Source organism: Pinus tabuliformis, chromosome 4_2 (assembly GCF_031772625.1).
Source record: "Pinus tabuliformis cultivar Carrire ecotype Pingquan chromosome 4_2, CPIR1, whole genome shotgun sequence".
Lineage (NCBI taxonomy): Eukaryota > Viridiplantae > Streptophyta > Pinopsida > Pinales > Pinaceae > Pinus > Pinus tabuliformis.
The window spans coordinates 900,928,621-901,000,709 of NC_142304.1; positions in this window are offsets into that span (position 1 = coordinate 900,928,621).

A 72,089-nucleotide genomic window follows, 5' to 3' on the forward strand; every position below is an offset into this window, starting at 1 on the left:
TATGACTTACAATTCAAGGATTTTAAAGGAAAGCTTCACACTCATTAGATGGGACCTGATGAAGTGGATGTTCTGTTTGACAACGTAATAGTTAGATTGGTTACAATTGATGAAACTCATACTTCTTTCCTAGTGTATGGAGACCATCTGAAATTATACCACCATCCAACTTCTAAGGATGCCTTCATCAAACATCTCTCTGATAAATCTGGTTTGATGGTTGTTGGTGCAGAGAATGCTCTCTTTGCCTTGTAAAAAGAAATAATAAATAAATAAATAAATAAGTAAATAAATATATATATGTGTGTGTGTGTGTATATATATATGTATATATATATATAGATATAGATATATATATGATGTTACTACTTACTCGTTTGTCTTTTGCAAGGATAAGAATCAAAATATGACAAGGAGAAGCTGAAAGAATATTTTCCAAGTGTCGGGTGTTGTTACTCCGTTGTTGCTGTTACTCCATTGGTGTTGTTACTCCACCACTGCTATTACTCCTAAAAATTTGTCTAAGTATCGGTTGATGTTACTCTGTCAGTGATGTTACTCAGCCATTGTTGTTACTCCGTCGGTGCTGTTACTCCACCATTGCTCTTACTCCGTCATTGTTGTTACTCCGTCGGTGTTGCTACTCCGTCATTGCTATTATTCTGTCAGTGTTGTTACTCTGTTGTTTTTGTTACTCTTTCAGTGTTGTTACTCCGTCGGTGTTGTTACTTCGCTGCTGCTATTACTCCTCTAATTAATTTGCTGTTACTCCACTACCAAGTAGGTCTCTAGGTACGCCTTTGTTGACTCTTACAGATTTAATTAAAATATTCCATTAAGGAGACAATTACGTGCAGCGGACGACCACATTTAAGTTGTGGGGGGGGGTCATGTCATAAATGGATGATGACACACTTAAAACGTATTAATGATACATCATTAGCAAATCTGATGTGAACAGTAATAAAAAATATCGTGATTTCGTAATAAGGACCACGACGCATTGGAATTTGAATTTGTACGCTAATACCTTATTGGCCTTTTCCCAATGCATTACATTCAGTTGCTGTAATTATTCCATGGTACTACCATAACTCGCCATCACTTGCTGCATTTCCCGAGACATACTGGTCACTCTCACTACCCTTTTACCCCTCGGCCACCATGCTGGTACCATCGCCAGTGTTAGTGTGGATTGCTGCTACTCTCCCCCTACCAGCTGACTGCATCCATATTGCTATTACCATTTCTATAGTGATGGGTGGGTTGGCTATGGGCCATGACCCGGAGTATACAACAGTGGTTTGAAATAACCGGGAAGTATGGCAAATCTTTGTAAATGTAGGTTGGGATGTTTATCTAGACAGGTTGAAGGGATTCGACGAAGGAGTTCCAATAGAGTTCGCACTCAATTCAGGCAAAGACTGCTCTCAGGTTAGAGGGATAGGAGTCCCTCTCACAAAGGAAACTATCACGGAGGTCAATGGACTACACTAGCAAGGAAAAAGCTAGTTTTCATGAATAGCCTCCCTCCCAAAGTTCCTCGCAGCATTTCTGCACATTGGTGAGAGCGTCGTCCAAAAAGTTAGAGGATATGATTGGAATTCATTACTGCAACCATGGGGTGATGTTGCAAGTTCTGTAATGAGATATATAAATTTTGAAGGGAAGTACACCACCATATTTAAATATGACTTCAGAGTTTTGGCTCGCCTTAGATTTCCACAGTTGGAAGCTTTCTAATTAAACATGTCGTTCTTCCTGTTAAAAATCCTCCAGCCAATGGTGCAATCTGCTCAGTGCTCATGGCAAGTTGCAGCAGTCATCACCAACCACAGGGCGGTTCAGCTGCTAGTTATGCATGTAATAGCCCAGTTCCAAATCTCGTGGGAAACATTCCGGGAATCAACAGAGGAAGATATAGCAGCTGTTATAGCCGCTAGGGGAGAGGAGCTGGAAGCAATGGAGAAAGAATAGGGAACATAAGATGAATACATGGTTCAGGAAGAACTGGAGGAAATGTAAATGGAGACCGAGGAAGTGGATCAAAATAGGGAGCCTGAAGCAGAAAGAACAATCGAGGCTATTGCACAAGAACCAGCCTTGACTGTGGAACCGATGAAAGAAGAACTGTTGCAAAAAGAAAGCATTGATATAGAAGAAATTGTCAACATTACGGTTGAGGCTACTCCACAAGAACCAACCTCGACCATGGTGCCAATGGTGGAGGACAGATCGAGCGAGGAAAGATTTGGAATGAAAGAGGTCGTTAGCACCACAATCGAGGCTACTCCACAAGAACCAGCCTCAATTATGGAGCCAATGGAGGAGGATGGACCAGGGCAAGAGAGGCCCAAGGCTAAAGAAACCATGGGACCGACAGAAGGAGAAACTATGGACATAATGGATGGGGTCGACACGGTGATACAGGGGTCTACTTTCATTACTGCCATGATGGAGGGAATAGTTTCAACACCATCTGCTCAAGAAATGTTCGATACTGGTGATGGTGTGACACAAGAACCACCATGAACTTGTCTGAATCTAGGAATTGAGGAGGAATTAAATCCTGAGGTTGACACTATCCCACAAGAAACAGTGTCAACCATGGGATAGGAGACCACACGGGAAGAAGCCTTGTCTCAAAGCAGAGCTATTGAAGCTAAAGGAAAAGAGCTTGAGGTCAGAGACGAGGATGGAATATACTGGGCAGAAAATATTTTTCAATTTTCTTTTTTTTCATCCATTCCGAGAGGAGCGAGGATGTCTCGCTCTTCCTGACAAATAAAGGAGTAGATTGTTATTCCCCCTATTCCAAAGTTTGATGGGTTGATTAAAGGTCCAGTTGTTGACAACTTGTTGGCTATGGAATCCCAGCATGGTCATTTCGAAGGACATAGGGAGGAAGAACACACCACAAAGCCACAAGAACAACAATTGGGTGAGCTAGGAATTGTTCAGCCAACAGGTGCCCCGGAACCCAAAAAAGAAGAAGAAGTGGGCGCTTCTGGAACAGGGGAACCAGGAAGAGAGGTTCTGTTTGAAATGTAAATGGATATTCCTCCAGTTGGACTACCACCTGCCAAAATGACTCCGAGACCAGTCGAGGTAATTTTCAAGAAGGAAGCAGTCACTCTTGAGGAAGAGGGACCAAACAGGATGGTCCCAACAAACGAACTTGTGGATACTCCCTCGAGTAATCCACCACCTAATGAACTAACGGCAAGACCGTTCGAGGTGGTTGTCAAGCAAGAAACAATCGAGAAAGAGGGACCGAGGGAGGAGAACTCGATAGTAGGCCGAGTAAATATTCCCCCGAGTGGTCCACCTTCCATTGAACTGGTTGCAGGTAAAGATCAGGAGGTTGTGAAGTAGGAGTGGATAGAGTTGTGCGAGCAACGAAGGACACCCATTAAAAATAAATACCATCTAAAATTCAAGGATACAAATCGGTTGAAAACAAAGGTTCAGAGGCTGAGAGGATAGGTGCACCTGCTGAAGAAATAGGTGACGAATTATAGACAGTGAGCTAAGAAGCCCAAAGCCATAATGGCCAAAGAATAAATGCAGGTAGACAATGTGGTGACAACTTCTGTTGCCATTCAAACGGACCCTATCGAGCATTTGTTTGAGGGCTGTCACTTCTCCTTGACAATTGAAATTCAAACTTGTAAATCCACCATAACCCGATATTAGAATGAAGTGAAGAGAGCCTAAGAATAGGCATCCAAGGCTATCTTCGAATATGTCGAGCGCGTTGATATATTGCAATTGACACATGCAAAGCTGCAACTCAAGGTGGAATTGTTGGAGGCACAAGTGACGAAATTGAAGGCTGACAGAGAATAGATGTTCAGCCTAGCATAAGAGGTAATGGCATGTCGCCCTCCTACTTCTAGCTATGCTCTATTCTTGCATAAGGAATTTCTTTTCTTCTGTTTGGAGAGAATTAGGAAGGAAACTAGTTAGGAGATCGAGGACAGGGTACAGTTACTTTGGATATTAAGGGCCCATGGTTTAGCAACTCAACAGTTGTTGTGTTATTTTTATCTGCATGGATATCTCCTGCGTGCTGACAAAGAATTTAATCCCATTATATATGTGAGGGACATTCATTTAAGGGAATACACCTCCTACACTCTTAATCAGATAAGTTGGCCGAAGGATTCCAATACGTTTGAGTCAAATTAGACCACGAAGCCTCTTATGATGAGAGGAGAGCATGAGTGGTCAGTGACTATGTACAATAAGCACAACACCTTTTTAGAGATTTAGGGGAACAAAGAATGTATGTTGAGGACACAAAGGTGGTGCATTGATCTTTGTGTCAAAAAAATAGTCACATTTCAGGATGAGTCCCTCGATAGTTGCTAGAAAAGGTGGATGATGTCACCTACATCTGTCTGAAATAGGGAATTATTTGGGGCACCAAATTTTGCACGGGCACTAAGTAGGGTGCCAAGATACGTGGCATGCATCCAAAAATGTGGGGTCTCATGGATGGGAATCTAGTTCAAGTTTGTTGTCACTTGGTTGCCAGCAGACCACTATACCCTTGCATACAATGTACCACATTATTGGAGGAAGGAAGTTCTTATTTCAGAGTGGTACAAGGTTCCAGGAACATATATGGCAGAGGAATGTGATCTTTCCCAGCTCCATAAGGACAACATCCGATTTAACTCAAACCTGCTGAGGTGGTGAGCTGCATGAGGGCATGCAGAAGGCTAGTTGGGAGGAGATGTTGGGAACCAAATCTGCTTAACTTTTCCTTACATTTCCACCCATCCTTTTATCCTTTTTGCACTCATTAACATACATTTATTATGATAAACCTATGAGGTAAACCCATTTCTCTATCTCTTGGAATAATTAATTAATGAAGTAAAGTCACGAGGGTTTTGTCGATGCGAACCACTAAAACTTGTTATGTCCATAGATTCTGAGGAACATGTGTTGATCTCACAATGTGTAGCAGTAGTTCCATGATTCACAACAGCTCTTCGGCAATGTTGAAATAGCGTAACAAACTCGTAGTTGTTTTAATCCATTTTGGATCATTTCCGTTTTCACTCTCTCGGCACTAGTGATGTTTTGAACTGTTGTATATTTTTGGGTATTTAGTTTCCAAGTTTTGGGGAAGATGTTATTACCCCTGTATTGTATAAAAGAGGCTTCAGTCTTGTGCGAAGGGTTATCTGTGCAAAAATATGTATTGTAACATGTCTTCTATAGATTGATAAAGTATAAGTACCTTTACTATTCTATCTTTTGTTGTGAGTTAACGCAATCTTGATCGGAGAGTTGGGCCCATTCTTCTGATCAAGCGTTGCGTGTATTCCTTTTATGTATGTTTTTTATTCGCTGCATTTATTTTCTTATTGCTATTACAGATTTCCATAGATTGTTGTGAATGTCTTTTTAAGTTTTGCAATTTAATTTCTATCACTATTACAATGATGCTTTAATTTCTTAGTCACGAACCCTTGGTTGATGTAAGATTGTAACCTTGCTCCTGCATATTCCTTGCGCACTACCTTGAAAAGTGTATGCACCCGGATTAATGAATTAATGTAGGAAAAGGGGGTTGAATAATTTGTTCACACTTGGACACCAACAATAAGTTTGGCCATCTAGGTCTGAATATGCAGGATTCAATGAATTAAATCAAACATGTGATTGGATGGACAAGTGTTGTTAGAATGAAGGAAAACAATGAGGGATTTTCTTATTACTTCTCATCATTTATGGACAATGTATTTACTATTTTGAAAAATAAGCATCCTCTAATGAGTTTTCTAGAAGGAAAAGAGTTTTTTTAGCTCAGTAAGGACACTAGAGTGGGGGACTGGTATATTTTTGAAGATTACACCAATATAAGACTATATTGAACTAAAGCACCACCATATCATTTTCCAATATTTTTGCCTATGAGGATATTTTATCTTTAATTTATATGGAAAATTCTAAATGTTGACCAAGATCATTTTTTTCCTACATGCAAAGGGTATATTTTAATGCTAGAAAGAACTGGTGGGATATTCATCATGAATAGTAGAAAATCCCTCTTGCAAGTTGAACAAATGATGCAGGAGTGTTTCTTTCATCAAGGAGGGAAGTGGAAATATGAACCTCATCATATAATTTTAAATCAAAGAGGGGATATCAATTTTTCACCTTATATTCATGAAAACAAGCCATAGCTTGATAAAATAGAAAATCAAGAAACATGGCTAGGCATCAAAATAGAACAAAGAATAGATGTCAAAACCCCTATAGTGAGGGAGAAGAGCTTGAAGTGACATATACCTAAACAAATTGATGTTGAGATAGAAGACTCATATTAAATTGAAAAATAGAGAAAATGTTCAAAGAGAAGAACCAGAGGTAGAATTTAAATTGATAAAGGAAATCTCAAATCAACTGGGTTTTCAAAGGCAGTTGGGAAGCCCATAGTGATCTACCTCATCCTCTATTCTCACTAATTTGGTGTTCGCATTGATGTGTTTTGGCAAATGTGTTGTTGGTTGGAATTGATGTCAACCTGGTAGCATGGTTTGCATGTCACTCAGTTATGCATGTGCATTTGTGGCGAGATGTGGTTTTTGTATGGAGGTCATATATGTATATAGTCCTTGGCATGTCTACTAACATGTAGATGTGAGGATGGAGAGATGATTTACAGATTTTGCATACAAAGTGTGAGCAGAGGATGTCATGGTTCCTATGATCATGTTATTGTGATAATATTGTTGAACAGATTTGGATGGTGGTGTGTTGTACTTCCCGTAATGATCAGTTGTGTAGAGAACTGACTTACTCTGTTTTGGTGAATTTTCTCTCGCTAATTTGTACATCTTACATATTTCATGAGTAGAGTATTACCATGGTACAAGTATTCTTGGTTTTGGCATTACCATGGTATTGGTATGTGTGTGTTGAATAGGTTGACATGTGATATTATTTTGGTAGAGATAGTCTTGGTATTGAAATAACCATGGTATTTGTCCATTGTATTATTTTGGCGATTACCATGGTACATGAATCCTTCGTATTGACATAACCAAGGTATTTTCCTATGGTATTGGTATAGATATTACCATGGTATCAGTGTCCTTGGTATTGACATAATCATGGAATTTTACCATGGTATTGGTTTGGATATTACCATGGTACATGTGTCCTTGGTACTGACATAACCAAGTTATTTTACTCAAGTGTTGTTTTGGATATCACCATGGTACAAGTATCAAGGGTATTGACATAGCCATGGTATTTGTCTATGGTATTCACTTAGCAAATTCTTGAGGATAATTTCTCTTTTACATATGTAAAAATAAAAATAAAAAGAATAGTGTCATTTGTTGGTTGGTCTTCTTGAGAGTGTGAGAATATGTGATTGTGAGGGAATTGAGGGTGAGCAGAGGTTTCAACAAATGTTCACATATTTTTGCAGTGTTTTATAAGAATTGTGTATGAAAAATTCAAACATTGATTTGAGGATAATTTCATACTTTTTGTATTACAGTGGAAGTAGCCAGATTGGAGAAGGATTGGAAGATTGTGGTGTATTAGTGTGCATAAATTTGAAGAGAGATTTCCCCTCTCTGGGTCATATTTTTTATTCAGATTTTATATTGCAGAATGATGGTGTTATTGGCGTGCTCTTGTTAAGCAGATTGAGAGCCCAGTATGAAGTATTTATGAAACATGGTCATCATGGAAGAAGTGAAGGCATGGAGGCTTAAAAGTAGACATTGATTTGACATATTCAATAGAAGGAATATATTTATCCATCAAATCGGTGTTGGATAGTCCAATGGTTGTTGGGTGAGGGTCGTTGGTTGTGGGTGCTCCTAGCAGATAGATTTCTGTATATCTATGAGAGAAACATTCTTCCTAATTGATAGGTGCCAGCATACGATAACACAAGCCAAGTATTTCAGTTTATCGGTGTAATCTAATCCATGTAAAATATTGTTCAACATATTAATATATGAATTAAGTAGCACAACAACAATAGGGTGGTTTTCTCCTGAAAAGGTTTCCACCAGAAATACTTGTGTTCTTGTGTGCATGTTTGTGATGATGTTTTCCATGTTTATTTGATTTCATATTTTGATAAGATAATATTGTGGACATGTGTGGAAAATTAATAATATGGTAAAAAGTTAAAATTGATATAAAATCCATCATTACTAATTCACCCCCTCGTTAGTAGTGATCTAGTTTCTAGTAATTGGTATCAGAGATGGTACTTTCCAGTGACGGTTGAATTCTTGGAGAGAATATTGTTGATCATGGCCGAAAGAAAGAAAAGGGTGTCTCAAAAGAAAAATGGTTTGAAGAAGGAAAAAATTAATTCCATTGAAAATGAAGTATAAAATTTTGAAGTTTTAGGCAAAACAATTGTGTCACAAGGTAATATTTTGAAAGAATTTTTTAATTATGGATTTGATGATTCTATTGAGATACATAGTGGAGATAAGATGGATATTTCTCTTGTTAAGTCTCAATATGAATCGAAAATGGCTATAATAAAGAACTAGCTACTGAAGTGGATAAAGTAACCTCTTCATTTAAGGATCATCAAATAATTTTATAGATTTATGATGACAAGGAGAATGGATTAAGAGACGAGATCAATGGATTTAAACTTCATCTTAAAGAGGCAAATAATATTGAGGAAGAAATGAGAAATTGGTATAGAGGAAAGGGGGAAGAGTTTGGGAGATTGGAATAAGAAGTGGTTTCACTAAGGAATGATTTAGGGGAGAAAAGCTCTTCCTCATCTATGAAGTCATACTTCAGCATGCACAAAAGAGAAAATAGTGTTTTTTGCAACCACATGTATAACCGATGATATAAGTTGCAAAATAAGTAAGAAGGAGAGCCATCAACACAACCAACAATCAAAGAAGGAGCTCAAGGAATATGAGCCCAAGGTTATGCTAATAATTTTTTTTTATCCTTTTCATATGTGAGATGCTTCAACTTCCATAAGTGAGGACATATTGGAGCAAATTCTAGATCCGTGCAACAACATAATTCATGGTGTGGAATGTCCTATCAAGAAAAAAAGAAAGCAATACAACCCACTTCTTGGAGTTCAACCAAAGTAAGCTATAACGGTCATTTTTATGGTTATTGATACTCATGTAATGATTTTTACTAGAAGGCTATTGAATGAAGGTTGCATGCAATGAGGAGTCAAAGGAAGATAAAGATATTCAAATCTTTTGATTCATTTCTTGGTCATATCAAATGATACATATATGATAATGTTGGCCATATGGACATGGACTGCAAGACTCCAAGACACTTAAGGCCACCTAATGAAATAATGAAGTATATGAAAAGTAGGCAAAAAAAGATGACAATTGGATGTCCACATGTAAGAGAGTAACCACTCAAAGATTGGGAAGGAGCAACAAAAATTGATAAGACAAAATGGAGGCTTACATGGCCTTAGGGTGAGATATGGTGCATCCTATTTTTCATGTAGAATAATTGTTGGTGTCTCCATAACTAGTTAAGTATATGTGAATATATATTCCTGTTGAGAAATTTTTTAGGGTTTAGATGATGCTTATCTTTTGATGGAGGATTTTTGGTACTAAAGATATATCTGCAAAAGTTGTTGTGATGAGTGGAGATGGCACATGTTCCAGAGGATAACTTCATATGCTTCTAGTATTCTAGTGGTTTTGATGGAATCATGTTTCCTCGGAGGAGTTGGTTATGCATTCCATGCTATGTGCTTATTTGACATCAGTTTTTTGCAGGAGCTGGCATTTTGGTTGTGCATGGTTTATCTGCTACCTACATTAGTTGACATGCAGATGGCTAGTATTTTGCATCTTGACTTCAATGATATTATGCACATGATGGTGTCATGGAGATTAGTATCATGTTTGTGTATGGTTATAGCTACTTTCATAATTCATGTGTTAGATATTTGCATCTTATATGGAGAGAATCTAGAAATTATTCATGATGGGTGTTTTTCATGTTGTTGTCGCTACTACATGTGGTATTCTTCATGATTTTGGTAGATGATGTTTCTAAGTATGGTTTTATTGATGCCTTGAAATTAAATGCACCAACATGGGGGAAAACCACCCATTCTATATCTTAAAGCAACTCCTTTTCCATTTAGATTAGTTGCTCCGAATGGTTAAATTAGGTCCAGTTACCTTTTCCCAATCGTTGTTGCCTTTAAATTTTCCTTTAATTTCTAGTAGCTAGGGACATTGGATCGATTCTTCTATATGACCAGGCAAGAAGATTGGCCCTTAAGTTGTTTTCGTGGAACAACCAAACCAAGCCAAAGCATTACCTCTACGGATAACATATGAAAGATTTAACTAGTGTACAATTATTCTACCCTATAATGCAAACATAATCTATATTGGCCAACGTAAGAATACTCTTATTCTTAAGCAAGAGAAAAACTATTAATGAGAAAGGGAAGAGAATGTATTTGAATTTGGATTTAAAATATTTTCAAGATACTAAAATAGTTCAATATCTTACAAATGATGAAGACACATTATGAAATGAAAAGATGTTAACAAATAGTTGTATATAATATTTTCATTCATATATCCAAATTCTTAACTTAGCATGAATTCATTATGTGATTTATATCGAGTGACGAAAATAGTTCTTCAAACTCATGATAAGTTAAATCGAGACATATTTTTAAACAATTAATAAATAGTTATTTATTGTTAAAAATTGAATTCTCCATAATCTTGTTTAAACCAGTGACATTGCTGTAATGATAACTTCACAAAAATAAACAATTTAGCATAAATCGAGAAAAAATACAAAAGTGCTAACAATACACATTCACAAGGATTGTACTGTTCAGAAATAGAATAAGTAAAACAAATAATAAATCTATGAAATGATTACAATGCTGCAACTTATTTTTTTATTATCATTTATTGAAATTTCTTTACAGTCCTTGATGCCTAGAATTTATTTGAAGAGAAAACTTCTACAATAGTGTAAGAAAATCTCTCCCATGAATAATCCTTGACTTTCAACTATTCTTTAGGGACCTCCTCCTACCTCTTCCTTTTCTTCATCTCAAAGCTCTCTATATGTGAAGAAATTCTACTATTTGAAGCCTCTTTAAGTAAAAGAAAAAGAATTTATATCCTATATTCTATTAAAAAGAATAAGAGGTACAATAGTGCAAGCCTCAAAGGCTTTATTTTTTGAATTCTAGATGGCCCTTTAATTTGATCCATTAAGTGGGTTTAAATAGTAATAAAATTTTTTAATAACATGTTTGAGCACAGCGCGGAGGAAATTAACAAAATCCCTCAAAAATTGGAAAAAAACAGTTTTCGAAGATAATCCCTTGAATTTCCATTCTATCTTATTGGCCTTGTATTTCAATCAAAGGATCCTCGCATTTCCAGATTCTGTGGAACTAATCTCCTTATTTCTGTGCGCATATTTGTCCTCTTCATTTTCTTTGCTATCAAATTCTTCGTTTATACATGGAAAATGATAAACCATGGATAAGAGAACATAAATCAAAACTGTGTTTTAAGAAAAAGATAAGACCAAAGGAAAATAGGCGGGTTTTTTAAGTAAATCACAATCGCATTTTAATCGGGGACATAATTCAACATAATCACAATCCATTAGAGTGGGATTGAGCCATATTGCAATGTCACCTCAAATAGGGATTGTATTAAAATAATCACATTAAAACAGGGAACATTCCTTATCGAGATCAAATCATAATCACAGTGGAAGAGATCAAATTGCAATCACGATTAAGTGTGGAATGTTTCAATTGGAATTGCGATCAAACTAAATCCAATCGCAATTGAATTAGAATCAAGGATAGAGTTTAGCATCACAGTAAAAATCGAGGACAGACTCGAGTCATAGCATAATCACATTAGAATTGGGGGTGTTTCAATCGAAATTACAATCAAACGAAGAAAATTCCAATAAGAATTATAAGAAGGAATCAAATTGTAATCACTTTGAAATGGGATCGCAGTCACAATTTAAACGGAGGGGATTAAATTGCAATCGCAATTTAAACGGAGGCAGCAACAGCTTGAGGTTTGTGGATCTTACGATTGCGATATCGCAATCACGAAAGACCTCAGATTGACGAATCACAATCAGGTTTGTCGAGTGGGACAACTGTAAAGGTGCCTCTTGAAAGTTACAATTACGTTGTATGGGGATGATGTGGTAGTGACATAATGGTGACATCATTCTTTGATGGGGCAGATGACATGGTTAAATGACGTGGAGATGATGTGGGAGATGGCGTCAGTAATGACATCAGATTGCAATTGCAGTTGGTATGGGTTGAGTGGCATGGATATTGATAGCCACAGATGTGATATCTTTTAAATTGTTATTAATAAATGTGGTGGGTTCGAAGCTGATCACAAATTGGATCACAAAGGGGCGGAGAGGGGTCTAGCCACTGGTTCTTGTGATCGCACGGACATGGGGGGGCTTATTAAAAGGAGTATATCACTATGTTGAGTCTGGGCCATCACAATCGCAAAGTGGATGAGGCCACGAGACTTGGCTTATTTTTTTTCGATCTCTGCATATGTGAGATTTCATGAAGTGGAGTTTACGATCCCATCAGGTCTAGGTTGATCATTAAATCGCAATCGAAATGCGCTATGGGAAAAGGGCCTATGTATATTGCAGACGCAGGATTTATTGAGTGTCGATTAATTATGTCATCGGGTCAGATATCAAATTTCAATCGCAATTGGTCAAGGGGAATCAACCTTGACCTATTTATTTACAATGTAGGGAGCAATATTTTGGATAAGTCGAAGTTTTTTTTTTTAATTATAACTCATATTTTGATTGAACTCTGATTTATTATCTTTATTTTGATAACCCAATATTTAACACTTAAGGTTTTTTAAAGCCTAAGTATGAGCTTTGGTCTTAGGGGCTATGGAATTTTGGTTTTTATGAAATAAATTCCATTGATTTAAAACAAAAATTGTTTTACTTAAAACAATAAATTATTTTTATTTAATTGTGTTTTAAAAATTAAAAAGGGTCCCCTATTTTTAAATAATTAATTTCATAGGAAATTATTATATAAAAATTGGGGGTTGTTGAATAGTACAACAATTGGTGATTTACTAGAAGAACCACTTATCTCTGATGAATCATAGTGAAGTTTCAAAAATTTATTAAAAATAATTTAGGAAGGGGAAGCTAATCATTGAAATATTTAGATAAATAAAATTACTCTAATTATAAAAACTCATTAAATTGTAATTTCTTTAAAAAACCTTTCTTGAATGAAAAACACATGTTTACTTGTATCAGTCATTAATCAGTTATAAAGATAAATTAGGGGCCTTTTACAACTTAGCTTCTGATGTACTCAATTGTCACAGGTAGAGCGACTGTTGTGAGCAAGCATTCATAGCTTCAACATTGTTACCTTTTAAACAACAATAATTGAGTGTCTTGTCCATTTAATAGCGCAATATTTAGTGGCAAGTTTTTTTTAATTGATACCTAAAATCCATTATCCTGGTTTGGTGCCCAAATAGTGACAATGAAACTCACTGGTAGTAATTAAGCTGAACAAGTTGGCTCATGATGAGACCCCTTGACTTATAATTGAAACATTCACAAGACATTACCCTAATTTTGTGCTCAGTAGTGGTAATGCCAGTTTTATTATTTCTCTATGATCATGGTAACTAGGATCATGATGAGGCCTCCTATCTTTTGGATTTATTAAATTTTTGAATTACACTCTAAAAATTACTTTTTAATGGATTGGTAAAATCATTGACTCCTTCAGAGTTTTGAATGACAAATTAGAGTTGAAGGTGCTTAGTCGTAAGACAATCTTTTATTTTTAAAGATAACCTTTTTCATTGATAGTGGAGTAAAGAAGGAGATAATCTTTTGAGGTTTTACAAATTTCACAACTTAGTGGAAAATTTTCAGAGTTATATAACTTTTATTTAGTTTTTCAAATTGAAAAATCATAAAACAATTTCAAGATATTTTTTCGAAAAGCCAGAGGTATGCTATTAACATTATTTTCTAAAAGGAAAATGTAAATGCGATATGATAACAAAGTTTTCTCAAGATATGATTATTCACAAGCATGATGGTAAAATCACCCAACACCAAATCTAAAAGAAAAAATCTAAGAAGAGTTTATATATATTTCTTAACAAAAGAAGAAAAAATAATAAAATAAATACTTCTTATATTGAAATTTAGATGAACTTTAACTTGTAAAGTTATAAGCATTAAAGTGCAATTTGAATGAGGAAATATCTCTTTACTATGTATTATCTTTTAAAAGAAAAACTTGTAAACAACGTTTTAACCATTTTCGAATCGAAGTAATTATTTTTTAAAGAAAATGATTAAGGTTTAGAAATCGCCTATTTTGGCAGATTCGATGAAACTCATTACTACTTCATTTTTTAAAATTTGAGCTCAAAGTTTACTCTAGTGAAAGTGTGAAAATACTTGTGAAGAGCTGCAAAAGGAAGTTACATATTAGAAAAAACTAAAAATGTAAAAAAATGAATGAAACTAAGTGTTGAGACTTACCATTGAAGAATTTCATTTAATCTTATTGGAAAGATATGACTTTCTTCAATGAAGGTAACTAACCCAAAATGATAATTTATTAAATGTAATCTAAAGCAAGCAGTAAACTTAAGAAAATAAGGTCATGTTCAAGGGAATTAGATTAAATTGAATCTATCAAAAATGAAAATTAAGATATTATTCTTTATGAATTGCAATGATGAATGTTCTTTCTCAATTGTGAATTTATATTAACCCCAAAATATAGAGAATGATTCAATCTCTAATGATGTATCACTTAAGTATATGATGAAAGTTTTAATCTTTAAGCATGAGTGATATATCAAAGAATTGAAAATAACAAAGAACTCAGAATGAATTCATCACGATCTTTTAGATTTACATGTTCCATATTATATATTTACGAGGAAAATTGTGAGATTTGGAACATGCATAGATACAATCATGAGTAAGATCATTTGTTGCAAGATTTAAAAGAGAGCATTTGACTAAACTTTTCTTTAGTATAAAAATTCTTTTAATAATTTAATTAACTATCAAGAGTTTTGATCAGAAAAAGTTCTTGGAACTTTCTAATGAGGAAAGTTACAAAATTTGATGATACGATATAAGCCTTTCGATAACATGTTAAAGGATTATCAAGACTTTTATGAGGTGAAGCAAAATTTAGAGAATTCTCAATGTTTGATGAAACAATAAGTATTCCCCTCAACATATTGCAAATTAATAAAAAGGTAACTGCTTGTTAATTTTAAGTTTTCAAATAAAACAAGGAAAACCTATAAAATAAATAATGGTGAAAAGAAAAACTAATGTTAGATGAAAATGAACTTGTAAAATGCATCCCTCGAAGAATTTTAACTATAAGTTACCTCATAGATCTTGAAATTTTTTCGGTATTTCTCAAATTCCCTTTGTTCAATAACATCTACTGATTAAATCTAAAATGCTAAGTAATGAATTTTAGGACTACATTCACCTCAATTTCACATAGGACGACAATAGTGATGCCTATGACCACTTCAGACTTACTTGTGAATCAAATACTGCCAAAACATGGCAACTCTCCACACATGTTTTCTAAAAGCACTATTGTCAGTGTGATGGAGTTTTGAAAATTAAATAAAATCATGTGATTTAAAAGTATCTAATATGTTTTATGCAAAAAATGAAAAGTAGATGTTATAAATATTAGATTCATTAGTTTCTTATTAGAATCTATAATGAAAATAGTAATAATCTAATCTAAATTAATCTACTCCTAATTACTAACTAAATGGAGGAAAAATGACTAGGTATAGTCATACTTCCAATGTAACCATTCTCTCATTTTGTTACCAAAATGTATATACAAGTCAAACATTAGTAACAATATGGCGAAAATAATCAAAATGAAACAAAATTTATTATTGACATTTAATGTAAAACTATGTACAAAAATTAGTTTATTTAAAATTAACTTGTTAGTAAACCATTTTTTTTTTGGAAAGAATTGTCTAAACAAATATCTATGGGATCATCAAAGAATCGATGAATATTTGTTAGAGAGTGAAATTTATCCAAAGGAGATGATGAAAAGACATGTTGTGAAGGAATACCCTCAAGATTTAGATTAGACTTATGATCAAATGATTGGAATGAATTTCTCAATATCGAATTATATTGGAAACGAAAATATTTTTGATATTCAAGATTATGAGTAACCATTTCATCAATTTCATTTAATAAAAATTTAGGATATTCAATATTGAAATATTGAACATGCTTGCAAAAGGAAAAGAAAACAAAACGAAAGCATGGAAACAAAAAATGGTTATGAAAACTAAAATTACAAAATAATTTTACAAGGCAATTTTGAAACTCATCTTAGACTTTAGTCAACGAATTGCCACTAAAAGGACATTCCCTGAAAAGCTTATGAATGCAAGTTTCTAAACAAGAATTAGAATGAAATATGTTAGAAACTCACAACTTTAACTCATCAAAATTCTCAAAATTAAGAGACAAATTAAAGTGTGTGAATGTTCACGAGATAGATCAATTTTTGAAACAGGCACACTCCGTATAATATGTGATTCTCCATCCTCGTTGTCATGATAATTGTCATAAATTACCTTCTTCTTATGGAAATCAAATGGCTGATCTGAACTAACAAAATTAGAAAATACAAAAGAATAGGGTTTTGTAGTTAAAGAACTATCATCCAAATGAGTGATAGATGCATAATTTTTAGAAAAAACATTAGGAAGATTATCAACTGAAAGATTGGGGTGATCATCATTGACCATACACTAATTTGAAAAGGTATCAGGATAAATAAAATAATGTATGCCAGAGTATAATGATGGCTGAAATTATTCATGTATACAACATGCCGTATTATAATCTAGGTTTAAGGAAGTTCTTTCAATTAGAGAAACATGCTCTGAATTTTTTAAATCTTCCTTCAAAGAAGATAAATTGATATGATCATTATCCAAGACTTGTTGTAGATTGGATTTTATTGGACCTACTCATTGATCACATGAATCATTAAAAATTGTTTCAATTATATCTTTAGATTTTGTATTTATATTGAAAATATTTGTTTCAGAAATGAGAAAATGAGAATTGAAATTTTCTAAAGAAGAATGTTGTGATTTAATTACAATTTCAAGTTTGGGTTCCATAAAATCATCTCGTGATTCAAGAATAGTTAATGAGTTAAATCTGTCTTACTCTTCATTAATTGATTCAGAATGGGAAGAAGCAAGAGAAGTGAAATGTTAAATTAAATCTCTAGTTGAAGGAAAATCATCTAAATGAAACCTATAACAAAATGACCAAAATCTATTATAAAAACCATTTAAAGATTCATTATAAAACATGTAAATATTATCTAATTCTAGACACGAACTATTGTAACTCAAGTTTTTATGTGCTTTGAGCAATACATGGCAAAAACGTTTCCATGAATGAATCAACTTCATGGGATGCACTAGGAACCATTTCTCGATTCTTCCTCTAAATGTGAGAGTGAAAAACCTGCAAATGTCATTATCAAATATTATATTAAAAGATTTACATCTATTAAAAAAATCATAAATATGATTTAATGTAGAAATATTACACTCACCATCGAACATTAACTTTGACAAGGAATCAATCTTCTTCTTGGGCATGCCTCATGTAGGCTTAGGTGAACTGAATGCATGACCAAGTGTAGGAATGCATATGGGAGCCATGATTAGTTCAAAATGATATAATAAAATTTTAAACAAATAACTAACTCAAAGCCCTCCTCATAGCCCGAAAATGTTGATGCCTCGAAATTTGTTGCACCAACATGGGGGAAAAGCACTTGGGCCGAACCCTAAAGCAGCTCATTTTCTATTTAGGGTAGTGGCTCTGACTGGTTAAGTTAGGTCTAGTTACCCTTTCCCAATCACTATCAGATTTAAATATGCCTTTAATTGCTAACAGCTAGGGACATTGGATCGATTCTTCTAGCTGATCAGGCAAGAACAATGACCCTTAAGTTGTTTTTGTGGAACAAACAAACCAATCTAAATCATTTCCTCAAAAAGAGGACATCTATGGATAACATATGCAAGATTTAACTAGCGTGCAATTATTCTACCCTATAATGCAAACATAATCTATCTTGGCCAAGTTAATAATAGCCTTATCTTAATCCAAATACAAACTATTAATGAGAAGGGGAAGAGAATGTATTTGAGTTTTGATTTAAAATATTTGGAAGATACTAAAATAGTTCAATGTCTTACAAATGATGAAGAAAAATTACACAATGAAAAGATGTTAACAAATAGTTGTATAAAATGTTTTCATGCATATATCCAAATTCTTAACTTAGCATGAATTCATCATATGATTTATATAGAGTGAGGGAAATATTTCACCAAACTCACAATAAGTTAAATCAAGACAGATTTGTAAACAGTTAATAAATAATAACTGATTGTTAGAGATGAATCTCCATGAATTCTCCATAATCTTGTTTAAACGAGTGAGGTTTATGCAAAGATAGCTTCACAAAAATAAAAAATTTCGCATATATCAAGTAAACTTAACAAAAGTTCTAGCAATACTCATTGATACCGATTGTACTGATTAAAAACATAATAACTAAAATAACTAATAAATCTATGAAACAATTACAATACTGCAACTGAAAAACAATTACAATACTGCAACTGAAAAACAAACTTATCATTTACTGAAATTTCTTTTATAGTCCTTGTTTCCCAGAATTTCGTTCAAGATCACACTTCTGCAATAGTGTAATAAAATCTCCCCCGTAAAGAATATTTGACTCTCGACTATTCTTCAGGAACCTCCTCCTACCTCTTCCTTTTCTTCATCTCAAAGCTCTCCATATGTGTAGAAGTGCTACTATTCAAAGCCTCTTTAAGTAAAAGAAAAAGAATTGAGATCCTATCATTCTATTAAAGAGACTAAGAGGTACAATAGTGCAAGAAGTCTTTCTTTTTCAAATTCTGGATGCCCCTTTATTTCGATTCATTAAGTGGGTTTACATAGTAACATAATTTTTTATTTTCTTTTAAATAACAGGTTTGTGCACAACGCTGAGGAAATTAGCGAAATTCCTCAAATCATGAAAAAAATAGTTTTCAAAGATAATCCCTTGAATTTCCATTTTGTCTTATTGGCCTTGTATTCTAATCAAAGGATCCTCGCATTTGCAGATTCTGTGGAACTAATTTGCTTCTTTCTCTGCACATATTTCTCCTCTTCATTTTCTTCGCTATCGAATTCTTCATTTATAGCCATAAAATCATAAAGCATGGATAAGCAAACATAAATTGAAACTATGTTTTCAGAAACAAATAAGACAAAATGAAAATAGGTGGGATGTTTAATTAAATCGCAATCATATTTTAATCTGGGACATAGTTCAGCATAATGGAAATCCATTGGAGCGGGATTGAGCCATATCTCAATCACATCTCAAACAAGGATTGTGTTAAAAAAATCACATTAAAATAAGGATCATTCCTTATCGAGATCAAATCATAATCATAGTGGAAGAGATAAAATCTCAATTGCAATTAAGTCGGGAACATTTCAATCAGAATTGCAATCAAATGAAATCCAATCCCAATCACATTAGAATTTGGGACAGAGTCCAACATCCCAATCAGAATCAGGGACAAACTTGAGCCATATCACAATCACATTAGGATCGAGGGTGTTCCAATTGAAATTGCAATTAAATGGAGAATAGTCCAATCAGAATTGTAAAAAGGAATCAAATCGCAATCACTTTGAAATGGGATCACAATCCCAATGTAAGCAGAGTGGATAAAATCGCAATCGCAATTTGGATGGAGTCGGAAATAATGTGAGGCATGTGGATCTTGTGATTGCAATAATGCAATCGTGCAAGACTTGGGATGGGTTGATCGCAATCGGGTTTGTGGAGTGGCACAACACTAACATTGCCTCTTGAAAGTTGTGATTGTGATGTATTGGGATGATGAGGCAGTGATGTAATGGCGACTTCATCCTATGATGGGGCAAATGATGTGGCTGAATGACATGGGAGATGATGTCAGTAATGACCTCTGATCACAATCACAGTTGGTATGGGACATGCGGCATGGCTTTTGATAACTACAGATGTGATATCTTTTAAAATGTGATTAATAACCTCGATGGGTTTAGAGCTGATCACAAATTACATCGCAGAGGACTGGAGAGGGGTCAAGCCTGTGATTCTTGTGATTCCACGAATGCGGGGGGGATTATTAAATGAAGTATATGACTCCATCAGGTCTGGGTGCTCACAATCACAAGCGGGATGAGGCCATGGGACTTGGTTTATTGGTTTTCCAATCTCTATAGATGTGAGATTTTATGAAGCGGTGTTTACGATCCCATTGAGTCCGGGCTGATCATTAAATCGCAATCGCAATGTGCTAAGGGGAAAGGGGCTACGTATATTGCGGACATAGGATTTTTTGAGCATCGATTAATTATGTCGTCGAGCCTGATATCAAATTGCAATCGCAATTAGTAAGGTGGCATCAACCATGGCCTATTTATTTGCGATGCAGGGAGTGGGATTTTGAATAAGTCTGAGTTTTTTTCTTTAAATTATAACTCATATTTTAATAGAACTCTGATTTATTATTTTTATTTTGATAACCCAATGTTTAATAATTAAGTTTTTTTAAAGCATAAGTATGAGATTTGGTCTCGGGGGCTATGGAATTTTGACTTTTATAAAATAAATTCCATTTATTTAAAACAAAAGTTGCTTTATTATTTTTTTACGAAAAATAAAACTTGTTTTATTCGAAACATTTTTTTTTTTTTTTAGTTTTAAAACTTAAAAAGTGTCCCCTGTTTTTAAATAATTAATTTCATAGGAAATTATTATATAAAAATTGGGGGTTGTTGAATAGTACGACAGGTTTCTAATGTGATATTGCTGCTTTCATTACATTATTACATCCTTGTTCCTGCTACCAGCTCAATATACATTGTGGAGATTCATGCTACATATGATGATTATCATTGATGCTTTGTTTTGCTATAGAAATCTGATATATTGGTCTGATTTGTGTGCCATATATTATTGGCTTATGATATTGATAATACATGTTGTTGTTGGGAAACTATACACTGAATTGTGTTGGTAATTACTGTTATTGATATATTGTTCCATGGTTGATGATTTGGAGAGGATGATACATGTCTCTTTTGAGATTTATATTGAAATGATCTTGTTGTAATAAAGAGTACATGTGGCTAATCATATGCTCTGTGTACTTGCATTATGACATTGTATTAGACATGCATTGATGAGAGGATTGTTATGATAGCCATGTATGAGGGAGTCTCACTCTTGTATGTTTCATGCATAGGGTTGAACACCATGTTTGGCATATGTTGCAGAATGATTAATGACAGTTAGTCCAACTATGTATGGGTTGTTAGTAGTGTTGTTAGAACCATGTATTTCATGTATTATTTATTTATGCTCTCATACTTGTCATAGCGGGACATTCTAGAATCATATCTACATTTGAGAGATTCATGTGAGTCATACTTCAGCCATATATGGGTTGATTGATGTAATTATGGAACCATGTATTATAATTTTTATAGCCATGTCATATGCCTATGAAGCCCTATACTTTGTTCCATATCATTGGGTCATAGTTTTTGGTCCATGTGGAGTAGCCTCTTGCATATGTCAAGGAGGAATCAACAAGATATATATCATTACACATTCAACCATGGAGATGCTTGCACTTAGTGGAGAATGATTCGTCATGATGTTATGGTTGTGGCATCATATATTTGTCGTTATCATGTCTTCTTCAGAGGAGGTTTTTTTTCCCATTGAAAAAGGTGAGATAACTTGGTTGCGACATTATTGTTTTTTATGTATATATTGTGGAGAGGATGTATTTTTTGTTGTTGGTTCAAAGTTCATTGGATTTTTTTGTTGCTACTATAGAGTTGATCAGAGTTGTTGATGCTAGTTCATCACATTATGTTGTTGATGCTATGTGTTGGTGATTTTATCTACTGCTACTATTATGACATGGATTATTTTGTTGTTGCCTCATGAGAGAGAACGTGTTTTTCAGTTATTGCAGTTGCTTCTTATTATCATGCTACCTTGGGAGTAAGAGGGTTTATTGTTGCTGCTGATAGGAGATGTACATTATTTCTCAAGTATGTTGTTGATCAAGGATAAATTGTGTCTTGGTGGAGTTTATTACACATCAATTTTCTATTATGTGGAGGTGTGTTGTTGTCATTATCATGCGTGAGTGATGCATTACATTATTGATCACCCACATGGACTTTTTTTTTTTTTTTTATGGATCCTATTTAATTCTAAGTTTGACAAAAGAATGAGAGCGAGATTTCCTTCATGCTGGGATCAACAGGGAAATCTGCTTCCCTCAGAGACTTATGAAACTTCACTGGTGGAATCAAAGAGCAAGATTGGTTCCTCGCATGAAAAAACAATAGTTCTAAAGAGGGAAACAATAGAGAATTATTTGCACAAGGGTTTTGAGTTGTTGTGGTTAATAGGATCTCTTTTTACTGACCAACCAACTTATAACAAGATTACCAACTTCAGAATGTCTCACACTAGGTTTTTCAAAAGCCAGAGCTCAGATATGACAGTATCAAGGAAATGTAGAGAGTGGATGTCACCTAAAGCAACAAGTAAATAAGGTGGGTCTTCAACTACACCAAAGTATTAGTTGACTCAGTGAACTAATGCCACCTATTACTTCAGCTTAAATTTTGATTTTTGTTTTGGCAAATGATGTAATTTTTTTTATTCTCTTCATGAATATAGTTTTCGAAGGAAAAAGTAGTTTGTTGATAGTTCAAGTAGTTAGCAATTTTGACAATTGAAAGTTTCATAACTATAATTATTGTAGTTGTGTTAAAAAACAAAATTTTGGAGAAAAGGTTATGAGTTTTGGACCTCAAAAGAAAAATTTTCTTTGTAAGTCTGATCTTGTTGGTGATTTTAATAAACATTTCAAGTGATTCTATACATATGTTTAGTGTGATATGTGTTTCTTGTAATCTTTTAATTTAATGTTATTTTACTATAGAAGAGAGTAATGAAGTTGTTAGCCTTTAGCAGTATAGTTTCACTAAAATTTTGATTTCTCTAAGTTAAGTTTAAACAAAATTAATGTTGGGCATGGAATCCTCCCATGGCATGTTTTGGGGCTCAAAGCCCAAGTTTTGATTTGATATTGTTGTAAACCTCAACGAATTGCGGCTGCAAAATGTATGTTAGAGTCATAGGGTTGTCCACCCTAGTTTTGAATGTAATGTCGGCCTACCCATGGTCCTCAGACCATGGGATTGAATAAATAGAGCAAGGCTATAAGTTGTAAAGAGACATCAAATGGAATCTAATAGGATAGGAATTGGGCATGAAGAGTCTAAGTGGTTAAGTCGAAGTGTGAAGTGTGTCGTGGGTCGTAGAGTAGGAGAAGGCTCTACAGCTGAGTGCGTAGAGGCCTAGTAGTGCGCTGCTGAGTGAGCGGACCTCTGCAGCTGAGTGCACAGGGTAGAGGCGAGTTTGTAACCGAGGAAGAAGATAATAAAGAGAAGTTTTATCATAATTCTATGTATCTATTCTTGGGTTATTACATGTTTGATATGAATTGAAAATGTATTGTTTATTTACTGCATGCACATGTATGAATGATTTGTATTGTTGAGTATAACGTAATGCATACAAATAAGCTAAGATAATATAAGAAATTGAATACTAGTAAGGACTTGGGTAATAACAGCGTTCGGCCCCCGAGTAGGGCTACACAAAGGCAACATCTCAGGCTGCGAGGTATAGGAAAGTACGCACTGCAACATTTGTGCAGGGTCGAACCACGAACCACTTGAACTCATCATACATCTCCAAGTGCAGAAACCTAGTTCTAACACCCTTCCATACTACTTCGAGTGAGACCTTAGTCCGCGCTCCACGGACTATTGCCGAAAGGGCCAGGAATACCGAGATTTGTTTAGCTAAATCACCTCTAAACCTAGGTCAGCCCCAATAAGCCAACAAATGGTTATGTTACTAGGACAGGGATCTGCATAAGAGATGTTTGATGTCGTGTCACTAGAATCTGATAAAGAACGAAATTGAAAAGTGGTTGGACAAAAAAATTCACAAGTCCACGGCGTAGGAAAATAGGAATCTATGAATATCAAAGGAACAATTGTTAGAGCACTACGTGTATAAGGAAATCCATGAAATTTTCTTTGTATCCTTGCCCTCTGAGTTGTACGAGTGGATCGAAAAAATAACAGACAGTTAGGGAAGGTGTAGGCTCAACAAACCAATTGTGTGGACTCCAGAGTTCGTGTAAAGACTAGAAGCATTGGAAGATAAGATCGTGCATGCTATGGATCATTGGCTTGATTGAATTATAGGTAGGTTTATCACCGAGTTTGTGTTAGATACGTCAGTCAGCTACAATGAGGTAGAATAATGCTTCCTCAAAGGACGTGAGGTAAGCACATTAAATCTTTGAACACTTGGATTAAAATGCTACTATGTGAAAAGTTGGTTATGAAAATAAATTAATGTTTGGGGATACACGAAGTGGAAGGATATACAGAAAAGGATGTAGTGAAGAATTAGAGACTAGTCCCTTAATTTCACCTCCCCGAGAAAGTGAGGAAGAGCTTACGAAAGTTTCACCCAGAAGAGCGATCAGTCTGATAAGGTAGCGAATTCCATGCATAGCACCCCCACCCACACCACCACCAGTTTCACCATCTTCACCCTCATCTTCACCCACACCATCTCCACCTTCACCATAGTTCAATATGGCGAGTGCGATTAAGTTGCCAGTGTTCAAAGGAGTAGGGAACGAAGATCTAGACCAATTTTGGTTCGTAGCAAATGTTGTATGGGAATCACAAGGAGTCACGGATGATAATATCAAGAAGGCAACACTGGTTAGCACCTTGCAGGATCACACACTGATGTGGTACATTAAGAACTCCAATGACAATCCCAATGCAAGGATCGCGGATATCTAAGCTGCGCTGAACGGGGAAATTAGTAGGCCAAAATCAGAGACACAGTCGATTATTGGGTTTAAGGAAATCAGGATGCTTCCAGGCGAGACCCTTGGGGACCTGGATTAGAAACTGAAGGGTATGATTCGAAAAGCCAACATGACCTTAACAAATGGGTAGCACTGCACATTGTTTATAGCATCACTAACACTGCATCTAAGGACCGCATTGTCATAGCAGAAACTATCCACTTAGGCAGAAGCATTGGAGATCGCGATGAGACTACACGAGACCCGAATACAAGATCCTAGTCTAGGAGTCCAACAGATTTACACGGAGTTGAAAAACCTGTCTGGAGATGCAAAAATGTGTGAGGAAGTATGGTTCATAAAGTGCAAAGGCCATGGACATGACAAGGACCATTGTCCATTCTTCACGAACTACCTAGTGGGAGGAGGCCAATGCCATTGAGACTAGAGGCACAAACAGGATCGAGCGTGGTGCCTGCATTATGGTGCATGATTTTTTAGATAGGAGGGAAGCATGCTACAAATAACTATCATCTATTATAGAAGTATACACTGACGTCCTAATAGATGTTCTGTAATTTCTGCAGGTTAATAGGGCATGATGAGTGCACCTGTAGATGTTATGAACTGATGATGGATCGAACCCCCACCTACACGGTGCAGATTGAACTGTGAATCCTCAACGAAAATGAAGGGATGGTGCACACTAGATTTCAAGGGCACAGACTAGGTCGAGGTGGAATGGGGTGAGGAAAGGGTCATAGACAACTGATTTGTTACAATTATGGAGGGCCAGGGCATTATGCCCATGATCGTACAAATCGGATGACAACATCATGTTTATATTGTACCGAGTTTGATCATGAGATGGAGGACTGCCCCACGCTGATAGTGAGGTTGCATGAGAAGCGAACACTCCAACCTCCCCTGACTCAGAACCTGTGAATGATGAGGTTTGAGCCACACAAGGAGGACCGAATGTAAACGTCGTGCTTCAAAGTAATATCATAATAAGAGATGACAGAGGAAAACATCTAGAAGAAAGAGCGTGACTTCACAAAACTCCAACGAAGGAACGAGTTTTTGATTTGGAGCACGTTAAGGAGACATTGATGGTAGCTAAGAAGAGCTTCACGGAGGCCTCCACTTCAAGTAGTAAAGATCAACCAGAACCATAGATGGATTCTTCAATGCTTACTACCTTTTTGGAGACATGCATGAAGCTACTGTGTGACAGCAAAGCTGTGAAGGGACTGTAAGAACTCATCACTAGAGGTGCTGGATCAGGGGAACCACATGTAGTCTGGAAGCTCAGAAGACACACAACGTGAACAGGAAGGGAGATCAGATTGACTAATGTACTGCCAAAGCAGACATGGGAGCGTGATCCGAATTGGATCCTTGAAAATTATCAGAGTTCTATGACTGTTTCAAATCATGTCAGACTCCAAAATCTTGTGAACACAAGCTATCAGGAAGGACAGTTGTAGCCTGCACGAAATAACGAGGACCCTCAGCCAATGCGCATTGACCATTCACCCATGGAGACCACGCAGTGGCTCAAACTAGCAATTGGGAAGTCCAGATCAGAAAAAAGAGGCCATTTCTGATACATGTATCGCAGGATAAAAACCTCATAGAAGGAAAAGCCCTGGCACTTGGTCATGTGAAAAACAGGTAAGACCATGCAGAAATACCCAAACCATCACAAGGGAGCTCCCGCACCAAAAACGAGCTGGATATCGCAAGCACTTTAAGTGGTAAGCAGGTTTGGCAGGGACCGTGTGATGTCATACACTCAATGCTGCGTGTCAGGTGGATGAGAAAGAAAACCGCTCTCATCGCAGGGTAACGGTTGAGAAGCTCACCCGTTCGATGAAAGGATGACCGTAGGATCTGGAGGCCCCAAATCAACGGTGGAGAATCTACCCAATGGAGGACCAGATTCGGCGGAAGAATAGGCTAAGGCGTATGAAATTTGGGGTCCACCATGACCGTTGAGCTAGTGGATGAATCATTTCACAAAATAACCGAAATAACGACTGTTCGAGGAAGAGCTGGAACTCAGTTCGTGAGGGGACAAGTGGCCACCTCTCTATGAAACATTACACAATGGCAATGACACAGAAGTAGGGAATTCCAGCGGACAGAGGAAGGTGATCCGAAGAGCCAGAAGAGGAAGCGAATAGTCATGGGACAGAATAGCTTTAAGCCACAAATAAACAAAGAGCATAGGAGAGATAGAATAGAGAGAGAAGCAGGACGGAGAGAACAGAGAAGTTGAGCTGACCTACAGAGCTAAGGTAGCATCGAGCAGACAGAACCGAGAAGGCATGAGAGGTTCAAGCAATCCCTGTGAGGATATCGGTTGGGTACTGAGTACCAAATTGGACTCATCCCATTAAGACCAGTTGAGGTCGATACTTGGTAAGGGGGAGTCTGTGTACTCTAGTGGCTTCGGGAATCCAAGTACCACCCTACTGAGCATTGTCTGTTACAGGAGACTCAAATTGAGCTCCTCATTATAAAAACTCTGCTTGAAGACACAATAAAGAATGGCCACCACTGAAAGCTGGACCAGGAGACGTAGCCTTGGAGGATTTGGTGAACTCCTTAATGAATTGTTGTGTTTTTCATTTGCTTTCATTAACACCTAATCATCAGGATTGGGTGAATATAATGTAAATAAATAAATAAGTAATATGAACAGTCATCAGGAGATGAAGTGAACAATCTCTCCCTCATGTATATATTGAATACCTACATGAAGGAATAAGATATACGAATCAATTTTGGTTGAGGAGTTACTATCTGGTCTGACATGGTACCAGAGCCAGCTCCCAAAATAGGTGTAACTCCCTTCTGCCTACTGCTCTCTATCCACTGGCCTTGTTCACTCTGTCTGCCATAATTAACTATGAATTCTCTGACCTGACAGCCTCAGACCTGAAAATGTTCTGAATCGCTGAGTTGAATGCCCTTAAGGTTGTGCAGCTGCGTTGAATGGTCCGAGCATCTATGCGGAGGAGCAGTGAAACGCTGCTGGTGCATGAATCGACTCCATGACCATGTTCACTGCGTGAATGGTGCGTGAATCAAATCCTCTATCTGCAAGAGGTATCCCGAAAAAAAAATAAAAAAAAAATTAAAATAAAATTAAAATAAAAATAAATAAATAAATAAATAAAATAAAATAAAATAAATAAAAAATATCTGAAGATTTAGATATCAGCTGGATGACTTGCAATCATGGTATTTACGCTGTTATGGCTATGTGTTGAAGTTTCTTTGGAAATCTGTTGAAGTTTTTGGCTATGCGTTGAAGTTTTTTGGCCATGCGCTAGTATACAAGCGTGGTGTTCACTGGTTTATGAAGGGAAAACGTTGAAGTTAATGCCAAATGTTGAATGCTATTTTACCATTGTATTAACATTGTTTTAGTATTGTATTAACGCAGTTGTATTAAGGCTGTTTGGTATTGTATTAATGTAGTTGTATTAAGGTTTTTCTTGGCATATAACATTGGTAACGTTGAACGCTATTCATGGCATGCTAATATGTTAAATGTCTATGTGAGTTGATGTGTATGTGAGTTGAGCCATGCATTGAATATACATGGCAAGCATTGAGCCGTTTTTGTATGCTATTCATGACATTATATTGAGTTGTTTTCGTACGTTGTTCATGACATTGTATGCTGAATGCATGGTATTTCATAAGTATTTGAGACATGCATTGAGATTAGGTTGGTGAAGACCAAATTCCGATAGCTCTATTGCTTTTTCCATCTAAAACAATTCAAGAACGCTGCGTTGAACTATTTTGAAGAATGTTGCTCTGGTATCAGACAGAGCGAATTGGCAAATTATGAAGCAATTTTTTCCATACTTCGGCGTTGATTATTATTTTTTATAACTTGCAAAAGAAAAAAATGATGAGGAAGAGATTTGAAATTTTTTTGAGAATGCATAGCTGATCTGAATATTTCTTTGGAAAATGTTTTATATTTTCATTAAATACAAAGATAGTACAAAGCCCTATATGGAGAGAATGCCCCTTTGAATTGTAATTAAAAAAAAAAATTTCCACCAGAAGTATTTTTCTATCAGCAGAACTATTGTGGGAATAGTTCTCACTGGCAAAGAGAACTATCCTGGGTAGTCTCAGATGATAAAGCACACACTCATTTTCAATAAGTTGTGGAAAGGAGTGAGTGTGTGTTGGAGACGGAGACACAGAGCCAAAATAGCTTACATCAGACAAATATCTTGTCATTTGGGAAAACAAGAACAACAAAGCTTATGCATTAATCATAGCATATGTAAACGAAGAGGTGAGTCACCAGATTTCCCCACTTTCAACTACCTTTGAAGCCTTACAAATGCTAAAAGAACTCTATGACTCACATTTTGCTATTGAAGTGGTTCAACTCGTGATTAAACTCTTATCTCTTGAACTACAGAATAATGATCCTCTTGCTCTTGCATCTGAAGTAAAGTCTATAATGGATGATATCAAGTCCACTAAGGTTGAATTGGACATTCCTCTTATCAATTTTCTCAAGGCACTTTATCCTACTTACTCCAATTATCTTGAGTCACTGAAAGAAAATGGTAATCTCAAATTTATCACCTTTGACTCTCTTGTGAAAATGTTTGCTAAAAGAGGGAAAGCTTTTGGAAAGAAGGTAGCCCGTGAATCTTCTAAAGAGGTTCTATGCCTTGCTCATAAAGAAAAGAATCCTACTAACGATTCTTCCAAAGGAAGAGGTGGTCGAAGAGGAAGAGGAATATATTTCAGAGGCAGGGGGGCAGACACTCTCAAGGAGAAAAGGCAGATTTACACTGCATACGCTGCAAAAGAAATGGATCACATCATGCCTCTACATGCAAGTTACCATGGGGCAAAATTGAGCAGCAAAGAAACCAACGGAAGGGTAAAAATGATGATACAGAAAAAGGTGAAGCACCTGAATCCACTCACTATGTTGTGAAACAATGTAATATTGGAGTAAATTAATATTTATTTAATGTTTCACTTGCTTCTTGGAAAAATGATTGGTTGCTTGACTCAGGAGCGACTTGTCACATGACTCATAGAAAAGATTTTTTTGAAGAATTTACTAACAATGTTGATGGAGTAGTATACTTTGCAGACCAATCAAAAATCAAGCCATCAGGGCTTGGCACAATCAGGCTTAAATTGCCTGGTCTTCCAGACTTTCTTCTGCACCATGTTCTATATCTCCCACAGCTCAAGAGAAACTTGTTTTCTTTGGTTCACATCCACCAACAAGGTCACTCCATTCATATGTTTGATGGCAAGCTTGAGGTAAGAAAAGCATCTGACCACTCACTAGTCAGGAGGAGAATAGAAGAAGAAAGGCTTCTAAAGCTGCAAGGAAACTTTGCTCATGCACAAAATTTCTCATACAATTCTCATCATGAAGAAGGTACTCTTCCATCAAGTTTATTATGGCGTGCTATATTTGGTCATTTGAACTATGATAGCCTCTCCTTGTTGAAAAAAAATGGAGTTGCAGGTTTTCCTACAATTCCTAGGAAACTTAAGCAATGTGATGCTTTCATTCTAGGAAAGCATAACAAACAGTGTTTTCATGATTCACATTCAAGAGCACATACAAAACTTGAAATCATTCATTCAGATTTATGTGGTCCAATGCCTGTTCCTTCTACAAATGGAAATAAATATATGATGACATTTATTGATGACTACACCAGAATGTGTTGGGTTTATTTATTGAAGAACAAATCTAATGCTTTTCAAACATTCAAGAACTTTCATAAATGGATTGAAAATGATGCACAATCTCATTTTCGGTCTATTCACACTGATAATGGAAAAGAGTAAACATCAAATGAATTTGAAAACTATCTTCGCCAACATGGGATCAAACATCAAACAACTGTGCCTTATAATCCCCAACAGAATGGTGTAGCTGAAAGAATGAATAGGAAAATATTAAATATGGTACGATCCATGCTCTTCTTCAAAAACGTAAACATAATGTTTTGGGCTGATGTTGTTCTATGTGTTGCATATATAAAGAATAGATTTCCATCTAATGCTATTAGAAACAAGACTCTATATGAAATGTGGTATGGACATGTTCCTTTGGTAAAGCATCTCCAGGTCTTTGGTTCCACCTGTTATGCCTTGATACCAAAGGTACATAGAAACAAACTTGGTGCAAGAAGTAGTAAGTGTATCTTCCTGGGGTATTCAAACACCTCCAAAGCATACCGTCTCTATGATGAAGTAAATAAAAAGTTTGTTGTATCTAGAGATGTAATTTTTCTTGAATCATCCAAAATTGACAATGGTGTTGAGTGGAAACTTGATCGCTTGGATAGATTCGCAAAAGAAAAATCATTTCAAGAATTTGATAATCAGATTCCACATCTTGAAGTGGGGATTCCTATACTAGATCAAGATGTGGAATCTTCTTTTGAAGTACACTCTCCCCCGCATGAAACTCCAACAATGGATGATTCTTTAAGTGATGTGATTGATAGAATTGGGAGACTCAATCTTATTCTGTACCAATTCAATCAAAAGAGTAGCCTAGACCATCTGAGAAAGGTCCCCCAAAGTGGCTGACAAAGACACTTGAAAGTGTTCATCCTGATGAAGTTGGAAAGACAGGAACTAGAAATTCAAACCAGCAAAATGAAGGTGATGTAGATGAATCTAAATCACCTGTTGATATGGATGTTTCTTATGATTGTGAATTGAACTTGTCTACATATTTTGAACTAACTTCCTTCAAAGAATATACTTCTCATGATGAATGGAAAGAATCGATGCAAAAGGAGTATGATGCCCTCATAAAGAATGGCACTTGGAAGCTGGTTGATCCTCCATTAGGAACCAAACCAATTGACTACAAGTGGGCCTACAAGAACAAGTATAAAGCTGATGGCTCACTTGACAAGCACAAAGCTCGGCTGGTGGCAAAAGGTTTTGCACAAAAGGAAGGGGTCAATTGTGAGGAGACTGTTCCCCCACAGCAAAATGGGCTACCATCCAGACACTCTTTGCCCTAGCAGCTTAGAACAGTTGAGAAGTCCATCAAATGGATGTAAAAACTACCTTCTTGAATGGAGTTCTAAAAGAGAATGTTTTTATGTCCCATCCTGAAGGATTTGTTGTGAAATGACATGAACATAAAGTATGCAAACTTTTGAAGTCCTTGTATGACCTCAAACAAGCATCGCGAGCATGGTATTAAAAGCTAACTGAGCATCTTCTAAAACTCAATTTCAAACATTATGATCTTGATGATGCAACTTTATTTGTCAAGAAAGTTGCCAAAATAGTTGTATATCTTGTGGTATATGTAGATGATCTTTTAATGCTAGGGAACAATGAAAGCTACATTGCATCCATAAAGAAGGAATTAGGGAAAAGTTTTGAAATGACTTATTTGGGCTATGTTCACTACTATCTTGGCATTGAAGTAACCCAACATCCGAAGTCCATATTTCTTTCTCAAAAGAAATACATTGGAGATATGTTGAAGAGGTTTGGCATGACAAAATGCAATCCTCTTACTACTCCAATGGAACAAAACTTAAAGCTCACATATATTGAAGGAAAATAATTTGAGGATGCAACAAAGTATAGACAGCTTGTAGGAAGTCTCAACTACCTAACTACTACAAGACCAGACATTTCATTTGATGTTGGAATCCTCCAGGTTTATGCAAAAGCCTTGTGAGGGACATTGGTCTACTGTAAAAAGAGTTCTAAGGTACTTGAAGGGAACACAAGACTTTGGAATCAAATATACACAGGTAGACGACTTCAACTTGATTGGATACTCTGTTTCAGACTTCGATGGAGACAAAGAAACTGGGGTATCTACTTTCGGATATGCTATGAGTTTTGCATCAAGAGTTGTCGCCTGGAGATCACACAAACAATCAGTTCCAGTAGGTTCCACAACAGAAGAAGAATATGTGGCAGTAGCTGAAGCAACAAAAGGAATTGTGTGGCTTGGGAAACTTCTTGAACATTTGCAGGTAAAACAAGTACAATCAACTCCACTCATGATTGACAATACCTCTGCAACAAAGTTGGCCAAGAACCCAAAGTTCCATGATCAAATGAAGCACATCAATACTAAATATCATCTAATTCGACATCATGTTGAGGCCAAAACAATCCATCTCCATCATTGTTCCACTAATGAGCAAATTGCAGACATCTTCACTAAAGCGCTTGGAAGAGAGAAACTTGAATGATTCAAAATGATGCTTGGACTCACCAACATCCCTTTAGATCAAGGGGGGGAATGTTGACACCTAATCATCAGGATTGGGTGAATATAATGTAAATAAATAAATAAGTAATATGAACAGTCATCGAGAGATGAAGTGAATAGTCTCTCCCACATGTATATAATGAAGACCTACCTGAAGGAATAAGATGTACAAATCAATTTTGGTTGAGGAGTTACTGCTTGGTTTGACATTCTGTTGTGTTTCTGTTACTGTTTTCCAATGCTTGTTTATTTTGCAATCTTATTGATCTGTTGCTTAAAATAACATAGGCACACACCAGCACATGAGTTTGTAATACCTTAATTTGTTTCCTAAGGTCACCTATGGGTGATTTCAGATCAAGAGGTATCGGAGCTATAGGTTGTTAAGGTTAGACAAGCTTGTGCTCGATTTAGCTGTTGAATGGTAACTAGATCGAAGCTCAAATTAGGAAAAGGAGAGTTGGTCGAAAATAATCCTGAAATTGGAAGAGTGTATCCTCAGAAGACAATGTCAAAGGAAGGTTTTGTGGGTCCAGACCCTCAATTTATAGATAGTTTCCTGGCCATAAGGTCCATGGTAGAGGAAATGTATAAGGACTTCAGAAAACATAAAGATGAAGATTCATCAGACTCCAAACAAGATAAAGGAGAAGAAGAGTCTCTCCTCCATGACCACTCAAAATGCAAAGGGAAAGAAGAAAACTTTCTCACACCTCCTAATAGCCCTGAACATAAAAAGAAGACATCTTTGATTAAGCTAGATGTTAAATTTCATTTACCAATATATGATGGACAGTTGAATGTAGAAAAGTTGGACAATTGGATCAGAAAAATTGATGTTTATTGCAGAGTGCAGAGTATTGATTCAGACAAAAGCAAGATTCAGCTTGCTAGCCTACACCTTGGAGGCATTGCATTGATTGGGTGGGAAGGCAGGACCCAAGCTGACATGAAGAGACATGGTAAGACTCTTTCTGTCTGAAGTGAATTTGTTTTTGCAATCAAAAAGAATTTCTATCCACTGGTCTACATGCAGCAAGCCATGATGAGCAGGAAAACTCTTCGCCAATTGAAAGGCAAAGTGTACAAGGTTACACCCAAGAATTTAGGAAGAGAGCTTTGATTCTAGGAATATCATTTGAGACTCTATTGAAGTACATCGGTGGTTTACACAGCTACATGAGGCACACTATCCTCATCTTTAATCCCACTAGTATAGATGAGGTATCTGTTCGAGCTACGCATCTAGAAGCTAGAGGAAAGAATGGGAACCTAGAAGTTGGGGGATCGTCCCAACCCACTGCAAACAAGAATAAGGAGAAAAGAAAGCAGAAATGGAAAGCAAGGAAGGCCAACGCTGCACAGAAAAGAAAGTCTTCAGGAACTCACTGTAAGAAGGATGGGAATGATGATGAGCACTGTTGGATTCTGTATCCGGAGCTGAGACCTAAGAAGTTTGAGGGCAAGAAGAAGAAGATTGCTGCAGCTATTCAGAAAGATTTGGGATCGGACTTAGGAGATGAAACAAACATTGCAACCACAGGTATAAATGGTAAGAATTTTGAAGCATCTACTAGTAATTCTACACAATCTACTATTTATGAAGAAAATGAGAGAAAAAGACATGAGCTTTTCCATATTCGAGTTATTTCCAAACATCAAAAGATTGATACTTTGTTTGATAGTGGCTCACAAGTAAATTTAATTTCTAAAGCAATTGTAAAGGAGTTGGGATTACTGACTAAACCTCACAAGAAACCATACCTATTATGATGGTTAAGTGATAAAGCACAACTACAAGTGACTAGACAATGAAAACTCAAGTTTTCTTTTGGGTCAGCATTTGTAGATGAGGTTGAGTTAGACATAATTCCTTTGGATATATGTGGAATTGTTTTAGGAAGTCCTTACTTTTATGACAGTAAAGCTATTTTCTATAGAGCTTAGAACAAGTATCTACTCGTCAAAGATGGAATTGAATACTTTGTAAGAGATCATAAGCTCAAGAATAATTACACTCTCATAAACTCAGGGCAGATGAAATGAATTCTAAATTCATGCAAACAATTTTTACTCATGGTTGTAAAGGAAAAGAAACTTGAGAAAACCAATTTATTTGAGGGTTGTGATGCTAAACAACAAGATCATTTAGAAAAAGTTGTTTCAAAGTATGATATCTTGCTTCAAGAACCTAAAGGTCTACCACCCAAAAAGGAAATAGTGCATGTTATTAATTTGCAGCGAGATGCTCCATAGCCTAACATTGGAATGTACAAGTTGTCTGCTTTAGAGAATGCAGAAATCAAGAAGTAAGTGCAGGAGTTGCTCGAGAAGGGGTTCATCAGTCCTAGCAGATCACCATGTGGATCACCAATCATTTTGGTGAGAAAGAAAGATGGCTCATGGAGAATGTGCATTGATTACCGAGCATTGAATAAGATAACAATAAAAAATCATTATCCCCTTCCTCGCATAGATGATCTCTTAGATCAATTGAAAGAAGCTGTTTATTTTTCCAAGTTAGACGTGCATAGTGGATATCATTAGGTCAGAGTTGCAGAACAAGATGCATGGAAGATTGCTTTCAACACAAAGCAGGGATTGTATGAGTGGTTGGTTATGCCTTTTGGCTTAACTAATGCCCCTGCTACTTTCATGAGAATAATGACTGATGTACTCAAACCTTTTCTTGTTGATTTTTTTATTGTGTATCTGGATGACATTCTGATATTTATCAAAACATGGGAAGAACATTTAAAGCATGTTAAGTAAACACTAGATGTTTTGAAAAGAGAAAAACTTTATGTTAAACTCTCAAAATGTGAATTTGGCAAAACATCTTTGAATTATTTGTAACATATAGTAGGGGGTGGTGAATTGAAGATAGATCCCTCTAAGGTGGCAGTCATTGTAAATTGGCCTAAACCCAAATCTGCTACAGAAGTTAGGAGCTTCTTAGGAGTAGCACAATATTGGAGAATGTTCATTTCTAACTTTTCCATAATTGCAGCTCCCGTACATGCTTTAACAGGATTGAACAAGGTGTTTTAGTGGGGAGGCAAACAACAGAAAGCCTTCGACACCTTGAAAGAAAAGATTAGTACAACACCAGTACTGTTGGCATTATGATTCAGGTGTTGTCCTTGATGGCAAACCCATTCAGGTGATAAATCAAGAAGGACGCTGGAAATATGTTCAGCAAGTGCGTCCCCGCAGATATACCATACAGAACCCGCGTCCAGGGACGCAGGCCAGCCGTTCAGGAGGTGCGTCCGCCCAGTGCACACATTTCAAGGCAGAGAAAAGCACGTGGGGGTTTCTTGTGTGGTATCTAGCCGACGGTTTTGTGTTTCTATGGTGTCGGCTCGTGGTTTTGTTCCATGTTTTGGGGAGAAGCTTGCCTATATAAAGCAAAGGAGTTCATTTGGATTAAGCATCATCTTGGTTGAATATCTTTTGGTGAAACCTAGTCCAGATCTATGAGGGCGAATCTTCTAATGGACTGTGATCTCTATGGCGCATGATCAGATCTGTGGATCTGAGTGTTTGGGTTGGTTCTGAAGTCCTCATATCTTTTATATCTGAAGGGACGCAGGTTCAGTGAAGGGAAAGTGCGCCGGGACGCAGTACAGTAAAGGCTCAGGTGCGTCTCTGAGGCAAAGGACGCGGCGCGACTGTGTTATTGGGTGCGTCTCTGAAGCAAAAGACGCGGCGCGACTGTGTTATTGGGTGCGTCTCTGAAGCAAAAGACGTGGCGCGAGAGTGTTTCTGGGTGCGCCGGTCGCAGCAAAGCATAGAGGAACAGTGCGTCGGCACGCAGAACAGTGGAAGGTAGACTGCGTCCAGCCGCAGGTCACAGAAAGAAAATATGCGTCCCTGTCTTAAGATGATCTGTTGACTGTATATTTCTGTTCATAAGGTGTTCTGGGTTATTTCTGTAATTACTGATCTGATATCTGTAGTGGACTGTATCTGTTATATACTTGTTGATCATTTGATTCTTCATGAAAAGAAGTAGGGGGTTGTAGCTCCCTTCCAGGAGAAACTGGAAAACGAGAGAGAGTTGTAGCTCTCTGCAGGTTGCAGCCTGCGTGCTGGTAAAGGACTGCACCAGTACAAAATCATTGTAAAAAGAATTTCTTGAAAGAAGATAGAGACATATTGCAGCAGGTGGTTTTCTCCCACATTGGGTTTCCACCTTACATCTTGTGTTCTTTGGTGTGACTGTCTATTTTCTTTATTCATGCTCATTGTTTTATGGTACTGATATGCAAGAATAATTCAAAAGATCAAATAAGGAAGATTTGGTAAATTGCTTGATAATACTGATTCACCCCCCCTCTCAGTATTATTTCCAACAATTGGTATCAGAGCATGTCCTTCAGAAAAGCTTGATCGCTTGAAGGTAGATCGTTCATCATGAGCAACTACGAGAGAGAAGCATCAATCAGGCCACCAGTTTTTGATGGGACAAACTTCAATTATTGGAAGGTAAGAGTTACTGCATATCTTCAATCTCTTGGTACTGAAGTTTGGGACATTGTAGAAACAGGCTATGCTTTTCCTTCAGCTACTCCTACAGATCCAGCTGAGAAAAAGAAGTATGAAACAAATGCAAAAGCAGTCAGTACTCTATTAGGAAGTATATCCCAAACATAATTCATGAAGGTAATGCACTTCAAATCAGCAAAAGAAATATGGGACAAAATGATCACAAGCTATGAAGGAGATGAACAGGTAAAACAAGCCAAACTTCAAACTCTCAGAATTCAATATGAGACTCTCAAGATGTATAATGATGAAAGTGTGGCTAATTATTTTCTTCGGGTAGATGAGATTGTAAATTGTATGAAAAATTTGGGTGAAGAAGTAAAGGAGTCTCTAGTAGTTCAAAAGATTCTAAGATCATTATCCCCCAAGTTTGAATCCAAAGTATCTGCAATAGAAGAAAAAGAAAATCTCCGTGTTCTTACTATGTCTCAGCTACATGGAATTCTAACTGCTTATGAAATGAGAAAGGGAGGACCATCAGACAGAAGGGAGGTTGCTTTTAAAGCATCAGGCAAAGAAGATTACTATGAAGCAAGCCATGATTCAGAAGAAGAGGAAGAAGAATCAAATTTTGTCAGAAATCTTCAAAGAGGTTCTGGAAGGTTCAGAGGTAAGCTACCTTTCAAATGCTTTGCTTGTGGAAGAGTAGGTCATTATGCTGCAAAATGCTCCTATAAGGATAAAGGAAAGGAACCAGTTAGATGGAACAAGAAACAAAGCAAGAAAAGCTACTACACCCATGAAGATAGTGATGGCTTATCAAACAGTGACGAAGATGAACAAGGTAATAAATATAGGTTGTTAATGGCATTTGAAGATGATGATTATGAGGATGCTGTAGATGTGGATAACCTTTATGATGAAATTACTAGACTCAAGAGATGCATAGAAGAAAAGAACATGATTATTGATACTCTACAATTCCAAATTGATGAAAAGGAAAAACATCTTGAAAAATTAGAAGGTGAAATTGTTGGTCTTAGAAAAGAAATTGAGAAAACAAAAACTATTAATCTCAAGTTTGTCAAAGGATCTGAAACTTTGGATGAGATTATCAGTGTGCAGCGGTCTCCTCTAAATAAGACAGGTTTGGGCTATAATGGAGAAACTTCTCAAGCATCCACTTCAAAAAGTTATCTTGATGCAGCAAGAAGAAATGAGCAAGAGCATAAGGAAGATCATCAGGTAAAGCAGGGACAAATGTCAAGCAGAAACTATCAGGGGCAATCCAGCTTAAGGGTGAACAAAAGCCACAACCAGCCACAGGTAAAATCTTCTCAATTTGGTTCAAGAATAGATAGAAATTACAATCAGTTGGCTGGTAGATCCAATAATCGCAGAAGCTTCTTCAATGGACAATGCTTTTCTTGCCATAACTTTGGTCACAAAGCAGCTCAATGTGTTGCGTATAAAACAATCATGACTAGGGAAGCTCAAAAACAAATAAGTATGACAGGGATTACAAAAAGGACCTATAACAACTTTTCAGCTCTTGAAAATGAAGTTGAATGTTCTATTTGCAATAATTTTGGACATAAAGACTTTGAATGCAGAAGCAGGTTTCCGGAAAGAAAGGTACAGGAGCAGAAAAAGGAACAAGCCTCAGGCGCCAAAACATGGAGAATAAAGGAACCTCAAACAGAAAGATGTGGGATAGCATTTTATGCAGAAGGACAAGAAAATCTATGGTACATTGACAGTGGATGTTCGAAGCATATGACAGGTGATAAAGAAAAACTTGAGTCTTATTCTAATTTAGAAAAGGGAAAGAAAGTCTCTTTTGGAAATGATACTCCTGCAACTATAAAAGGAAAAGGTATTGCTCCTTTAAAAGAAGATGTTAAGGCTGGAAATGTTTTGTTTGTTGATGGATTGAAGCATAATCTACTAAGTGTCAGCCAGATGTGTGATCAAAGAACCGAGGTTATATTCAGATCGAATGGATGCCTTGTTCGTGATCTTGATACAGGTAAAACAATTCTCAAAGGAAAGAGAACTCCAAATAATCTATACATATTTGATGAAGGACAACAACAATGCTATCTAAGCAAGAATGAAGAGCACTGGTTATGGCATCGAAGGTTGGGACATCTAAGCTTCTCACAAATAAGGAAAGCTTGCAAATATCAGGCAGTTCGCGATCTTCCAGATATCAAAATTCCTGACAACACCATATGCAGATCATGTCAGTTTGGAAAACAAACCAGAACTAACTTTCCAGAGAAAGAAGGATCAGCCAGCATGCCTCTTGAGCTAGTACATACAGATGTATGTGGACCATTCAGAAAAAGAACACCTAGAGGAGAGGAATACTTGATATTATTTATTGACGATTTCTCCAGGTTTGTTTGGTTAGGACTTATGAAGCACAAAGATGAAGCATTCGAAAAATTCAAAACCTTCAAAGCCTTGGCTGAAAATGAATCAGGTCACAAAATTAAGTGCCTCAGATCTGACAGAGGTGGGGAATTTACGTCAAATGAATTTTTTGATTTCTGTGATGAACATGGGATAAGGAGAGAATTCTCTACAGCTAGAACGCCTCAGCAAAATGGAGTTGTTGAAAGAATGAACAGAACAATCCAACAAATGGCTCGTGCTATGCTTGATGAATCAGGAACCCCCGCAACCTTCTGGGGTGAGGCTGCACATACTGCGGTTATTATTCTCAACAAGACAAATGTCCGGGTGAACAGCACTCAAACCCCTCATGAGCTCTGGAGTGGTAAAACTCCTTCGGTAAAGCACTTCAAAATATTTGGGAGCAAATGCTATATCAAGAATACTGAGGAGCAGCTTGGCAAACTTGATCCTAGAGCAGATGAAGGCATTCTTCTTGGCTATTCTCCACATAGCAAAGCATACAAATGCTACAATAAAAGACTTGGCAGAATTGTTGACAGCATTGATGTAGTGGTTGATGAAAAGGGATATATTCCTAGGCAAATACATCGTGAAGACATCGAAGAAGATGAGAGCTACCCTCAAAGACAAAATGATGAAGAAGAAGAACCTCAAGAAGAATCTCAAGAAGAACCTCACGAAGAAGCAGAAGAACGGACAAGAATAGAAGAAAAGACTCCATCCAGATATGTTCAGAAGAACCATCCAGAATCTCAGATCATGGGACAAAAAGAAGCAGGTATACAAACTAGAAGAACAGTTGCAGAAGCTTCAAGCTATTTGGCATTACTTTCCTCCACCGAACCACAAAATGTGAAAGAGGCATGCAAAGATGAATGTTGGGTGAAAGCAATGGATGAAGAACTTGAGCAAATCGAAAAGAACAACACTTGGGAGCTGGTTCCTAGACCAAAAGATAAGAATGTTATTGGAACAAAATGGGTCTTCAAAAATAAATTGAATGAAAATGGAGAAGTAATTAGAAACAAAGCCAGACTCGTCTGTAAAGGGTATGCGCAGCAAGAAGGAATAGACTTTGAAGAAACTTTTGCCCCTGTTGCAAGACTTGAGGCCATCCGAATGTTCCTTGCTCTCTCAAGTTTTCAGAACTTCAAAGTATTTCAAATGGATGTGAAATCAGCCTTTTTGAATGGAGACCTGGAAGAAGAAGTATACATTGAACAGCCAGATGGGTTCATTCTTGGAAATGATCCAAATCTTGTATGCCGATTGAAAAAGGCTCTCTATGGTCTCAAACAAGCTCCAAGGGCTTGGTACTACCGGTTGGACAAATATCTTCATCAACAAGGTTTCTTAAAAGGTTCAGCAGATAGCAATCTGTATATAAAAGTTGAAAATGACAAATTGCTAATACTTGTTGTGTATGTAGATGACATTATTTTTGGCAGCAATGAAGAAGCTATGAGTCAAAGCTTTGCCTCAGTCATGCAGAAAGAATTTGAAATGTCCTTGCTAGGAGAACTGACATATTTCCTTGGTTTGCAAATTCAACAGAAGGAAGGAGGAATCTTTTTATCTCAAACCAAGTATCTCAAGCAGATTTTGAAGAAATATGGCATGGAAGATGCAAAACCAGTATGTACACCCATGGTCACAGGATGTAGTCTCAGTGCAAATGATGAATCTGCAGCAGTACATCAACCAACCTACAGATCTATGATTGGAAGTTTACTATATTTGACAGGTACCCGACCAGACATCATGCATGCAGTTGGAATAGTTGGAAGATTTCAGGCAAATCCGAAGGAGACTCATCTTCAAGCAGTAAAGAGAATTTTCAAATATCTTCAAGGAACTCAAAATTATGGCTTATGGTATCCTAGAGATACAGATCTTACTCTTCATGCCTATACAGATGCAGATTGGGCCGGAAGCGTGGATGACAGGAAAAGCACAAGTGGTGGTGCGTTCTTTATGGGTCCCAGACTGGTCTCTTGGTTCAGCAAGAAACAGAGTTCAATTGCCTTGTCTACAGCTGAAGCGGAATATGTTGCTGCTGCATCTTGTTGCACCCAACTTCTTTGGATGATGCAGACTTTGCAGGATTATCACATCACTTGTACACCTCCTATTCCTATCTTATGTGACAACACAAGTGCAATCAGCATCTCAAAGAATCCGGTTATGCATTCAAAAACCAAGCACATACCAATCAAGTACCATTTTCTCCGGGAACAAGTACTTGAACAGAAGGTCAAGTTGGAGTATGTTCCTTCTAAGGAACAAGTTGCTGATATTTTCACCAAACCGTTGCCCAGGGACACTTTTGAATACCTCAGGCAAAAGCTGGGGGTTGTTAATGCATCATCTTACTGTTGATCATCTTCCTATTGGTGGTATAGGCTCAGGGGGAGCACATAATGCATTGTTGGCATTATGGAAAAGGAGATCTTGGAAATAGCTGCAATATGTCTCTATCTCCTTCATGATGGATTTCTGGTTACAGATCTGGAGATGCATGAGCATAGGGGGAGCATACCCTTTGCCCTTGATGTCAAAGGGGAAGAATGAAGCTGAAGATTATGTGGTTGCCATCAAGTCCAAAGGGGGAGATTGTTGGCATTATGATTCAGGTGTTGTCCTTGATGGCAAACCCATTCAGGTGATAAATCAAGAAGGACGCTGGAAATATGTTCAGCAAGTGCATCCCCGCAGATATACCATACAGAACCCGCGTCCAGGGACGCAGGCCAGCCGTTCAGGAGGTGCGTCCGCCCAGTGCACACATTTCAAGGCAGAGAAAAGCACGTGGGGGTTTCTTGTGTGGTATCTAGCCGACGGTTTTGTGTTTCTATGGTGTCGGCTCGTGGTTTTGTTCCATGTTTTGGGGAGAAGCTTGCCTATATAAAGCAAAGGAGTTCATTTGGATTAAGCATCATCTTGGTTGAATATCTTTTGGTGAAACCTAGTCCAGATCTATGAGGGCGAATCTTCTAATGGACTGTGATCTCTATGGCACATGATCAGATCTGTGGATCTGAGTGTTTGGGTTGGTTCTGAAGTCCTCATATCTTTTATATCTGAAGGGACGCAGGTTCAGTGAAGGGAAAGTGTGCCGGGACGCAGTACAGTAAAGGCTCAGGTGCGTCTCTGAGGCAAAGGACGCGGCGCGACTGTGTTATTGGGTGCGTCTCTGAAGCAAAAGACGCGGCGCGACTGTGTTATTGGGTGCGTCTCTGAAGCAAAAGACGCGGCGCGAGAGTGTTTCTGGGTGCGCCGGTCGCAGCAAAGCATAGAGGAACAGTGCGTCGGCACGCAGAACAGTGGAAGGTAGACTGCGTCCAGTCGCAGGTCACAGAAAGAAAATATGCGTCCCTGTCTTAAGATGATCTGTTGACTGTATATTTCTGTTCATAAGGTGTTCTGGGTTATTTCTGTAATTACTGATCTGATATCTGTAGTGGACTGTATCTGTTATATACTTGTTGATCATTTGATTCTTCATGAAAAGAAGTAGGGGGTTGTAGCTCCCTTCCAGGAGAAACTGGAAAACGAGAGAGAGTTGTAGCTCTCTGCAGGTTGTAGCCTGCGTGCTGGTAAAGGACTGCACCAGTACAAAATCATTGTAAAAAGAATTTCTTGAAAGAAGATAGAGACATATTGCAGCAGGTGGTTTTCTCCCACATTGGGTTTCCACCTTACATCTTGTGTTCTTTGGTGTGACTGTCTATTTTCTTTATTCATGCTCATTGTTTTATGGTACTGATATGCAAGAATAATTCAAAAGATCAAATAAGGAAGATTTGGTAAATTGCTTGATAATACTGATTCACCCCCCCTCTCAGTATTATTTCCAACAAGTACTAGCACTGCCAAATCATCAAAGACTCCTTGAGATCCAAATGGATGCCAGTGACTATGCCATGGGAGCAGTGTTGATACAACACAATAAACCCATATGTTATCATTCTCAGACATTTTATTCTGCAGTAGTTAACAATCCCACATATGATAAAGAATTGTATGCATTAGTACAGAGTGTGAAGAGTGGAAACATTACTTAATGGGAAAAGAGATAGTTATACATACTGATCATCAACCAATTCAATATCTACACTCCCAAACTAAGTTGTAGCAATCAAGACACTATAGATGGATGGGTTTTCTACAACAGTTTCATTTAGTCATCAGATATAAAAAGGGCATACACAGTAAAGTTGCAGATATGTTATCTAGACCTATTATAAATGCATCTACTATACTTAAGCATAATTCTGTGTTGCATGAGGGCTACATTGAACAATATGCTCAAGATATAGACTTTAAAGATGTATATGCAACTTTAAGTCAAGGAAAACGAGTAGAAGAATTGGATTATCATATTAAGGACCAACTCCTTTATCATTGTGGGAAGTTATGCATTCTACAAACTAAAAGAGTAAAGATAATTCGAGAAGCACACACCTCTCTAATATTAGGTCACTTTGGGGTACGTAAAACAGTTACACAGCTGCAAAAGTTTTGTTATTGGCCAAAAATGAATGAGAAAGTTTCTAGATATGTAAGAGGGTGTATTATATGTGCTAAAAGCAAGCCCAGCAATAGAAAACTAGGCTTCTACACTACATTAACAGTTCCTTCTCATCCTTGGGGAAGTGTTTCCATGAACTGTGTTGGAGGATTGCCTAAATCTAGGAAAGGTCATGATTATCTGTATGTTGTTGTGGATTGGTTCAACAAAATGTGTATTTTGATACCTTGTAATAAACAGATTACAGTTGAACAAACTACAAAACTATTCTTTAAACATGTATGGGTTCATTTTGGATTAGGCACTTCCATTATATCTGACCGAGACACCCGATTTGTGGGAATTATTGGTCAAGTCTGTGAGAACTGATGGACACCAACCTGAAGAAAAGCACAGCTTTCCATCCAGAAACCGATGGTCAGACATAAGTAGTCAAAACGACATTTATCTAGTTACTCAGGGGATATTGCAGCAAGCATCCTAAGCTTTGGGACGAACATTTGTGTTATGTGCAACATGCTTACAACTGAGCCAAACATTCTTCCACACAGAGATCTCCTTTTGAGACCTATTTTGGTTTCACACCAAGGTCTCCGTTGGATTTTGTCTTTCGTAAAGACACAACATTTGAGGGACACAATGATGTGGACAAGGCAACTAGGTTCATTGAACAAATCCAAGAGATCCATCAGGCAGTACAGGAACAACTGGAAAAGAGCCAGGCCAAATACAAGTCAAGGCATGACAAGCATCGGATGGAGCATAGTTTCCAAGTTGGTGATTAAGTCTTGCTGTATATCAGCAGGGACACGATGCAAGGTGAAGGTAAAAAATTGAAACCAATAAGGTATGGACCTTTCAAGATCCTTGAGAAAATGGGTGAGAATACTTTTCGCCTCGATTTGTCAGCTTATACGCACATCTACTCAGTCATCAATGCAGACAGCTTGAGACTATTTGAAGCTTCGTTAATTGAAGGTCCTTAAGAAGAGAGTCAATTGCCTTCTATTGATGACCTGTTACTTGAATATCTTAATGAATTGCAGGAAGACACAGTTCTGGACAGGAAGGTGAGAACGATGTGCAAGTGAGATGTTGAGTACCCCAGGATTGGGCTCCGGGGTTCAAAGCCAAGCAGTGCAAAATGGATAGAGATTGGACAGGTGAGAAAGTTGTATCCTCATTTAGTCAATGCTTGAAAACCAACTTTTGGTGGTCCAAAAGCTTTTTCAGTGGGAAGTCCATGATCTGAATTGGATCCTTGAAAATTATCAGAGTTCTACAACTGTTTCAAATTATGTCAGACTCCAAAATCTTGTGAACACGAGCTATCAGGAAGGACCTCTGGACAATGGTAGTTGTAGCCAGCACGCAAAAACGAGGACCTCGGTCAAAGCACGCTGACCGTTGGTCCATGGAGACCATGCAATGGAACAAATTAGCAATTGAGGAGTCCAAATCAGAAAATAGAGGCCATCGCTAATCACTTATCATAGGATAAAAACCTCAGAGAAGGACAATCCCAGGCACCTAGTCATGTGAAAAATAGGGAAGACCGTGCGGAAATACCCAAACTGTCAGAAGGCAGGTCCCATGCCCAAAACCGGCGGGATATCGCAAGCACTTTAAGCTGTAAGTGGGTACGGTAGGGGACTGCACGATGCTATACACTGAATGACGCGTGTCTAATGGATGAGAGAGAAAACCACTCTCATCGTAGGGTAATGGTCGAGTAGCTCACCCATGCGATAAAAGCGATGATCGTAGGATATGGATGCCCCAGATCAATGGTGGAGAATCCACCGAATGGAGGACCAGATTCGGTGGAAAAATAGGGTGAGGCATATGAAATTTGGGTTCCGACATGACCATTGAGCTGGCTGATGAATCATTTCATAGAATAACTAAAATAACGACTGTTCGAGGAAGAGCTAACGCTCAGTTTGTGAGGGGACAACTGGCCACCTCTCTGTGAAACGTTACACAGTGGCGATGACACAGAAGCAAGGAATTCCAGCAGATAGAGGCAGGCAATCCAAAGAGCTGGAAGAGGAAGTAAACAGTCATAGGACATATTGGCTTTAAGCCACAAACATAAAAATAGCAGAGGAGAGACAGAATAGAGAGAGAAGCAAGAAGCAGAGAATAGAGAAGTCGAGATGACCTGCAGAGCGAAGGCAGCATCGAGTAGACATAACCGAGAAGGCATGAGAGGTTCAAGCAATCCCTGTGAGGATATCGGTCAGGAACTAGTACCAAATTCGACTCATCCCATTAATGCTAGTTGAGGTCGAGACTCGATAAGGGGGAGTTTGTCTACTCTAGTGGCTTGGGGAATCCAAGTACCACCCTACTGAGCATTGTCTATTATAGGAGACACAAATTGAGCTCCTCATTGTAAAAACTCTGCTTAAAGATAGAATTAAAAAAGCCCACCACTGAAAGCTGGACTAGGAGATGTACCCCAGGAGGATTGGGTGAACTCCTTATTAAATTGTCGTGTTTTTCATTTGCTTGTTGTGTTTCTCTTATTGTTTTCCAATGCCTGTGTATTTCGCAATGTTATCAATCTGTTGCTTAAAATAACATAGGCACACACTAGCACATGAGTCTGTAATACCTTCATTAATTTCCTAAGGTCACCTAGGGGTGATTTCAAATCAGAGCGCATCGGTGGGCTCGCGTTGCAGTGGTGTCCTATTCAATTGTGAATGGTGAACCATCAAAAGATCCTATCAATGGGAAGTTTTAGGGAGTAATGGTGGGTAGTGAAGGTGAGAGCATGCTTGCAGACTTAGAAGTGATAGAGATTGTTGATGAAAACAATCCATGTCCCATCCTACTTGGAATAGATTGGGCCACTGGTATGAACGGGGTGATAAATCTAAAGAAGCGCAAGATGATTTTTGAGAAAAAGCCATTACGCGTAGTGGTACCTATAGACCCTGTAGAAGGATTTCACTAAAAAAAACCTGTGTGAGATGATGATAGTGAGGATGGCCTCGAATGTATCTACAAGATAACCGCCCAGGAGCAGGATTAGGTGATTCCAACAGCGGATGGTAGGATTTCGTGGGAGACTGAAAGTTCCTACACTTCTGATTCAGACGAGAAAATAGAGAGATGGCGGAATCGGTTACATGAGGTAACTGCACTAAACTGCAACATGATGATAAGGTCACTACACAATGTAGCAACAGAGGTAAGGGATCTGCCTATGTATGATGAACTGACCACGGTAAATGACTTCCTGAATAAATTTTAAAAAGAAGTACCGGAAAACAGTGCTTCGACGCAATGAAATGGACACTACGTACTATGCCCACAAGGTGGTGGGGTACGCATCAAGGAAGTTTTGAAGCCTGGCAGGAATGTAAGAACATGTAGTTTGGAAAGCCTCATATGCAGATGAAAGCTGCGTATGATGGGCGAAACAGCCTGTGCACCCACCTCTCCAAATGGGTACAGGTGTATGGTACCCAACCTCCATGAACACACACCATCCTTGCAATAAGAAATAGGACCAAAAGGTAGGAGTGGGCAAGAAAATGGTGCAAACAACGAAGTATGATAAGACCAAGTGTGCTATAGAATATCCATAGAGAAGCCTTTGACAAAGTATGCAAAGTACTGAGCACGATCCACCAGGTGAGATGCAACAATTCGGACGTGTGCATACCAGTGGATCTATGGTCTTATAGGACCATGTGCAAAACCCTCACCGCATGGGCACTCCCAACACTGAAGTATGAAGCAAAGGCTGAGATCCCGCTGGAGCATCCAAAGCCTAGACCACACACAGTAGCACCTGTAGATACGCTAGTTCGCGAATCCCAGAAAGGAGAGATCACACAGCCACACAAAACAGAATGCATGGGATTGGAGGAAGGAATCCAGTAGGGAAACCTTAGACTCCGCGAACTGGAAAAGGAAAGGATACGGTTATGGCAGAAAAGTACTTTGATGGATGCAGAAGTCAAGAAGCTAGAGGACAAAATAAAGAAGGAACTTCTCATCAAAAATACAAGAACGGTAAGCCAAGGTGCATACGATCATACTGACAAGTTTAAGAACTATTATCGTGAATTGGTTAGTCTGATGCCTTGGCTCAGACTGCATATCGCCAAGTGTAGTGACCAGGGCAGTGCATTGCAAATAGTGAAATGTACGATGTAGGCCCCCACAATAGAAGGTAGGATGCTTCTGCAAACCATGATAGAGGACAGGGTGGAGCCCTGCATGGGTGGTACAACCACTTAACTAGCTGTAGGAAGGATAGTCTCAGCGCTCCATGTACCTGGAAGGGAGCGCGGGACTATAAACTATTGTACCCAGGACTTGCACGATATTGGATATGTGCACAGAAGAAGAGTGTCACAAGGTCTGCGACCACGCACAGAAGGCTCCGTTGCCATGTGAGTTGGCTATAAAGTGACCACTCGAATCACTATTCACAATGGGATGTGCAGCTTGAGGCCAAACGGAGCAGGCGGCGAGCATTTAATGCGTGATTTATGGGAAAGATTTGGCAAAATCTATCACCAAGAAAGAATTAATGGACCAGAATTAGGGGGAATGGTTGAATTGAAATTCAAAAGGCACTATAAAACACAAAGGGCTGCCCAGCAAACAACACTTAGTCATTTGAGATTTGAGCAATTGAGCAGAGCCCTGAGAATTGAGAGCCAAGCGATAATTGAGCCCCTCAATTTGCGAGTGATATATTACAATTGAGACACAATGATAGCAACTAAGGATGGTCTGGGAATTGAAGAGGTAACCATCGGCGAGGCGGCATAGGCCCTAACTATGTAACATGATCTCGAAGGTTCCGGGGTGGTAGCAGAGATCCCCAAATCACCGCATATGCGAAGGCCTAAGAAGGATAAACAAACAATGGCCCCCGTACGCATGTCCCCTAGGCATACACTTCGCAGCAAACTATCAATGGCAGAAAAGGGGAAAGTTGTCACGATAGAAACAAAGGAGAAGGAAGAAGATTTGCAGGCCCTAATCATCGTAGAGGAAGAAGAAGGAGACATGGAGGAGGATATTCAACCTATACGCTCTGCAAAAAAATTGCTCGCATATGTCCCTCCGTAGAAAGGGAAAACTAAAGTGTCGAAGGATTTGAACGAAACCAAGAGTCCGCTCTAGACCCCGCTCCTCCCAGATGACATCGTGTTTGACGGCATGCACCCGGGCCGTGTGCCTACCATGAAGTTCAAAGATTGGGACCTCTCTAACTATGAGAAGTTCCCTCATCTGGAGACCAGGAATCTCATGAAGCAACATACTGTGGGGGTAGTGGAAATGCTAGACCCGTGGAAGTGGCTGCGTGGTGTGGAAAAGTCCAGGTTGCTAAACTTATTATGGGTGCCGCATTTCCACCGTGTGCCAATCACCATTTTCATCATCAAGAAGCTTCTCTGCCTGGTGCATGATGGGTATCTATGGCTGGAGGAGCCTATCCCCGTCACGACAGACCTAATTCACCACATTTCTCAGCTCCCCTATAAACGGAAGGACCCTGCAACCATAGCCGAGGGAAAGGGGAGTCATTTGGCCCTTGCAGAAGCTGTGAAGAAGAAATACAAGCTAGAGAAGAAAAAGAGGGGCTATGCCATCTCCAGCATCAATGACAAAGGAGTACGCGTAGCAACCCAAATCTTGGTCGAAAATGTTATGAGGAAGTGTCATGCCAATGATGTACTGATGCCAGTGATCGCACTAGCCAAGCAGTGCGTGGAGCGGGTCCAATTCAACTGGTGCGAATTCCTCCGTGAGGAATTTTTGAAAAATTGTTGTGAAGCCTAGGACCAGGGTAAAACCTTCCACTATGTGTGGTTGTTGCTATCCATATTTCTCGTATCTGGAGAGCTCCCGAAGGATATTCAATTCCCTGGAATTTACAGAGAATTACTAGAGGCTGCGAAGTACCCTTCGCTCTGGGCCACAAAGGATGCGAAATGGATCTGCGATACCAAAATCTTCTCGGTGCTCCTGGACATGAACATTCCAATGTGGATCAACTGGAAGTCATGCCTATTCCCACGGTGTACAATAGTCTGTAGAGTTTTGCATACTTTAAAGCGGATATGTACAACATTTTTGTGAGGGCGCGTAAGGATCCGGAAAAGCAGTGGATGAAGCTACTATTTGTAGCCACTGAAGATGCAATTTTTACTATCTTGGAGACATGGCCTCTAAAATGGTGCGCCCCAGATTTGGTAGACCTTGAGAAGGTGGCAGCGCAGAAGAAGAAGGATGATGCAAAGTTGCACATCACACTATTGGTAAAGAAAAGACAGAAGGAGACAATAGTAGCTGACGTAAGGGCGGCATGAGAAGCAGCACAGAAAGATGATGAGCAGAAGAAGGCTGCAGATTCAGCACCAGCAGCACAGGCGGCAAGGGAAGCAACCGGGAAGGCAGATGAGGGCCAAGCAACATCCTCGCAAGGGCAAGAGTCAGAGGAAATAGAAACAACATAAGGGAGTGTGGACACAGGGATTGCGTCCACATAGTTGAAGCACCCACACATCACAGAGTAAGGAGGATTAAGGAAGAAGGTCAAGGCCTCAAAGTTTCCAATTGACCCAATCACCTTAACTGAAGGAGATCTCCTTGACATTGGCAAGATGGTCCCCGACGTCACAAATGAATCGCTTCTGGATTTTATGCAGGAGCACCAGACTATGTTGGGGGCCCTCAGGGCAAACTTGCAGGAGTTACAAGTGCATTCCCTCAGGTGGTTACCCTTTCAACCCACCTCACAACAGGATCTTTGGAAGTAGAGTAGATGTTGCGAGCACGGATGGAAAGCATGATAGTGTTGCCAAAAGGGACCCTAGTCGCAGCGATTGTCACCGATAGATTTTTGGTTAACATGATGAAAGGCCTTCGCCTTAATTTGGCTGCCCTTCCATGAGAGACACTATATCTACTATAGGATGGTATAACGACAGAGTTGAGTGCCATGGAGAGCCATGGGATCCAATTTCTTAGTGAACAGAAGATAAACATGGAACAACTCACCTTGCAGCACGGCAAATTGGTGTTGCAAAATCAATATTTGGTGCAGGTGGTAGATGATGCCCCCAAGAGCTGGCCATCCCAGCAAATCTACCAGTAGAGGTGTGGATCCACAGATTGGTAACCAGAGTCACCGAGGCCAGGGAAGAAACGAAAAAGGTTTAGCTAGAGCTAAATCTTCATATTGTCGAGCTACAGTTAAAGACGTAGCCTTCCACTCCCCCAGACATGAGAGAATAGTGCACTAACACTATCGCAACATGATTGGAAGAAATTGGGGCTGGAGTGCAAGACTCTACCAGCATGTTAGAACAAGCACTTAAGGTCCTCACGACTTTATAGGAGGACCCCAACATTCAATGCCTAGAAAAAGAGGTGCGAGAACTCCAGCAAAAGTATGACAGTGTCCGAGGAACTGCACAAACAGTAGTCCTCACTCAGCGGCTTGTGAGGATGTAGCAAGCTATGGCATTGAAGGAGCAGGTGGATGTGGTGCAACATAAGGAGGCACTTCTCAAAGCATGCGTTCATCCATGGATTGACGAGGCCTTCACAATCACGATTGTTGTGGGGAAAAATGCCTATGCAGGATGATCCTATCCACCTAAGGTGTGACAGTGCCTTAGCAACAAACAGACACAGCTATTCTAGTATTCTTCCTTTATGAATTAAGAATGAAGAGAGATGGATGGACTAACCGGTGTCTTCCGTTTGTCCCTCGATGCGGTTTCTCTTCTCTTTGAGAGTTCCCAGCCACTTGCCTTCTCGCTCGCCCAGCTTCAACAGGTTCCTGCAAGATCACAAGAACAGAACACTACACAAAGACATAGATTCATATTCATAACTAGTTCAGGATTAGAAATAAACTAAACATACTAATGCAATCATACATCAAAGATACATCAGTATATAGGAGAAACCAAGATAGCTTTATTGATGAATAACAAGGTTCAGGAGGAGATACAACCAAGAGGGCTCTAATCTAGCATCTACCTCCCAGTGAATGAAATCCTTTCTTCACCTCCCTTCAAAGCATTAAGCACCCAATGATTCCAATCTCAAACCAACAACAATTCTTTGCAATAAAAAAATTCCAGCCTCCAAGATCTCATGGAGGAGAGATCCATATATAGATGTTTGGAGAGAGGATTAGTCAGCTTGAGATCTGACTAGTGTCCTCTCCCTCTGTCAGTTCTTGCTTCCACTTGGAGACTAAGAGCCTCTTACTCATCACTAGTCGAATTCACTGAGGCAAGTGTCATTGGAGAAGATTCTGGAAGCTTCCAGGGTCTTTCCACCTCGTTGAATGAACTTGCCATTTGTCATTTCCCGCTCAGCGCACCCTGGTAGTGCTTCTACCTGCATTGCAGTGCACCTAGCCAGTGTAATCTCTGCATTTCAGCGCAGATAGCTTGTGGAGCCTCTAAATTGATCCTGAATTGACTTGTTTTTGAGCAGTTTCTGGTGGACAAATTCTGTGAATTGCTGTGGTTTGTTAGCCTTGTTCTTCTAGGGGTAGGAACAACACGTTTAGGGACTTTGGATCCCTTAGATTATGGACATTTCATGCTTATAGCTGTAAGTCACAAAAATGTCTATAACAGTTGCCCCCTAAAGTATGAGGCTGTTTATCGGGTGAAATGCTTTATTAGGAGGATCCAAAGTTCTTTCAATGCTGGGAGGAGACCTGTAATACAATACAATAAAATACATTATTTTCATACTGCTTTCATGATCTAGCTGAGGTGGGCATTCCCATGCTCAGCTTTATAAATTCATTTTTCTGTACATAGAACAGACAATCATCTAATCGTAGACTGATGATTTTGATGAAATCATCATCCTTTTGGTAGGATGATTATCTGTTGTAATGTTGTACATGTCAATGTCTTTATTTTCTGAATATATATTGCAGCACGGATGGATGAAACTAGATCTGGGGTCTTCAATCTCGTCCGATCTTCACTCTAAGTACAAGTCGAACCATGTGAGAAATGTTCTGAAGTCGAACATGGAAAGATATCGCTTGATTACCGGTCAATGAGGTAAACCGTTAACAGGCGCGAGAGGAATCACCGATAATGATAATGACCCTCAAGGTACTGCAGTACAATTCACGTGGTGTGAATAAAGGACTTGGCGTTGAACACCACGCAAAATCTTTCAGTTGAAGGTCATTGATGTATACCTGTCGCCGGAAGTGAGAAACTTGCCATTGAGGCATGCAAGCTTCAAAGTACTGAAGGGGTTGTTCCTAGATCAACTTCTTGGATAATGAGCTGATGTCGACAAGAAGTGATCTGTCAAAGGAGGGCCTTAATGAATCCCACATCAATGACACGGAACAGAGCTAATGATTTTGATGGAGGTGAAAACGATCTGATGACATATGATTCAGGGTGGCGGTCATGAAAGAGTATAATGTATGGTAGTGGATGGGACACAGGTGACTTCTTTGAACGACTTCTCTTGAACATATGGAGACACTTATGCGATGGATCGGTAGCATTACCCCAAATATGGATGGAATGGCGAGACCATGGTGATGTGACCGGTGAATGAAACAACCCAACCCGACTGTGGTACGGAGGAAAAGTGTCATGTTCAAGAGCGACTTGCTACCATCAAATTTTTCTTGAGTTTCTCCCAATTTTTCCCCAGTCATTGTTGACCAGTACCTCTTTATTTTTGTCAAGCTTGAGGAGGATAACATATGCTTGTTCTATAGCTTGCCCTTCGGGCAAGCCCATCGCTATGTTTTAACGAGCCTAGTGATAGTGAAACTCGTTCTCGTCTAAAGACAAGTTTGTCGCTATTTAATGCTTTTAACGAGTCTAACGACAATGATAACTCAGTCCTTATCATTTTTAGAGAGTCCGAAAAGGTATGTAAAGTCAACTCCGAAAGTCCTTTTTCGTCATCTAATCTCTTAAGTCCGAAAAAGTATAAAACAATACAGAAGGGATGAGTTTTCGGTAGTTTTAACGAGCCGAACAAAACAAGCGATCGATCTTTTTGTGCAATAATCCCCCAGGTCCAAAAAGATTAAAATCTAGAGGAGGGATAGCACTTCCGGTCGCTTTAACGAGCTGGAAGGCCGAAACTCGGCAATCTTTACATATTTTACGAGTCAGATGAAAAGAGCTTCAAGAAGACTCGCCTTTTGAGGAACGAGTGATAAAACGGGTTAGCAGCTGATTCCAAGTACGGGTTGGAATTTTCCAATCACGGCAGTGTCACAAGGATGGCTAGTGAAATCACTCTTCGCAGTTGTTCCTCAAAATGGGTAAACAATCATATGGAGGTGAACGATCGGCCAATGGAAAAGTGGAGGTGACGGTGCAAACACGACCAAGGCTTTAATGGCTGATAATGTTACATTCACAGTGGTTATTTACCGGAAGATAGTTCATTTTTTAACGAGCTTAAATGCGGAAAAACACTGCTCAGTCTTATGTTTATTTTTTAACGAGCATGAACTATGTGCTAAAACTGCTCGGATCTTGCGTTTATTTTTTAACGAGCATGAACTGTGTGCTAAAACTGCTCGAATCTTGCGTTAATTTTTAACGAGCATGAACTGTGTGCTAAAACTTCTCGAATCTTGCATTTATTTTTTAACGAGCATAAACTGTGTGCTAAAAATGCTTGATTATCCGGTCATATGATAAGAATGTCTCATGTAAGATGCCATTTTTTATGGAGCTTGCGCCTTACCAAAGCTATGCCCCGCATCCTTTTGTTATGCAAGTTCGGAAACGACTAATCCTACGAGTTTAAAGGGTTAGACCTACAGGTTTAAAGGGAGGACCTAAAAATTTAAAAAAATAAATAGTCGCCCCTTGCTTGCACTCCAAAAGGTTTGCATGCCCCTAGGCATAAAGTACGATTTCAAGGTTACCCCTTCTTAGTCCAATATAACATTTGTTTTACCGGGCGAGGCCTACCTCTTTCAGGTTATCCAAAGGTTGTTTCATCAATGCAGCGAACAAAACACTTCTTCGGCGGTGTCTACCAAGATAGACAAAGGTGAGTGACAATGAGCGCCAAACACATAACTTTAACAAAAGAATCTTATTCCAGAACAACCCCACTTCCAACCACGAATGGGGTACGGACTAGTCATATTCTCCCGCGGAAACCTACCTTATACCCAAAGTTTTCCTGCCGAAGCAGACCAGGACGCATGCCCCCTGGGTTCCAGTCATATCCCTCTGAATTACTCGCGCTCATCGGGAGGACGGACCGTGGGTTGAGACATTTCTTGCGTGAAGAGACCATTTAGGGATGGTATATGACTATTTGCGATGCGTGATCCAGGAAATGAAAGTTGGTCCACGAGCCTGACCACTCTTCCTTGGTGCGGAAAACACACTACTCTAAAGAGTGAGGAGACGATGGCTCCCATGCAATATATATAGTCTCGTCCAAGGAGTAGGTTATAATCCAAGGGTCCTTGAACGACCATCACGTTCATTTGAACGGTCTTCCCTTTCAATGTGATAGACACATTGGGGAGGATCCCTAAAGGTCGACTGGTTCCTTTATCAAAGCCTGTCAGATTTCTCATTTCAGGTAAAAGCGTTGGCGAACCAAGCGCTTTCCAAGCAATAGAGGAAAGGATACTCACAGATGCCCCCTCATCAATGATGGTGCCAGCCATTACCATTCTGTATATTTGAACGATAATTCTGAATGGTATGCTTGCTGGCAACTGGGGTCTGCCTAGTTGATTCCAATCAAAGGGTACAACTAGGTTGCTTGGTGGTGGGACCGAATATACGGCTGGGTGTGACTCTAACAAAGTTCCTTCCTGCGATAAAGGAATGGGCAAATTGCCCCCTTGTTCGTCGGAGTCTGTGTTGATGAAGAGAATTTGGACGGTGTCGTCTTTATTCTCTTCTGTGATGGTATCATTCGAAGATAGAACCTCTGAAGGCAAGACCGGGTCAACTGCCGCCTCGACCTTTTAACTTTCGTCAGGTATGGATTCGGACGGTTCATCCTCAATGATAGGTGCTTCAGCTGACCACCTGAGCGGGCCAGCCGGGTTCTCAACTGGTGAAGGACTTGGCAGGAGTTTTTGATATCCAGGAGGAAGTCGCGCTGGTAAAACCGGGCGATCTTCCAAAACTCTTTTAGCCTCGTCTAAGAAGGGACAACGGTGGATGGCATGGTCGCCTTCACACAGTTTGCAGGGAAATCTAGCTTTCCCTCTCTGTCCTGTGGCTTCACTTTCACTAGTTGACGGTGTGCTGTCAACATGGCTATCAGAGGTTGACGCCACCGAATTTTGCAAACGGGGAGACCAGTCCCTTAGTATCCGAGGGATGCAGGGACAATTTCTGTGGAAGTGGTCTCCCTTGGATATGACACATGGCGATTTAGGCCTAGTAAGTGCTGTGTGTGGATTTTTGTCAGACGACACTTGTTTGCCCTCAGTCGCTTTTGGCTCCTTCTTCTTCTTCTATTTCTTCTTCTTTTCCTTCTTCTCCTTAGGAACTTGGTTTTTTGCTTTACCAGTTCCGTCAAGCGAATAAGAAGGAGGAGAGGAAGAATTAAATGAAGTAGAAGGCTGGTGGATAACTCTACTCTGGTCTAACTGTTGATTCAACTGTTTAGGAATAGTGGTGTTCTGAACGACATTGGTTGAGAAGAGCCAGACCGGCAAGCCAATTGTCAGTCCTGGAAGCGACAATGTGGCCATATGGGGCGCACCAACATCTCCCCAAGAGGAGAAGGGACTAGGATTTCCACCAAGGGGAATTCCTTGGTTGGTGTGCTCCGTTTTCTCAACTTAAAGATCAACGCAGGAAAAAGGGGTGATTGTTCTGTTTAAAATAAATTTTAACGACGCTTTAGACACAACTTGCTTTTTCAATTTTAAAGAGTCGAGAAAAAGCTAAAGATGCCTCTAGTCTCCTTCGATGTTTTAACGAGCCCGAAGTGGCAAATGCTCGGATGGACATTTTCCGTTATAGAGTCTGAAAAAGGCCAAAAGGAACTGCTCTGGAGTTCTAGGCAGAGGGTGTGCCAAACTTTTCGCAAAACCGCAGAATACTTTTTAAGGTACGGGCGGTCAATCTTCCTAAATGTCGTGTTCAGTGCATTGCGATCAGTAGGGCGGCCGACACGGCTTCCTAAGGATAAAGGTTTTATGTCTATAGGGGTCTCCCAATATATACTCGACGGTATGTGGGAGCACAATCCGTATTGGCGCTATCGTCCCTCAGGAGGAATCACCCACCATCAGCGAGATCGACAGTCACCAGGCTTTACGACGCCGGAACACGTCTCTAGCCTAGACCTCTATGTTGTGCGTTAAGTTACAAAGCGTTGTTAATTTCATTCAATTTATTTTAGGTTGATCTTTCTTAGAAGTTTACCTTTTGAGGTTCACCATGAGATGTAGATACAACTCCTAAATGCAATCTAAAAGATGATAAGCAAATTTTATCTCTTTTTCAGCAATGAAAATCCTAGCTACAAAGGGAAAAGAAAGACACCATCTTTTCTCAAAGAGCAATCAGCACACTCTAAATGCACTTTTCCTAAATCAAACATGCAAACTATCAAGATGCAAATGCACAATGCAGGTGTTTGTTTTCCGCTCTCTTAATATTGATGCCTAAAAAGAAAGCTTTTTGTACAACTTTGAATTTGCTTTTAAATGACAAATACAAATAAGTTTACTTTTTCGAAATCAGAAAGGGTAGAAGAGAATACAACACTTTACGACTTTCGAAATGAACACTTGTTTCAACACTTAAAAGAGACAAACTCAAACCAAAAGCAAAAGTAAATGTATAATCAACTGTAAACAGCCAATGAACTCTCTCCTAAGATCACAATCAACAGATCTGAATCAAGGGCTACAGGATGACTATTCCACTCTTGCAAAGGAAAACTGTAAATGACGCCACAAACACATAAAAACACTCACAGTCTTTTTGTACAAAAGGAGGCGGAATTTAAGCAGAGAAAAGGAGTTATCAGACAGGTACCTATGCTGGTTACAGGCTGTAGAAATCAGAGATCAAAACAAGGCAAAACAGAGCAGAGAACCCCACCTGCACAAGGCCTAAACTGGATCAGCGCACTCCCAACACAGAGGTTTTGACATTCAGCGCAGGTAGCCTTCACGTGACCTGCGTTGAAATGCAGAACCTCTTCACAGTCTACGCTGAAGCAGAAACGAGAGTTGTTTCTGGGTTCTGGGTTACGGTTTGCTGATTAATCTACGGTTTCAGGCCAAATAAAAGCAACAAGCAAAGTACAATCAAAGGGATGATTTGAAGGAGGGCTAAGATCTATCACAAAGGATCATCAAATGATTTGTGAGTCCATTGTTCATATCATAGGAAAATCCAGTGATTGGATCAAAGCAGCAGCTGCCTACTTTTCATCTGAAAATAGCAGATGCAGTTCGATTGCTGCTCTTGAGTCTATGAAACAAACAATGATAGAGACACAAATAAAATGACTAAACAGATCTCCCCAGCGGAGTCGCAAATTTGTTGTGGGGAAAAATTCCTATGCAGGATGATCCTATCCACCTACGGTGTGACAGTGCCTTAGCAACAAACAGACACAGCTATTCTAGTATTCTTCCTTTATGAATTAAGAATGAAGAGAGATGGATGGACTAACCGGTGTCTTCCGTTTGTCCCTCGATCCGGTTTCTCTTCTCTTTGAGAATTCCCAGCCACTTGCCTTCTCACTTGCTCAGCTTCAACAGGTTCCTGCAAGATCACAAGAAGAGAACACTACACAAAGACATAGATTCATATTCATAACTAGTTCAGGATTAGAAATAAACTAAACATACTAATGCAATCATACATCAAAGATACATCAGTATATAGGAGAAACCAAGATATCTTTATTGATGAATAACAAGGTTCAGGAGGAGATACAACCAAGAGGGCTCCAATCCAGCATCTACCTCCTAGTGAATGAAATCCTTTCTTCACCTCCCTTCAAAGCATTAAGCACCCAATGATTCCAATCTCAAACCAACAACAATTCTTTGCAATAACAAAATTCCAGCCTCCAGGATCTCATGGAGGAGAGATCCATATATAGATGTTTGGAGAGAGGATGAGTCAGCTTGAGATCTGACTAGTGTCCTCTCCCTCTGTCAGTTCTTGCTTCCACTTGGAGACTAAGAGCCTCTTACTCATCACTAGTCGAATTCACTGAGGCAAGTGTCATTGGAGAAGATTCTGGAAGCTTCCAGGGTCTTTCCACCTCGTTGAATGAACTTGCCATTTGTCATTTCCCGCTCAGCGCACCCTGGTAGTGCTTCAACCTGCGTTGTAGTGGACCTAGCCAGTGTAATCTCTTCATTTCAGCGTAGACAGCTAGTGGAGCCTCTGAATTGATCCTGAATTGACTTGTTTTTGAGTAGTTTCTGGTGGAGAACTTATGTGAATTGTTGTGGTTTGTTAGCCTTGTTCTTCTAGGGGTAGGAACAACACGTTTAGGGACTTTGGATCCCTTAGATTATGGACATTTCATGCTTATAGCTGTAAGGTACAAAAATGTCTATAACAATGGTGAATATTGAAGGAAAGCTCACGCACATATAGGGGATGCATGCGTAAATGTAGGGAAGCACGCCAGACACAGAGGTCTCAAAAGAGCAGATGTAGCCGTTTTAGGAAGTAGCAGCTCAATGCACTGAAAACATCAGTACCATTCAAGAATAGTTGGAGGGACTCCACGCCAACATTGTCGTGCCAACAGAGTGACTCGAGGATGAGTCACGATGTTTTTGTTGGGGGCCTATTGGGCATGGAATGCCCCCACGACATGTTTTGGGGCTCAGCCCAAGTTTTGATTTGATATTATTGTAAAGCTCCATGAATTGAGGGTGTGAAATGTATGTTAGAGTCATAAGGTTTTCCACCTTAGTTTTGAATGTAATGTCAGCCTACCCATGGTCCCGGACCATGGGATTGTATAAATAGAGCGAGGCTCTAAGTTGTAAAGTGACATCGAATGAAGTCTAATAGGATAGGAATTCGGCATGAAGAGTCTAAGTGGTTAAGTCGAAGTGTGAAGTGTTTCGTGGGTCATAGAGTAGGATAAGGCTTTGCAGCTGAGTGCACAGAGGCATGGTAGTCCACAGCTGAGTGCGCAAACCCCTATAGCTGAGTGCGCAGGGTGGAGTCGAGTTTGTAACCGAAGAAGAAGATAATAAAGAGAAGTTTTATCATAATTATATGTATCTATTCTTGGCTTATTACATGTTTATATGAATTGCAAATGTACTATTTATTTACCGTGAGCACATGTATGAATGATTTGTATTTTTGAATATAACGTAATGCATACAAATAAGCGAAGATAACCTAGGAAGTGGAATACTAGTAAGGACTTGGGTAATAACATTGTTCGGCCCCCGAGTAGGGCTGCGCGAAGGCAGCATCTCAGGCTGCGAGGTACAGGAAAGTGCGTGTAGCTACGTGTGCATAGGGTTGAACCATGGACCACTTGAACTCATTATACATCTCTAGGGTGCAGAAACCTCGTTTTAGCACCCTCCCATACTACTTCGGGTGAGACCTCAGTCCGCACTCCATAGACTATTGCTGAAAGGGCTAGTAGTACTGGGATTTGTTTGCCTAAATCACCTCTGAACCTACGTCAAGCCCCAATAAGCCAACACTTAATATAATCTCCTCTTTTATGTATTCCATTTCATTTTACTTCCATAATTCTTATAAAGTTTAAGACACGAGATTTTGCTTCAAGTAGCCTGTTATTTGAAGATTTCTCCAAAATATTTTACTCACTATACTACAACATAAAATTAAATTCAACATCAGAAGGACACTTTGAAAGAGTTTTTTTCCTAAAGAAGATTTAAAATCATTATCTATAAAATAAATGTTTCTGGGGTTTTGAAAAACAAGACAACAAGTTGGTAATTTCATGGCCTTGGATACATGTCTTGGGCACTAAAGTCTTTTCAGCCAAAGGTTGTCTTCTGTGGTATAATAGTGATCATATTGTTTCATAGAGTTGGATAGTGGTATGTTGTACTTTGCATGATGATTATTTGTGTATAGAAGAGAGTTACTCTATTTTGGTGATTTCTCATTGGTTTAGTTGCGCATATTTCATATTTCATGAGTATATTATTACCATGGTATGAGTATTCTTTTATTGGCATTACCATGGTATTGGTATGTGTGTGTGGAGTAGGTTGGCATGTGATATTACCTTGGTGTAGATAGTCTTGGTATTGACATAAAATTTGTATTTGTATGTGGTATATTTTTGGATATTACCATGGTACAAAAGTCCTTAGTATTGACATAACCATGGTATTTTATCGTGGTATTGTTTTGGATATTACCATGGTAAAAGAGTTCTTGGTATTGACATAACTATGGTATTTTATTGTGGTATTGGTTTTGAGATTACCATGGTATAGGTGCCCTTGGTATTGACATAACCGAGGTATATTCCTATGGTATTGGTTTGGAGATTACCATGGTACAAGTATCCTTGGTATTGACATAACCACGGTATTTTCCCATGGTATTGGTTTGGATATTATCATGGTACATGTGTCTTTGGTATTGAAATAATGAAGGTATTTTCTTGTTGTATTGGTTTAGAGATTACCATGGTACAGGTCTCCAGTGTATTGGCATAACCATGGTATTTTCCTATGGTATTCATTTCGAGAATTGTTGAGGATAATTTGGCTTTTACTTATGTAAAAATAAAGTAAAAAAAATAGTGTTGTTTGATGGTTGCACTTTTTGAGAGTGTGAGAGTATGACAATATGAGGGCATTGATAGTGAGTATAGATTGCAAGATATGCTCACATATTTTTGCAATGTTTTATCAGAATTGTTATTGCATAATTTAGAGAATGATCTGAGGATAATTTCATAGTTTTGGTGTTGCATATGGAAGTATTCAAAATGGAGAATGATTGGAAGATCATGGTTTATTTGTGTGCATACATTTTATGTGATATTTACCCCCTCTGGGTCATGTTTGTAATTCAAATTTTATATTACAAAATGATGGTGTTGTTGGGTTGCTCATGTTGAGTAGATTGAGAGACTAGTATGAAATATTTATGAAACATAGTTCACATTGAAGAAGTGAAGGCATGGAGGATTTATATTAGATATTGATTTTTGACGTATTCAGTAAAAAGAACATATTTCTCTGTCGAATCGGTGTTGGTTAGTCCAATGGGTTTTGAGCGAGGGTTGTTGGTCGTGGGTGCTTCCAACAAATAGCTTTTCATAGATCTATGAGAGAAACAATATTCTGAATTGATTGGTGTCATCATACAGTAATAGAAGCCATCTCTTTCAACTTATGGGTGTAAGATAATCGATGTAAAATCTTGTTTAATAGCTTAACAGAAGAATTGAGCAGCACAACAACAATAGGGTGGCTTTCTCGCAAAATGGTTTCCACTAGAAATACTTGTGTTCTTATGTGTGCATCCTTATAATGATGTTTTCCATGGTTATTATGGTTTTATTTTTTTGTTGTTTTAATATTTTGATAAGATAATATTGCAGATGTTTTTGGAAAATTAATAATTTGGTAAAAAGCTAAAATTGACATAAAGGGCATCACTACTCATTCACCCACTCTCCTCTCAGTAATGATCTAGTTTCCAACATTTCACAATATTCTCAATTGAAGAAACTACCTCCACCATAGAAGTGTTACAAAGAAATTATCAACAAATTTAAGAAATAATTCAGAAGGTGAGAAGCAACATGGAAACACAGCTAGCAATGCAAACAACTCCAATTATCAAACGTAACTAGTCTCTACTATGGATTTAGAAAGTAACCAATTAAAATTGTCCATCATGCATCTAGTTGTTTAGTCTCTTCTTCACGAACTGATTTTAGAACATTAGATCTATCCAAAAATATAGATTACATCCCACTTCCTGACAAGATCAATTTGCATACATAAGTACAAGAAATACTCTATATTAGCCTAAGTAAAACCTCTTTGATAGTAACTAAAGAAAAAATATTTTGGAGAAGGTTTTAAATTAGCTCAAGCAAGGAAACAAAAATTCTAGAGAACTGCATATTTAAAATGAGGACTATAAGAAGTTATTTTTCAAATTAGGAATAGATCCAAAAGACAGGGAAGCTATCAAAAACCTATTGCAAAATGCATAATCTGAGATCTAGTCATTAAGGAAGAAATTGGAAATCCTTGGGACTAACCATTCTCAAACAATTCAACTATCTGAGGTTGAGAAAGAGAGGGAAGATTTGATGAGACTATTAGTGGATAGAAAAAAATCGAGTTTGCAGAAAAAATTGTAGTGCTTACAAAAATAAATCAAAATCCATGTTTACACTATTATGGCCCCAAATGAATCAAATGACCCCTTAGAGAAGCTTACAAATGTTATGGAAGAAATCAAAATTTCAGAGGTCAAAGTAAAGAAAATTCGAGACAACCTAACTCAAGTAAAGGAATGACTTGATATCAAGTAGAGGTAGCTAAATACAACAAAAGAAAACAATGATCAATTGACCACCAAGAACAAGGTAGCACAAGATGAGATAAAGGAGTTAAAAAACAAATTGAAGGGAAATATCTCTCTAATGAAGCTAGGAAAATTGTTTGGGATGATTTCATTCAGGAGATCCATTCTAAATGGGAATGTATTCATATAATTTCTCAATAGAATATTTTTATGAACGGGACTGATTTAATGATTGATGCATGCAAGCAAAATGTATAGAAAGAACCATTGAAAGCTAAAATTATGATCAAATATTTAAATGGGAAATCTTCAACTGAACTAAGGACATTAGATATTAGAGACAAAGTTGGAGTAATTATCGAAATTATTAAAATGAATGAGAAAAACATACTTCATATTCATGCTGACAACAGATTAAAGGAGACCCATAATTCAATATCTTTATTTAATTCCAAGTTTAACTAGAGTACTAGATATGGTCTACCTAGTTGTTGGGATAACCAAGGAAAACCACTTTCATAGGAAATATGTCCAAAGGAACTAGTGGATATTAAAAGTGTCATAGATATAGCACATGAAAAGATTGAAATTCTAAAGGGAAGTACTATAATGAATTATTTCAAGAGGGACTTCCAAATTCCTCCATTGATGAAGACACCTCTTGTTGCAAAACCAGGTTATACAATGCTTTCAAATTTAAATTTTGCATTCTAGAAAACGATCTAGTATAAGGTCCTAGATGAAGAAATTTGGAAGAAGTGTGGAAGGTTGATTACTCATATTGAAAGAGAATTTCAAATGGCAGAAGAAGGCACCAAGCCTCAAAATCAAGGTTCCACTAGTGATTAGATTTCTCAGATTTTTTAGTCACAGATAGTTAAGTAGTTATATATGTTTTGATACTTAACTTTGTAAATGATTTTAACGTAATATTTAAAATGCATGAGACATTAATTTTTAGATTGTTCTATTTTGTTTCAATTACTTTAGCCCAATTAGATTTGTCAATTATAAATGCTTCCAATTATTAACAATGTTTCTAATCATAAACAATAATTGAAGATAAAACAATTCATGCAATGACAAGTAGAAAATAACACAACCAGAAGAGATAGAAGATTGGTCAAAGACTAGAGAAAAAACCACAGTAGGCAGAAAAACCCTCTAAAATATTTTTGTTACTAGATTGTCATAAAATGTTTAAGAAAAGAGTAAAATGAGCCGAGTACATAATCATCCAGTAACTACTTATCCAATCAAATAAAAAGAGACTTCTAGAATCACTGTACAAGATAGAAAAAGCTTCAAGTCTTCAATAAACATCATTCAACTATAGTCAAGAGTCATACTCTAGCTCAGAACCTCAGTCACACTCATCAAGGTATCTTGCGAGTGACTGTAACATCCTGAAGCATTGTGAGAAAGTGACTATGACATTGGTAGCTCCCTGAAGCACTCTAAGCGAGCGACTATTCTCAGATGTGCCTTCAACTATCTCATAGCATCAGTTGCAACCTTCAAGATTTTATGTGAGTGACTGTGGCTTTCTAGTCACTTTCTAAAGCAGTAAAAGCATGTGGTTACAGTCAAATATAACTTGCAACAAGTGTGCGACCAGAAAACAAAAACCCCAAACACGTGTAAGCCTTATACCTATAATTTTGGATGTTGCATGAGCTTCCTCCATTAGGCCTATGCAAACGAAACAATAGAAGAAGAGAAGAAGCTGATTGATTATGATGTCCAAATGAGATTAAGATTTTTTGTATCTATAGTATTCCATTGGGGTTCATTTGATGTTGAGGCCGACCTATCCAAATGTACATGTGTGGGTACATAAATTCAAATTCCAACTTCTGCTTGTCCAAATGATGTGATATTTAGGTCTGTTTGGGTCCTATAGAAAATAGGAATTCATTGCAATCATCATCTCCATCATATGAGTTGTCCAAGGTGGAGTTTTACCCTAAATGTATAAATTACCCCCTCTCAACTAGGAAGAATTCCACCTACCAATATATGTTCATTTATCATAATATCATCCTGTCATGCTATCATTATGACGTGTCCATCTCTAATCAACTCTATATGTTGAAACATCGTCGAATCTAAAAGAAAAAGAATCTGGGAGAATTAGCTTCCACTCCATATCTCATGGGGGAGTCACATATCTCAACCTCATATAGAGATATAGGATATCTAAACACATAGGGGAGAAAATATCAACCCTAGAACCACATCGGGGAGCTCATTCTCAAGTAGGAACCATAAAGGGGACAAAATATCAACCCAATCTTATTTGTTTTCAATATTCCTATAAACAAGCCTTAAGAGTCACAAGTTAGAACACCTACATCATAATAAACTTATGTTGTACACCCCAAGTACACTCTCAACCCATTGGCCAAACATGGAGTGGTATTCCTGATGGGTTTTAATTCTGGGTAAGATGCCAACTAGGGTATACCCTGCATAAACTAGATAGGGGAGAAGCATCTCGCACCCTATGGGAATATAGGGGAGCAACATATCCAACCCTATGGTTAATAGATATGCTTAATACCCTATTGTTCAGAGATCCCTCAACCCCATGAGCCCTCTATCTCAATTCCTCAACGTGGGAGCTCAATAGGGCGAAGAGCTAGCTCAATGTCCTTGATCAGCGATACCCCTTATGAGGAGGGGTCACATCCATCAGTCCAAGCTACTCTCTGAAGACTAATAACTTCCATTTCATTAAAGCCTTGGGGATAATATTTTCTTTCTTCTCATTTTTCTATATGTGATGGGAGTCTAAGGGCTCCTCTCTGCATGATGTATTGAATGAAGTGATATGGGATTTATATGTGCTTACACTTGTCATGAAATACAATATTTTATACCATGCATATCCGACTATTGTTTTTGTAATATATCAATGTATTTTCTAGGACCTCCTAAAATAACACTCCAAAGAACTTTGTCAACCAAATTTCTTCATAACTATCCATGCTAGTGACAATATAATCTGTGTCAGTGGTACTGAATACTGCAAACTTTTATTTCTTTCTCATCCAAGATATTATGGCAGATCCAAGACTAAAATAACATCCACATGTACTCTTCCTATCTATTGCCTCTCCCAGAGTAAGCCTTGGATTTCTTGCAAGACCAGTGCCTGGGAAAATCTAAATTCTATGTATCTCATATAATCGTCAAGAAACCGAAGGCATCGTATGCATCCTCTAGACATAGTAATTACAAATATACAAATATACGCATAACAACATGGGTTGACTCCTTCATTTAGGGATATAAGCCATGTATTCTTGGTATCCTTTCACATACACAACTCACAAGAATAAGGCAAAAACAAATGGAGACAAAGTAATCAAGGACTTACAGTTTAATCAGAATTTGAAGAATAATGAAAGAAGAGAAACAAAATAATAACTCATCACATATATCTTGAAACATCAAGAGTTCTATACTTATCTGAGCTTGAGATAGATAGGTGGATGTAATAAGAGTGAATGCTATGATTTTAGGAAGTTCACATTTAAATACATAATCTCATACTTGCATACATGTATATGTATTAACTAGTTAACACTAATGAATCTGTAAGAATATAAGAGATATTTCTGGCAACTACAATTTCTTGAAATCAGAGAGGAAGTACGGACATAATGAAAGTTTAACAAACAAACAACATATTGTAATAATCGAGCATGGCAATCACCATTTTTTCATTCATATTAGGAAATATGTAGATCTGGAATCCATACTACTTGACAAGCACACAAAATTTTTCCTATAATTCAAAACCTTTCTTCAATGTTTCTTCCTCCTTTTATAATGAGAGGGTGGGTAACAAAATCAGTTACAGAAATATCTTCTGGTGGAAATTTACAGCTGCCTATATGAGTTTTCATCTTAGCGTAAATCCTCTAACTATTACAATAGGGAGATTCCTTTCTTGAAATAAAAACAGAATAAAAATGCAGTGATCAAAACAGCAAAACAAAATAAATCCATCACAACTGCAATGATGATTTATGGAAATATATTCATGCCATTCTTCTTTGTTAGCCTTCGGTCCTGGCATGTTCCTGCTAAGTCATGGTTAAGGCTCTCTCAGCCAGTTCCGAGTCACTCTCAGTCTTTAACAACCTCTAAAACAACTACAAACTCACATGCTTTTTTAACTTTCTGTTAGATAATATCGGTGCCTTGAAAAGTCACATGTCGTGTTTCATGGAGTACCCAGGAGTCTTTCAAATGTTGGCCTTTTAACACAGGAACACCATGAAACTGGCAAGCCCAACTACCCTTTACGCCATTCGGAATACAACCCCCTTCCTCTTCTCCAATTATGTGATCGAGGGCTTGAAACGAGCGCCTAGTCCTTTTGGTGCTAAGGCTTTCAATTGTCGCACGAGGGCATTTTCCTTTGTTACTTGAAAGACCTTTAATAACCAGTTACACCACATTGGCCGAAATCTGAAACACAACCTATGGAACATTGAATCTAAGGGCCACTTTTTCTTATTGCAATCCCAAACCTGCATCTGACGTTGAATACACTTTCCCTTAAGTTTTTATGCTAAGCAGTTATGATCACTGATACGTGGGACAACTTCATATTTGCCACGTCTCACCTTGTGAGTGGTGACACATGTTGCCAGGAAATGGCCTCATAGGCCCCCTGAAAACATCGATACCCAGTCGCACGTGTCCCCCATCGACGTGATCATCCGTATTGAACGTTTCGTCTATACTTCCACTTGTCATTCGTATTTCCACATCATTGGTAACGTCAACTGCCATGTCTTCTCTGAGGACCAACCAAAGGTCACCACGTGGCCCCCTAGAGGAGAGAGAAAAAGGCTTGCTTGGGCCTCTTTTTTCATACTTTTCTTTTGTATTTGGTTTTCTCGGCTCCTCGTCGATGTACCACTTTATCACGATATTGACGGTTTGAAACTCTTTTTAAGTTGAAACCCTGCTGACCCATCAATCACCAATGCCACGTATAGGAGACAAAAATGGTGTTTCCCATCCCTATTTTTTCTTCCTCTCTTGTGTTAAACGGTTTAGTCCTTCCCCAACAATACAACATTATATTGCAGATCGTCCCACTCAAGTTCTTCGAGTATGTAGTGACTATGTCCTTGCGCTGACAAACAATTTGTAGGATTACAATATCGACCCTTAGCACCAAGAAACGCCGATAATCATTAAGTGTGAGCCTCGAGAATCTACTGATAGTGGATCACCAATTTTTATTTTCCCTCTATACTTAGCCATTTTTGGGTTTGGTGGGATTTTCCAAGGTAGAACTTCAAAATGCTTTATCTTCTGCTCCAGGAGTCCATTTTTGGACTTCCATATATTGTTGGAAAGCTCTATCTAAGAGCTATGCAATGGGGATGGTCCAATTTAGCTCTGAGATCTACTGTGCCCTAGAAAATCAGCTCCAAACTTCACTAGTCCTGGGAAACTTTGACCATTTGAAACCCACAATGCATGAGTGACAACATTGGATCCAACTGGGGACACCGCCTTGCTGGAAAGGTGCTGAGGACCTATAGACCAGTAGTATGTGCTTCATTGGGCATGTATTTATTCTTAAACAAAATATAATTATGTGAAAAGGACTTTTCTCAAAGTAAACTGAAAATTTTGAATAACAATTTCAACATACACAATCGATATTTACAATCAGCAAGAGATAGATATCTCTAATTTTTAAAACGAAATTTTAGAAACCGACCATTTATATGTAGTTCCATCAGTTCACTGTCCAATTTGTCAAGCATGTAAGTGGTGTTTCCCCTTTCTTCTGTAATCTTGATAGGGTCGAACCATAGTGGATCAAACTTCCCATGTTTTCCTTTTTTTCTCATTTGGCATCGCACTTGAGAACTAAATCTCCTAACTGAAGAGGTCTCTCCTTAGCCTTCTTATCAAACATAGATTTCATCATTTGTTGGTAGTTTAATAGTTTGGTCCCCACCTAGTCTCTATTCATGTTAAGCTCCACCAATTGATTTATTCTTCTAGTCAAGGTGCTAGACTCTTCCTCGGCTCCTTGCATCAACTTAGCTACTAGCATTGCTAATTGGACAGGGAAGACAATAGCATTGCCATATACTAGCTCAAAAGGAGATTTTTCAGTGGATCTTTTGGGTGTTACATGATTATCCCACAAAAAAAACTTTAGTTGAGAGCCCCAGTTCCTTCGATTTTCAGTGATCGTCTTCTTTAGAACTCTCACCAAAGTTTTATTAGAAGACTGAGCCAAGACATTACCTTGAGGGTAGTATGTAGTGGAATGTCCAAAAATGATGTTGAATTTGTGGTAGAAGTTGGTGAAATTAGCAGATCTGAAGACTTGTGCATTATTAGTAATGATTTTAAAAGGATCGCCAAAGCAGGACAATATGTTCTTCTCCATCAATTTTATCACCACTGAATCAGTGGCATTCATATATGGGATAGCCTCTACCGAGTTGGTGAAATAGTCAGTGGTTGTTAAAATCCATTTATGTTGGCCACTAGAAGGTGGGTGGATTTTTCCGATAAATTCAATTCCCCACTTCCTAAAGGGCTCCTGTACATGCACACGAATCAGGGAGAGAGGATCAAACTTTTGTCTTTCAGAAACCAACTAGTATCTTTAGCATGACTTGTCCTTAGAAGAAACATATCCAAACACCATGGGCCAATAAAATCATGCCTTGAGGATGTTTTGTGATCTTTCCTTCCCACTGTAGTGTCCTCGACAGACTCCCCCATGGAAATATTCCATCACTTCATGGGTTTCTCCCTTAACCAAACACAATAGTAATACCCTCATTGGGTCCTTCCTATAGAGAACTATATTGGATATAATGTATTTATATTCCTGTAATCTCAAACAATTGTATTTTGATATATCTAGTCCCAATGGGAATCCTAGAAACAAGAGGTAATGAAAAATGTTCTTATACCTAGTCGATCCCTCATAGTTGGCATAGATGCTTTGTTCAACCATTTTAATTCTGCTCGAATCATCCTCTAGACTTCCCTCCTCTATGATCGGCCTTATCCCTAGAGCTTGGCAGTTGGATTCAGAAAAAATCTTGGCCAACCCCTGGTCGTTCATGAGCTTGGTAGGCTTGATTTCCACCTCATTGTTGTATTTTAGGTATACATATGCCCCTCTTTCCTTCGCTGTATCCCTGCACCGGAATGTCTTTCACTGCAGTTGTTGTGAAAAATTTTGTGATTTCGATTGCAGTACACACATATGGAATGGCTTCAACCCCTTGTCAAGTGTATAAGCCTCTTTCTCCAATATATTGTACTTCAGCTCAGCATCCCTTATGACTTGGCTAAGAAAGGCAATGGGTTTCTCGTAACCTTCTTAATTTTTTGGTAATAGCACAAAAATAATGGTATGTGGAGAGGTGGAAGAAAATATGGAGAAGGGAACTAAATAATTAGGGCTGACTAGGACTAGGGCCTGAGCCAAAGCTTCTTTGATCCTTGTGAAAGAATCATGTTGTTTGGAGCTCCACTTAACTTAATTCTCCTTCTTAAGCATATATGTGATACCTTTAACTATCTCAACATAGTTGGGTATGAATCACCTTAAGAAATTTATG